Source organism: Xenopus laevis, chromosome 2L (assembly GCF_017654675.1).
Source record: "Xenopus laevis strain J_2021 chromosome 2L, Xenopus_laevis_v10.1, whole genome shotgun sequence".
NCBI classification, from domain to species: domain Eukaryota; kingdom Metazoa; phylum Chordata; class Amphibia; order Anura; family Pipidae; genus Xenopus; species Xenopus laevis.
In genome coordinates, this window is record NC_054373.1 from 183,477,510 (window position 1) to 183,538,457 (window position 60,948).

Sequence of the window (60,948 nt, forward strand, 5' to 3'; positions counted from 1 at the left end):
CCCCAAATTTCCTACAACACTGGCAATGTAGTAAAATGCTGGGACAACAAGTTGTAACAATAAAGTGTTGACATCAATTGAAATCAGTTTATTATCAAGTATTTCTGAATTTACTTCTATAGCGACACAATTGTACTCAGTGATTTACAAGGTATAAACATACACAGGCTACAGTTCTATTGAGTTATACAGTAACAGTACAGACATCTGTGCTGTCTAATCGCTTAGTGGGATGAAGAGCTTACACTTTATTGGGTTATGTCAAATACATCATTTCTTTATGGCATTAATTCACCAGTGTATTTTATAACTCCGCCCAACAATCATTATGTACTTCTGTTGACTTTGGTTGCCTAGGTGATGTCACTGTGATGTCATGTGATGTCATAATGGACAGAATGAAGGTGTCCAGCTGCAGCCCAGATTGGCTCATTCTTTGTCAGGAGACTGAGGTGAGTACAAGTCGGGATCGTTGGGTACAAATATGAGCAAAAGGAATGTTATTAATACTGTTACTGTGGGGCTTAGAGACTGCTGGTGCTACTGGGAATCATTTAGAATTTGTTGGAATGATTTTGAAGGAGGCTGTTGCGCTTGGTCACTGTATATTAGAAACACAAAATCTGGGCTGGAACTAGGGGTGGGCAGAAGAGGCAGATATTTAGGTTAGGGGTGCAATGGTTGGGGGGTACGAGGCATGTGATGTACCTCTTATGTCTGCCTAATGTTGGCCCTTCTGTAGCTCTGGCCCACTCAACCCCCCCCCCTCAACTCATCAACTGCTGTCTGGCTGTGGGGGGATTTGGTGCACAAGTTGCAGGTGGTGCTGGGGGATGAGCGGGGGTTGGGGGCAAGTGGGGGTCTCTCTTGGGTGCCATCACCTTGGGGCTCAGCGCTACAGACAATATTGCCACATTCCCTACTTTTATTTTAGGTGGGGGCTTGTGGATAATGAAATCCATTAAACATTTATAACACTTATACTTCACTTGGAATCCACTCAACCCACCAACCTTTATCTACATCACTGACCTACATTTCCCACCTCGGGTTGCACGTGTGATGTCACAATGGTGGGAATCTCGCACTTGTAATATGATCCCGCCCACACCTGGGCTGCCTTTGTGATGTCACAATGCACAGTGTGATGTCATAATAGGCAGAGTTAAGGTCTCAAGCAGCAGCTCAGATTTTCTCATTCTTTTTCAGACGACTGAGGTGAGTACAACTCCTGATATTAGAAGGAAAACATATTTCAAAACTATTTTAACACTGGTACTATGTGGAATATAAGACTGTTATGGGCAGATTTATCAAAGGTAGAATCTATGTGAATTTTTTTACTGTAATAAATTCAAATATACGCAATAAGCTCAAATGGGAGTTTTTTTAAGAAAACAATTGAACGTCTAGGGGCAGATTTATCAAGGGTCAAATTGAGAATTTAAGGGACAGATTAATCTTGGGCCGAATTTTGAATCTGCAAAACTTCAAATTCAAAAAGATCAACCAAATTAAGTTGTATTTTTTTTGGAGTGAATAAGTCAGTTTTTAATAGAATAGGTCTGTATTCAGCTCGATTCAAATTGTATGAATCTAATTAAAATCACATTCGATCAAATTCAATTCAAAGTTTTTCCCCAAAAAAACTTAAGTCCTACAAATGACTCCAAATAGGTTCCAGGAGGTCCCCCATAGGCTAAAACAGCAATTTGGGGGTTTTAGATGGCTAATGGTCGAAGTCAAATTTTTAAAGGGACAGTACATGATAAATTTCTATATTTGAATTTTTGATTTTTTTTCAAAATGAAATCAAATTTGGACTATTCCCTAGTGGAAGTACATGAAAATTAGCTTGAAAGTTTTTTCATTCAAAAATTCACCTCGACCTTTGATAAATCTGCCCCTTAGTGGTGTCTTGAGTAAGTTAGAATTACAGAAAATTGGATTTTGAACTGTGGTGTTGTACGTGGTCCAGCCTACCATCATTTGCTGCTGATATTTTATCCATTCTCTATATATATATATATATATGTGTATAGGTATTGTGCATGGAAGAGATGACTGATGTGATGTTTTTGTTTTGTCTCCATAGAAAGAAATTTCTTCATTCACAAAATGTGGAAGAGAATCAAATCTTGTTTTTCTTGCTTTCGCAAGGTAAGGACTCGCTTCTTTCTACTGTATCCATTTCATTTGTGACCTTCATGGAGGGAAGGTGCCAGACCAAAAATGTCATGGCCAGACTGGCAATCTATAGCTTGTGGCAAATGCCAGAGGGGCTGCTGTAAGATGCCATAGTCTTAATCTTAACAGGGGCCCCACAGCCACCCCACCTGCTCAGCAGCTTTTGTCAGTCCCCCAGCTCTCAATTAGGAAAGTCGCTGGGGGAGGGGAGATTTCTCCTTAAAGGAGACCCCCGTGTTGGGGGAAGTGGGGAGTCTCCCTCTATATATACAGTAGTTACGCCATGGTTGAGCTTGATGAAATCTCTAAATCTAAACAAATTTTAATTCTATTAATAGGCTTCTAACACGTAGGGGCAGATTTATCAAGTTAAATAGGGAGTAATGGGAGATTTTTTGAACTCCTATAACTTTGAAAAACTTTAAAAACAGACCAACCAAAATTTATTTAAAAAAATCAATGTTTTTTTCCTGCGGGTGAATAGACTGTATTCGAATAGTTTGAATCAAAGTGAGATTGTATTTCATTGAATTCAATTTGAAGTATCACCAATTAACTCTAAATAGGTTCTAGGAGGTCCCCCATAGGCTAAAGCAGCAATTCAATGGGCAGGTTTTAGATGGCAAAGTTTCAAAGAGACAGTACATGATAAATTTCGCATTTTTACAATTTTTTTCAAATTCGATTCAACTTTGGACTATTCCCTAGTCGAAGTACATAAAAATAGCTCATGATTTGAATTTTTTTACTTTGAATTTTTACTTTGACCCTTGATAAATTTGGCCTTTAAAGGCATAGTTTATTCTGAGTTATTCGAGTTTATTTAGTGTAAGTTGACTATGGAATAGTCCAAATTCGATCCAAGTTTAAAAAAATTAGAAATTAGAATTTTGAAATTTATCATGTACTGTCCCTTTGAAAATTCAAATTTGAATATTCAACCTGCCAAATTGGTGTTTTAGCCCATGTGGGCTTCTTACAATCAATTTGGAGCCATTTGGTGGAATTTTATTTTAAATGATTCTTTTTTTTATTTCTGATTTTTTAAAATGTTTTTCTAACCCTTGATAAATATGCCCCTTAATGTAGAGTTTACCCTACTTGCCTAGCAGTAAAATTAAGTACATTTGAAATGTGGTTATATTCATTATATATACATATATATGATTTTTTTTTTCCTGGAGTTATTGACTAAACTAAATTTTTTTTAAGGCCGAGGTTCTTTGGGCAAAAACTAAAATTTTTAGAGAGAAAAAACTCATGATTTATTAAACCCTACCATCATTAAATCTGATATCTCAAACTTATCGAGATCATGCAGAAGTCAATAGGAAATGTCCGTTTTACAATTTGAAGATATCGTGATCTGCATTGGGTTTTGTCCAATAATCTGGAAAATTTGGGGTTTTTTGGTGATAACCCCAAATAATCGAGAGTCAAATCCAAAATATTCTTACGATTCAGGTTTTTGCTCAATTTTATTTAGTTTATTTCAGAGTTTAATTGATAAATAAGATAAAATCAGGGATGCGAGTTTGGTCAAACTTGGCTAAATAAAAATACGAGATACATTTGAGTTTTAGTAAATAACCCCCTTATATCTCTAGTGAATTCTTGTTGCCTATTTGCAGATTCATTTTTGTGATACAAACTTTTTTTTCATTCTTCAACAGAAAAAATCCATCAAATCAACTGAATCTTTGGATCAGAATGAAATCGTTGTGGTAAGCAGAGAAGAATTGTAGAAGAGAAATAGAAATAAGACAATTTGCCATTATTTAGAGCATGTTATTTACTTACCTATAGATTTATATTCAGCTTCATTAAGAAACACTTGATAAAGCCGCACCAGATACATTTCCACTTCCTACTGATCCTAAAGAAAAACGATACTGACGGTTTGGTCGGGTTCTTCTCAAACTGCCACATTTCTCCATTATTTCTCCTTTTCTCTCCTGGCAAGAATAGAGTAGCCCCTTAGCCTCCCTGCACACACCCTGGATTTATTTATCCTTATTATTATGTTGGCTTTGAAGAAGCTTGTGCTCTGAAAATGCTTGTGCTCTGTTAAGCAATCCCACCCTCCGTGGCCCTGTGGCGGCCCCCCAAAGACCCCATTTTTTCCCATAGACTTTCATTGGAAAATTAGAAACTTTTGCCACTCGTACAGCATTAAAGTTACACTCACCAAACTTGGGTCACTTAGTCATGGGGTCAACCTGAAAAGTTCTGTCACATTTTGGGGACTCCAAAAAGTGGGCGGAGCAACAAACAGCCAATCAGATTTTCCCTATTGACTTCAATGAGAAAATGTCAAACACTGTCATTCCCACAGTGTTAAAGCCAGAGACCCAAAACTTGGCACCATGGGTCACTGGGGTTCAAATTTGGAAAAGTGGGTGGAGTCTACCACAGCCAATCAAATATTAGCCATTTGTTTCAATGGGAAAAGTTAAAACTGTCGCCGCTCTTAGATTGTTCATGGGAGGGTCCTCAAACTTGGCACAGTTGGTCACTGGAGGACCGGGATCAAAATCTGGAAAAGTGGGTGGAGCCAAAAACAACCAATCAGATTTCTTTGATGATTTAAATGGGAAAAATGAAAATTGCTGCCATTTGCACATTATTGATGTCATGGACCTCGAATATCACAAATGTGCTCACTGGGTGTTTGCACTTCAAAGTTAGGAAAAGTGGGTGGAGCCACCAACAACCAATCAAATGTCATTCATTGATTTTCAATAGAAAAACATAAAATTGCTGCCATTTTCACATGTTAAATGTCATGATTCCGAAACCTTAAAGTGTTAGTCACTTGGTGACTCTGGTTCAGAATTAGGAAAAAAAGGGGGCGGGGCAACAACAACCAATCGGATTTCAGCCATTGACCTTAATGAAAAACGCCAAATTGCTGCTATTATTACGGCGTAAATACCAAGTGTCCCAAACTCAGCACAATTACTCACTGGGTGACTGTGGTCAAAATTTAGGAAAAGTGGGCGGAGCCAATAACAGCCAATCAGATTTTACCTATTGACTTCAATGTAAAAGTTTCAAATACTGCCATTCTCACAGTTTTAAAGCCAGAGGCCCCAAACTTGGTACAGACCATGACTGGGTTACTGGGGTTAAAATTCAGAAAACTGGGTGGAGCTTAAAACAGCCAATCAAATGTTACCTATTGCTAATCAATGTCAATATATAAGTTGCTGCCATTCTTTCACAGTTAATGGCAGGGACATCAAACTTGGCACAGTCGGTCACAGGGGGACTGGGATTCAAATTTTAAAAGTGGGTGGAGCCAAAAACAGCCAATCAGGTTTTTGGATTGATTTTAATGGTACAATTTGATCTGCTTCAATTTACACCAGATTTAAACCAGATTCTACCAACTTTGTGTACTCTCTATGCACCAGGGGCGACTGGCCCCAACACCTCTTGCGTTTCAAAGCCAACATCTTGTGGTTTCTTCAGAAATGACACCATCTAGTTATTATTACTATTAATAACATGTATTTATAAAACAACATATTCTGCAGCATTGTACAATATATTGGTGTATTCTTTAATCACTAATGCATAATAAACTAATGCCTTTTTATTCCTTAAACAGGCTCAGACACAAGAAGAAGAAGAGCCAACAGAAAACTTCTGCCTGGTAAGCAGTAAAGGAGTTGGTATCATACAGTCCTTTTTTTGAAGGGGTGGTTCATCTTTAAACAATTAGTTGTTTTCAGATAGATTACCAGAAATAACGAATTATTCCAATGACTTTCTATTTTCTTTGTGTGACGGTTTTTCTAATATTGAAGTGTAAAGTGTAATTTTTCACCTTCAGAAGCAGCCCTGGGAGGGGGGTCGCCGACCCTGTAAACTGTTCTAAATGGATACATTTAGTTGATACATTTCTTGGCTTTGTCCCTGCTGAGCAGAATCTCTGGGTTTCATTAGAGGCAGACTTGATACAATAGTTGCTGATACTCCAGAGATGCTGCTGAGAAATGTATCAATGAAATGTTGTAAAATTGTAACAGTTTAGCGTCTGCACCTGAATTACTGAGCTGCCAGACTCAAACACCTGAGACAGTGACGTTCAGCTTTAAACTTAGATTTTGGAAAAATAGTAAAAAATAAAAATAACAGTAAAAAATAAATAATGGAAAGTAATTGAAAAAAGTATTTATTTCTGGGGAACAATCTAAAAACAACTGAATTGAAAAAAGTGTTTTGAAGGTGAACCACCCCTTTAAAGGGATACTGTTATCGGAAAACATGTTTTTTCAAAACACATCAGTTAATAGAGCTGCTCCAGCAGACTTCTCCACTGAAATCAGAGTACAAGTCACATGACTAGGGGCTGCTGGGAAATTGACAAAATGTCTAGCCCGATTTCCAGATTTCAAAATTGAATATAAAAAAATCTGTTTGCTCTTTTGAGAAATGGATTTCAGTGCAGAATTCTGCTGGAGCAGCTCTATTAACTGATTCATATACTGACTTTATAAAAGGCACATTTGTCTTCTAGTTAGTTTATCCAATGACTAACTTTATCTTTCTTACTCAGGAGGAACCAGTGCAAGAAGAACAAACTGGCACCAACACCAGCCAGGAAAGCCCAGAGGAAGAGGATCTGGGAAATGAGGAGGAGCCGGAGGAAAGTGCTCAGGTTTGAGCTCATTTATATCTTTAATTCATTTAAACTTATTTTGGCCCCAACACAGGCCCCTATTCAATCAAATCACACGAACTCCACTGTAGAGCCCTGTTCCTCCATAACTAAATTCCAAATACACAGGGGCTCTAAATGAAGCTCAGTTGTACCTGTAGTTATGATCATGTGCAATTGCAGCAGATGCAACTTGGAGTGCAGCCACAATTGTGCTGGAATTATGAAAATAGTAAATATTTTTTCCTGATCTTTATTTTCTGTGTTAAACAGGAAGAACAAGTGATTGAGCACGAGAGGGAGAATTCCATCAACTCCCCCCAACCACCAACCCAATCCATCAACTTCCTCCACTGTCAGGTAAGCAGAAAATAATCAAAGAGTAAAAAACTATAATGGAAGAAATGAGATGGATTTCATCATATTCTCTACTCAGCTGAGTTGATCTCACAAAACCAATATTTTCTCTCTTAAAAGGGCGGTTCACCCTCATGTCAACTTTTAGTTTGTTAAAGAATGGCTGGTTTTACACAGCTTTTTAGTTGGTCTTCATTAATTATATTGTATCAATTTTTAATTATTTACTATCTTCTGGCTCTTTCCAGCTTGAACATTTAGGGGTCACTGACCCATCTAAAAACAAATGATCTGTAGGGCTATACATTACAGTCTGAATGGTAAAACTTTAAAAATTCAAGTTCTTTTTTTACTATAAAATCTAATTTTTTTAGTGAAAAAAACCCATAAATTGACCCATGACATCTGTGAGGTTACCAGCAAAGGGCTTATTATGCAAAATAAGGAGAGAGTTATACCATTTCTATTCAAGAGCCACATAGAGATACAAAATATTCATTTTAGCAGCTTCCCTAAGGTGCTGATGTGAAAACATGTTTTTATTGATATCGTTAAGCACCTCACCTGGATGTTACACAAGTGGTGTCTCTCTATTTACCAGGAGTCAATAGTGGAGCCTGGCAATATCATCAGCCATAACTTCCCCCATAAATTCCAAACAACTTCTTTAGTGGAGCCAAATGCTTCTGATAATAAATATCTTTAATGATACTTTTAATCACGTCACCTTGATAGATGCCTCACTAATTGTTTCTATTTACCAGGAATCATCTGGCACCAACACCAGCCAGGAAAGCCCAGAGGAAGAGGATCTGGGAAATGAGGAGGAGCCGGAGGAAAGTGCTCAGGTTTGAGCTCATTTATAACTTTAATCCATTTAAACTTATTTTGGTCCCAACTCAGGCCCCTATTCAGTCAAATCACACAAACTACGCCATAGGCCCCTTTTCCCCCATAATTCCAAACAACTGCTTTAGGGCTCTTACAGATGAGTGTTTTTAGCTGCACAGATACATGTAAGCACAGAATGCAGGAAAAATACAACATGCTGCGTCCCAACCTGCGCTCCTCACTTACATGCATTTGTGTGAGTACAGCCCCATTGAAAAGAATTCAGTGCATCTACTCCTGCGCTCCCCTGCGGCTGAAAGCATGAAACCAGAATGCAGGGAAGCGCAGCTAAAAATGCTCATCTCTAAGAGCACTTAGGGGAGTTAATTCATGTGATGATAAATGTCCTTAATGATACTTTTAAACTGAAATGCCCCAACTCAGGCCCCCCATCCAATCAAATCACACAAACGACTCTGTAGGCCCCTGTTCCCCCATAAATTCCAAACAACTTCTTAAGGCTCTTACAGATGAGCATTTTTGGCTGCGCTTCCCTGAGTTCCAGTTTCATGTGTGTAGATTTAGTGAATTCTTTTCAATGGGGCTGTACTCACACAGACACATGTAAGTGCCAAACGCAGGAAAAATGCAACATGCTGTGTCCCAACCTGCGCTCCTCCCACACATGTGTCTGTGTGAGTACAGCCCCATTGAAAAGAATTCAGTGCATCTACTCCTGCGCTCCCCTGCGGCTGAACACATGAAACTGGAGCACAGGGAAGTGCAGCTAAAAACGCTCGTCTCTAAGAGCCTTAGAGGAGCTAAATGCACATGATAATATTTGTCTTTAATGATACTTTTAATCACTTCACCTTGATAGATGTTTCACTAATTGTTTCTATTTACCAGGAATCATCTGGCAACAACAACTGCCAGGAAAGCCCAGAGGAAGAGGATCTGGGAAATGAGGAGGAGCCGGAAGAAAGTGCTCAGGTTTGAACTCATTTATAATATTAAACTTATTTTGGTCCCAACTCAGGCCCCTATCCAATCAAATCACACAAACTACTCTGTAGGTCCCTGTTCCCCCATAACTAAATTCCAAATGCACAGGGGCTCTAAATGAAGCTCAGTTGTACCTGTAGTTATGATCATGTGCAATTGCAGCAGATGCAACTTGGGGGCAAATTCACTAACCGGTGAAATTTCGCCAGCTCTGGCTTTGCGCACATCACAACACTTCGCCAGGTGTAGCTTTGCCTGGACACTGCTTATTCATGAAGATCCGAAGAGTAATCAATAATCAAAAAGTAAAAAACTATAATGAAAGAAATGAAATGGATTTCATCATATTCTCTACTCAGTTGAGTTGATCTCACAAAACCAATAAAATATTAATATTAGTAGTTTCCCCAGGGAGCTGAATAGATGTGATAAAACATGTTTTTAATAGGGATGCACTGAATTCACCATTTTGGATTCGGTAGAACCCCCGAATTCTGTGCGAAAAACTCTGCAGAGAACCGTATCCTAATTTGGATATGCAAATTAGGTATGAAAAGGGGAACAAATTTACTTCCTTGTTTTGTGACAAAAAGTCACTATATTTCCCTCCCTAACTGTAATTTGCATATGCAAATTAGGATTTTGATTCAGTTCCGCCGAGAATAAGGATTCGGCCAAAGCCAAATCATGCTGAAAAAAACCAAATCCTGGCCGAGTGCCGAACCGAATCCTCGATTCGGCGCATCCCTAGTTTTTAATAATACTTGTAAGCACCTCACCTGGATGTTACACAAGTGGTGTCTCTCTATTTACCAGGAGTCAATAGTGGAGCCTGGCAATATCATCAGCCATAACTTCCCCCATAAATTCCAAACAACTTCTTTAGTGGAACCAAATACTTCTGATAAATATCTTTAATGATACTTTTAATCACTTCACCTTGATAGATGTTTCACTATTTGTTTCTATTTACCAGGAATCATCTGGCACCAACACCAGCCAGGAAAGCCCAGAGGAAGAGGATCTGGGAAATGAGGAGGAGCCGGAGGAAAGTGCTCAGGTTTGAGCTCATTTATAATATTAATCCATTTAAACTTATTTTGGTCCAAACACAGGCCTCTATTCAATCAAATCACACAAACTACTCCATAGGCCCTTTTTCCCCTATAAATTACATACAACTTCTTTAGGGCTCTTACAGATGAGTGTTTTAGCTGCGCTTCCCTGAGTTCCAGTTTCATGTGTTCAGCCGCAGGGGAGCGCAGGAGTAGAATTACTGAATTGTTTTCAATGGGGCTGTACTCACACAGACACATGTAAGTGCCAAATGCAGGAAAAATGCAACATGCTGTGTCCCAACCTGCTCTCCTCACTTACATGTGTCTGTGTGAGTACAGCCCCATTGAAAACAATTCAGTAATTCTACTCCTGCGCTCCCCTGCGGCTGAACGCATGAAACCGGAACTTAGGGAAGTGCAGCTAAAAATGCTCATCTCTAAGATTCCTTAGGGGAGTTACTGGATGTGATGATAAATGTCCTTAATTATACTTTTAAACTGAAATGCACCAACTCAGGCCCCCTATCCAATAAAATCACACAAACGACTCTGTAGGCCCCTGTTCCCCCATAAATTCCAAACAAATCCTTTAGGGCTCTTACAGATGAGCATTTTTGGCTGCACTTCCCTGTGCTCCAGTTTCATGTGTTCAGCCGCAGGGGAGCGCAGGAGTAGATGCACTGAATTCTTTTCAATGGGGCTGTACTCACACAGACACATGTAAGTGCCAAACGCAGGAAAAATGCAACATGCTGTGTCCCAACCTGCTCTCCTCACTTACATGTGTCTGTGTGAGTACAGCCCCATTGAAAAGAATTCAGTGCATCTACTCCTGCGCTCCCCTGCGGCTGAACACATGAAACTGGAGCACAGGGAAGTGCAGCTAAAAACGCTCGTCTCTAGGAGTCCTTAGAGGAGCTAAATGCACATGATAATATTTGTCTTTAATGATACTTTTAATCACTTCACCTTGATAGATGTTTCACTAATTGTTTCTATTTACCAGGAATCATCTGGCACCAACACCAGCCAGGAAAGCCCAGAGGAAGAGGATCTGGGAAATGAGGAGGAGCCGGAGGAAAGTGCTCAGGTTTGAGCTCATTTATAACTTTAATCCATTTAAACTTATTTTGGCCCCAACTCAGGCCCCTATCCAATCAAATCACACAAATTACTCTGTAGGCCCCTGTTCCCCCATAACTAAATTCCAAATGCACAGGGGCTCTAAATGAAGCTCAGTTGTACCTGTAGTTATGATCATGTGCAATTGCAGCAGATGCAACTTGGAGACAAATTCACTAACCTACACATGTGCCCACTGTATAGTTTAGGTGCCATATTTTAGTAAATGTAGGGGGGAAGGAGGGTACCCCAAAAACATTTGATCTTATTCAGTCTTTCACCCTTTAAAAAAGAAAAAATGCCATCATTTTTTGAGACTTTTTTTTGGAATTTCCAACTAATTTTGGAGGAAGTCCTATCTACTCTATTGCACTTTGCCTGGTCTGAGGTGGGAAGGCAAGTCTGGCGATAGAGTTAACGTTCAGTAATATCAAAAACTTTAGTAGTAACACTACCAAAAATTCACCTGGCGTAAGAGGGCGAAGTTGCACCAGAGTCTATCTCTCTGCCGAAATTACGCCAGTGAAGTGCCAAAAAAATATCACACTGAAGAATTTACGCAGCATTAGCCACTTCACCTTTAGTAAATGTCCCCCTTGGAGTGCAGGCACAATTGTGCTGGAATTATGAGAAAAATAGCAAATATTTTTCCTGATCTTTATTTTCTGTGTTAAACAGGAAGAACAAGTGATTGAGCACGAGGGGGAGAATTCCATCAACTCCCCCCAACCACCAACCCAATCCATCAACTTCCTCCACTGTCAGGTAAGCAGAAAATAATCAAAGAGTAAAAAACTATAATGGAAGAAATGAGATGGATTTCATCATATTCTCTACTCAGCTGAGTTGATCTCACAAAACCAATAAAATATTAATATTAGTAGTTTCCCCAGGGAGCTGAATAGATGTGATAAAACATGTTTTTAATAGGGATGCACTGAATTCACTATTTTGGATTTGGTAGAACCCCCGAATTCTGTGCGAAAAACTCTGCAGAGAACTGTATCCTAATTTGGATATGCAAATTAGGTATGAAAAGGGGAAAAAATGTACTTCCTTGTTTTGTGACAAAAAGTCACAATATTTCTCTCACCTATATTGGGGGACACAGGCACCATGGGGATGAAGATCCTGCAGCTTGGAGAGCGGACACTAAAATGTTAAACTTGACTCCTCCTCCTGCTGTGGGCTTCATCCCCTGCCTCCTCCTCCAATATTCAGTTTCTTTTAGTGTCCTCGAAGGAGAACACTGCCCCTAATTTGCATATGCAAATTAGGATTTGGATTCAGTTCCGCTGAGCATAAGGATTTGGCCAAATCCAAATAAAAAGCCAAATCCTGGCCGAATCCCGGACCGAATCCTGGATTCGGCACATCCCTAGTTTTTAATAATTCTTTTTAAGCACCTCACCTGGATGTTACACAAGTGGTGTCTCTCTATTTACCAGGAGTCAATAGTGGAGCCTGGCAATATCATCAGCCATAACTTCCCCCATAAATTCCAAACAACTTCTTTAGTGGAGCCAAATGCTTCTGATAATAAATATCTTTAATGATACTTTTAATCACTTCACCTTGATAGATGCCTCACTAATTGTTTCTATTTACCAGGAATCATCTGGCACCAACAACTGCCAGGAAAGCCCAGAGGAAGAGGATCTGGGAAATGAGGAGGAGCCGGAGGAAAGTGCTCAGGTTTGAGCTCATTTATAACTTTATTCCCTTTAAACTTATTTTGGTCCCAACTCAGGCCCCTATTCAATCAAATCACAGAAACTACTCCGTAGGCCCCTTTTCCCCTATAAATTCCAAACAACTTCTTTAGGGCTCTTACAGATGAGTTTTTTTAGCTGCACTTCAAAGATGCATGTAAGCACAGAATGCAGGAAAAATGCAACATGCGTCTCAACATGCGCTCCTCCCTTACATGTGTCTGTGTGAGTAAAGCCCCAGTGAAAAGAATTCAGTGCATCTACTCCTGCGCTCCCCTGCAGCTGAAAGCATGAAACCAGAATGCAGGGAAGTGCAGCTAAAAATGCTCATCTCTAAGATTCCTTAGGGGAGTTAATTCATGTGATAATAAATGTCCTTAATGATACTTTTAAACTGAAATGCCCCAACTCAGGCCCCTCATCCAATCAAATCACACAAACGACTCTGTAGGCCCCTGTTCCCCCATAAATTCCAAACAAATTCTTTAGGGCTCTTACAGATGAGCATTTTTGGCTGCACTTCCCTGAGTTCCAGATTCATGTGTTCAGCCGCAGGGGAGCGCAGGAGTAGATGCACTGAATTCTTTTCAATGGGGCTGTACTCACACAGACACATGTAAGTGCCAAACGCAGGAAAAATGCAACATGCTGTGTCCCAACCTGCTCTCCTCACTTACATGTGTCTGTGTGAGTACAGCCCCATTGAAAAGAATTCAGTGCATCTACTCCTGCGCTCCCCTGCGGCTGAACACATGAAACTGGAGCACAGGGAAGCGCAGCTAAAAACGCTTGTCTCTAAGAGCCTTAGAGGAGCTAAATGCACATGATAATATCTGTCTTTAATGATACTTTTAATCACTTCACCTTGATAGATGTTTCACTAATTGTTTCTATTTACCAGGAATCATCTGGCACCAACACCAGCCAGGAAAGCCCAGAGGAAGAGGATCTGGGAAATGAGGAGGAGCCGGAGGAAAGTGCTCAGGTTTGAGCTCATTTATAATATTAATCCATTTAAACTTATTTTGGTCCCAACTCAGGCCCCTATTCAACCAAATCACACAAACTACTCTGTAGGCCCCTGTTCCCCCATAACTAAATTCCAAATGCACAGGGGCTCTAAATGAAGCTCAGTTGTACCTGTAGTTATGATCATGTGCAATTGCAGCAGATGCAACTTGGGGGCAAATTCACTAACCGGTGAATATTCGCCAGCTCCGGCTTTGCGCACATCACAACACTTCGCCAGGTGTAGATTTGCCTGGAAACTGCTAATTTATGAAGATCCGAAGTTGCGCACAGGGTAACGACCGCTGTAAAAATGACCCCAACAAAATTACGCTCAGCAGTTTGAAGTTGCGCTAGTGTTGGCTAATGAGCATACGGTGTGCAGTTAAAGTACAATGGGCGTATATGCTGCAGCAAATACATTACACTACACAAGGCCAGGGAACCTTAATAAAATTATATAACGTTGTTATAATGTCCTGCACATGTGCCCACTGTATAGTTTAGGTGCCATATGTTAGTAAATGTAGGGGGAATGAGGGTACCCCAAATTTTTTTTATATAGGAAAAAACGCCATCATTTTTTTTTGACTTTTTTGGGGAATTTTCAACTAATTTTTGAGGAAGTCCTATCTAGTCTATTGCACTTTGCCTGGTCTGAGGTGGGAAGGCAAGTCTGGCGATAGAGTTAACGTTCAGTAATATCAAAAACTTAGTGAATTTGCGTAGTAACACTACCAAAAATTCACCTGGTGTTAGAGGGCGACGTTGCACCAGAGTCTATCTCTCTGCCGAAATTACGCCAGTGAAGTGCCAAAATGACATCACACTGGCGAATTTACGCAGCATTAGCCACTTCACCTTTTAGTAAATGTCCCCCTTGGAGTGCAGCCACAATTGTGCTGGAATTATGAGGATATAACAAATATTTGTTCCTGATCTTTATTTTCTGTGTTAAACAGGAAGAACAAGTGATTGAGCACGAGGGGGAGAATTCCATCAACTCCCCTCAACCTCCAACCCAATCCATCAATTTCCTCCACTGTCAGGTAAGCAGAAAATAATCAAAGAGTAAAAAACTATAATGAAAGAAATGAGATGGATTTCATCATATTCTCTACTCAGCTGAGTTGATCTCACAAAACCAATAAAATACTAATATTAGTAGTTTCCCCAGGGAGCTGAATAGATGTGATAAAACATGTTTTTAATAGGGATGCACTGAATTCACTATTTTGGATTCGGTAGAACCCCCGAATTCTGTGCGAAAAATATCCCAATTTGGATATGCAAATTAGGTATGAAAAGGGGAACAAATTTACTTCCTTATTTGTGACAAAAAGTCATGATATTTCCCTCCCTGCCCCTAATTTGCATATGCAAATTATGATTTGGATTCGGTTCCGCCGAGAATAAGGATTTGGCCAAATCCGAATCATGCCTAAAAAAGCCAAATCCTGGCCGAATCCCAAATCCTGGACTCGGTGCATCCCTAGTTTATAATAATACTTGTAAGCACCTCACCTAGATGGTACACAAGTGGTGTCTCTCTCCAGGGGAGCTTCACCAATGAGGCAAGTTAAGGCTGTCGCCTCAGGCAGCAGTGCCCCACTAGGTACCAGGGGCAGCAAAAATGCCTCTCCTGGTTCTTTAAAGGAGAAGGAAAGCTACGCAGGCATTTTATTGCCAATAGATTAGCTGCAATAGTGCAAGCTAGAATGCTATATTTATTCTGTAGAATGTTTTACCATACCTGAGTGAAAAGCTCTAGAAGCTCTCTGTTTGTTTAGAATAGGAGCTGCAGTATTAATGTGCTGTGACATCACTTCCTGCCTGAGTCTCTCCCTGCTCTTGGCTCAGATTACAGTAGAGAAGGGAGGGGGGTGGAGAAGAGGAGCAAACTGAGCATGCTCTTGCCCAGGGCAATGAGGTTTAAGCTGAAGGCAGGAAGAGTCTGATACAGAAGCCCATGAGTACACAATAGAAGGAAAGAAATGCTGTGTTTCTTTTGACAGGGGACACAGAGCAACATTACTTTTGGGGTTTACTGGTATATTTAGATGGACCTTTCTGATAAGGCTTACTTAGTTTTAACCTTTCCTTCTCCTTTAAGAGATGAATTTCTGGGGGAGGGGGGGCAGCAACTGCAACTGTCTCAGGCAGCGGAGGGACCATGATCACCCCTGTCTCTCTCGCTCTCTATTTACCAGGAGTCAATACTGGAACCTGGCAATAGCATCATCCAGGAGAAATAGACCACTAGTAGAGGAGTTGAGCAATACCATCAGCCAGGTGGAGCTCAATAAGAGCTGACTAATGCATTTTTAGGATAACTTTAAACCATTTAAACTTATTTTGGTCTCAACTCAGGCCCCTATCCAATCAGATCTCACAAACGTCTCTATAGGCTCCTGTTCCCCCATAAATTCCAAACCACTTCTTTAGGGGAGCTAAATGCACATGATAATATTTGTCTTTAATGATACTTTTAATCACGTCACCTTGATAGATGCCTCACTAATTGTTTCTATTTACCAGGAATCATCTGGCACCAACACCAGCCAGGAAAGCCCAGAGGAAGAGGATCTGGGAAATGAGGAGGAGCCGGAGGAAAGTGCTCAGGTTTGAGCTCATTTATAATATTAATCCATTTAAATTTATTTTGGCCCCAACTCAGGCCCCTATTCAATCAAATCACACAAATTACTCTGTAGGTCCCTGTTCCCCCATAACTAAATTCCAAATACACAGGGGCTCTAAATGAAGCTCAGTTGTACCTGTAGTTATGATCATGTGCAATTGCAGCAGATGCAACTTGGGGGCAAATTCACTAACCGGTGAAAATTCACCAGCTCTGGCTTTGCGCACATCACAACACTTCGCCAGGTGTAGATTTGCCTGGAAACTGCTAATTTATGAAGATCCGAAGTTGCGCACAGGGTAATAAAGCTTGAAAAAGTTACGACAACAAAATTACGCTCAGCAGTTTGAATTTGCGCTAGTGTTGGCTAATTAGCATACGGTGTGCAGTTAAAGTACAATGGGCGTATATGCTGCAGCAAATACATTACATTACACAAGGCCAGGGAACCTTAATAAAATTATATAAAGTTGTTATATTGTCCGACACATGTGCCCACTGTATAGTTTAGGTGCCATATGTTAGTAAATGTAGGGGGGAAGGAGGGTACCCCCCAATAAAATTCAATCTTTTTCAGTCTATCACCCTTTAAATAGGAAAAAACTGCAGCATTTTTTGGGACTTAGAAAATGTTTCAACTAATTTTTGAGGAAGTCCTATCTACTCTATTGCACTTTGCCTGGTCTGAGGTGGGAAGGCAAGTCTGGCGATAGAGTTAATGTTCAGTAATATCAAAAACTTTATTAGTAACACTACCAAAAATAAACCTGGCGTTAGAGGGCGAAGTTGTACCAGAGTCTAACTCTCTGCCGAAATTACGCCAGTGAAGTGCCAAAATGACATCACGCTGGTGAATTTACGCAGCATTAGCCACTTCACCTTTTAGTAAATGTCCCCCTTGGAGTGCAGCCACAATTGTGCTGGAATTATAAGAAAAATAGCAAAAAAAATTTCCTGATCTTTATTTTCTGTGTTAAACAGGAAGAACAAGTGATTGAGCACGAGGGGGAGAATTCCATCAACTCCCCCCAACCTCCAACCCAATCCATCAACTTCCTCCACTTTCAGGTAAGCAGAAAATAATCAAAGAGTAAAAAACTATAATGAAAGAAATGAGATGGATTCCATCATATTCTCTACTCAGCTGAGTTGATCTCACAAAACCAATAAAATATTAATATTAGTAGTTTCCCCAGGGAGCTGAATAGATGTGATAAAACATGTTTTTAATAGGGATGCACTGAATTCACTATTTTGGATTCGGTAGAACCCCCGAATTCTTTGCGAAAAACTCTGCAGAGAACCGTATCCTAATTTCGATATGCAAATTAGGTATGAAAAGGAGAAAAAATGTACTTCCTTGTTTTGTGACAAAAAGTCACGATATTTCCCTCCCTAACTGTAATTTGCATATGCAAATTAGGATTTGGATTCAGTTCCGCTGAGCATAAGGATTTGGCCAAATCCAAATCCTGGTGAAAAAAGCCAAATCCTGGCCGAATCCCGGACCGAATCCTGGATTCGGCGCATCCCTAGTTTTTAATAATTCTTTTTAAGCACCTCACCTGGATGTTACACAAGTGGTGTCTCTCTATTTACCAGGAGTCAATAGTGGAGCCTGGCAATATCATCAGCCATAACTTCCCCCATAAATTCCAAACAACTTCTTTAGTGGAGCCAAATGCTTCTGATAATAAATATCTTTAATGATACTTTTAATCACATCACCTTGATAGATGCCTCACTAATTGTTTCTATTTACCAGGAATCATCTGGCACCAACACCAGCCAGGAAAGCCCAGAGGAAGAGGATCTGGGAAATGAGGAGGAGCCGGAGGAAAGTGCTCAGGTTTGAGCTCATTTATAACTTTATTCCCTTTAAACTTATTTTGGTCCCAACTCAGGCCCCTATCCAATCAAATCACATAAACTACTCCATAGGCCCCTTTTCCCCTATAAATTCCAAACAACTTCTTTAGGGATCTTACAGGTGAGTGTTTTTAGCTGCACTTCACAGACACGTGTAAGCACAGAATGCAGGAAAAATGCAACATGCTGTGTCCCAACCTGCTCTCCTCACTTACATGTGTCTGTGTGAGTACAGCCCCATTGAAAAGAATTCAGTGCATCTACTCCTGCGCTCCCCTGCAGCTGAATGCATGAAACTGGAGCACAGGGAAGCGCAGCTAAAAACGCTTGTCTCTAAGAGCCCGTAGGGGATCTAAATGCACATGATAATATCTGTCTTTAATGATACTTTAATCACTTCACCTTGATAGATGCCTCACTAATTGTTTCTATTTACCAGGAATCATCTGGCACCAACACCAGCCAGGAAAGCCCAGAGGAAGAGGATCTGGGAAATGAGGAGGAGCCGGAGGAAAGTGCTCAGGTTTGAGCTCATTTATAATATTAATCCCTTTAAACTTATTTTGGTCCCAACTCAGGCCCCTATCCAATCAAATCACACAAATTACTCTGTAGGCCCCTGATTCTCCATAACTAAATTCCAAATGCACAGGGGCTCTAAATGAAGCTCAGTTGTACCTGTAGTTATGATCATGTGCAATTGCAGCAGATGCAACTTGGGGGCAAATTCACTAACCAGTGAAAATTCTCCAGCTCCGGCTTTGCGCACATCACAACACTTCGCCAGGTGTAGATTTGCCAGGAAACTGCTAATTCATGAAGATCCAAAGTTGCGCACAGGGTAACGACCGCTGTAAAAATGACCCCAACAAAATAACGCTCAGCAGTTTGAATTTGCGCTAGTGTTGGCTAATTAGCATACGGCGTGCAGTTAAAGTACAATGGGCGTATATGCTGCAGCAAATACATTACACTACACAAGGCCAGGGAACCTTAATAAAATGATATAAAGTTGTTATAATGTCCTGCACATGTGCCCACTGTATAGTTTAGGTGCCATATGTTAGTAAATGTAGGGGGAATGAGGGTACCCCCCCCAATAAAATTCAATCTTTTTCAGTCTATCACCCTTTAAATAGGAAAAAACTGCAGCATTTTTTGGGATTTAGAAAATGTTTCAACTAATTTTTGAGGAAGTCCTGTCTAGTCTATTGCACTTTGCCTGGTCTGAGGTGGGAAGGCAAGTCTGGCGATAGAGTTAACGTTCAGTAATATCAAAAACTTAGTGAATTTGCGTAGTAACACTACCAAATATTCACCTGGCGTTAGAGGGCAAAGTTGCACTAGAGTCTATCTCTCTGCCGAAATTACGCCAGTGAAGTGCCAAAATGACATCACACTGGTGAATTTACGCAGCATTAGCCACTTCACCTTTAGTAAATGTCCCCCTTGGAGTGCAGCCACAATTGTGCTGGAATTATGAGAAAAATAGCAAATATTTTTTCCTGATCTTTATTTTCTGTGTTAAACAGGAAGAACAAGTGATTGAGCACGAGGGGGAGAATTCCATCAACTCCCCCCAATCACCAACCCAATCCATCAACTTCCTCCACTGTCAGGTAAGCAGAAAATAATCAAAGAGTAAAAAACTATCATGAAAGAAATGAGATGGATTCCATCATATTCTCTACTCAGCTGAGTTGATCTCACAAAACCAATAAAATACTAATATTGATTGTGATAAAACATGTTTTTAATAGGGATGCACTGAATTCACTATTTTGGATTCGGTAGAACCCCCGAAATCTGTGCGAAAAATATTCCAATTTGAATATGCAAATTAGGTATGAATAGGGGAAAAATATTTTAAAGTCACGAGATTTCCCTCCCTGCCCCTAATTTGCATATGCAAATTAGGATTTGGATTCGGTTCCTCTGAGCATAAGGATTCAGCCAAATCCGAAAAAAGGCCAAATCCTGGCCGAATCCCAAATCCTGGACTCGGTGCATCCCTAGTTTTTAATAATACTTGTAAGCACCTCACCTGGATGTTACACAAGTGGTGTCTCTCTATTTACCAGGAGTCAATAGTAGAACCTGGCAATACCATCATCCAGGAGAAATAGACCACTAGTAGAGGAGCTGAGCAATACCATCAGCCAGGTGGAGCTCAATAAGAGCTGACTAATGCATTTTTAGGATAACTTTAAACCATTTAAACTTATTTTGGCCTCAACTCAGGCCCCTATCCAATCAAATCACACAAACTAATCTATAGGCCCCTGTTCCCCCATAAATTACAAACAAATCCTTTAGGCCACTTACAGATGAGCATTTTTGGCTGCGCTTCCCTGTGCTCCAGATTCATGTGTTCAGACTCAGGGGAGCGCAGGAGTAGATGCACTGAATTCTTTTCAATAGGGCTGTTCTTACACCTACACATGTAAGCACCAGATGCAGGGAAAATGCAACATGCTGTGTCCCAACCTGCTCTCCTCACTTACATGTGTCTGTGTGAGTACAGCCCCATTGAAAAGAATTCAGTGCATCTACTCCTGCGCTCCCCTGCGACTAAACACATGAAACTGGAGCACAGGGAAGCGCAGCTAAAAACGCTCGTCTCTAGGAGCCCTTCGGGTTAGTGCACACGAGGAGATTCGGGGAGATTTGTCTCCTCGTGACAAATAGCTGGCGACAATCACCCAGAATTTCCTCAGCGTGTTTTCGCATAGACTATAATGTTAAATCGTCTGTGCTAAAGCACACGCAGTGATGCGTTTTCTAAAGTCACTTGAAGTTGCCCGATTGTCACCAGCTTTTTGTTGCCATGAGACAAATCTCCCCAAATCTCCTTGTGTGCACTTACCCTTAGGGGAGCTAAATGCATTTGATAATATTTGTCTTTAATGATACTTTTAATCACTTCACCTTGATAGATGTTTCACTATTTGTTTCTATTTACCAGGAATCATCTGGCACCAACACCAGCCAGGAAAGCCCAGAGGAAGAGGATCTGGGAAATGAGGAGGAGCCGGAGGAAAGTGCTCAGGTTTGAGCTCATTTATAATATTAATCCATTTAAAATTATTTTGGTCCCAACTCAGGCCCCTATTCAATCAAATCACACAAACTACTCTGTAGGCCCCTGTTCCCCCATAACTAAATTCCAAATACACAGGGGCTCTAAATGAAGCTCAGTTGTACCTGTAGTTATGATCATGTGCAATTGCAGCAGATGCAACTTGTTAAAATTGGCCAGCGCCGGCTTCGTGCACATCACAACACTTCGCCAGGTGTAAATTTGCGTAATTCACAAAGATCCGAAGTTGCGCACAGGGTAATGAACACTGGCAAAATTATGCCAGCGAAATTACGCTCAGCAGTTGGAAGTTACTCAAGCGTTGGCTAATGAGCATACGGTGTGCAGTTAAAGTACAATGGGCGTATATGCTGCAGCAAATACATTACACTACACAAGGCCAGGGAACCTTAATGAAATAAAGTTGTTATAATGTCCTGCACATGTGCCCACTGTATAGTTTAGGTGCCATATGTTAGTAAATGTAATGGGAAGGGGAAACATTTACGATCTTTTTCAGTCAATCACCCTTTAAATAGGGAACAAACGCCAGTGTTTTATGGGACTTAGAAAAATTTCCAACTATTTTTTGAGGAAGTCCTATCTACTCTATTGCACTAGATTAGATAGAGGTAACATTCAGTAATATCAAAAACTTTGAAAAAATAAATTTGCATAGTAACACTGCCGAAAATGTGCCTGGCGTTAGAGGGTGAAGTTGCGCCAGAGTCTATGTCCTTGGCGAAATTACACCAACTACCATTAGTAAATCGCCGAAGTGCCGAAATGACATCACGCTGTCGAATTTATGCCACTTTGCCCTTTAGTAAATGTCCCCCTTGGAGTGCAGCCACAATTGTGCTGGAATTATGAGGATATAGCAAATATTTGTTCCTGATCTTTATTTTCTGTGTTAAACAGGAAGAACAAATGATTGAGCACGAGGGGGAGAATTCCATCAACTCCCCCCAATCACCAACCCAATCCATCAACTTCCCCCACTGTCAGGTAAGCAGAAAATAATCAAAGAGTAAAAAACTATAATGGAAGAAATGAGATGGATTTCATCATATTCTCTACTCAGCATATTCTGACAAAACCAATATTTTCTCATTTTCTTTCTTAAAGGGGTCGTTCAGTTTCATGTTAACTTTTAGTTTGTTACATAATGGCCAGTTTTACGCAGTTTTTCGAATTAGTCTTCATTGTTTATATTTTAACCATTTTTGAATTATTTGCCTTCTTCTTCTGGCTCTTTCCAGCTCTGAAATGGGGGTCACTGACCCATCTAAAAACAAATGCTCTGTAAGGCTACACATTACGGGGGTTAATTATTATAGTCTGAATGGTAAAAACGGGACCAATTCAAGTTTTTTTACTATATAATTCAATCCTGAGCATTGAAGACCAAGAATCAGTTTATTTAGCAAATTCCTGCTCAGTGATCAATGACAGTTTAAACAGAAATGACTTGGCACAAAATAACAACCAACCAGCCTGCTCTTTAGCTCTGTTTGATTAGGGGCACAAATATAGTCGTTTGGATAATGTGCTTCTTCTTTAAATGGGTTGTTCACCTGTGAATCAACTGTTCATATGATGTAGAGAGGGATATTCTGAGACAATTTGCCTTTAGTTTAAATTTTTTGTTATTTGTGGTTTTTGACTTATTTAGCTTTTTATTCAGCAGCTCTCCAGTTTGCAATTTTAGCAAATGAGTTGCTAGGGTGCAAATTACCCTGGCAACCATGCATTGATTTGAATAAGAGACTGGAATATGAATAGGAGAGGCCTGAATATAAAACTGAGGAATAAAAAGTAGTAATAATACTACATTTGTAGCCTTACAGAGCATTTGTTTGTAGATGAGGTCAGTGACCCCCCCCTCCATTTGAAAGCTGGAAAGAGAAGAAAAAGGCAAATAATTAAAAAAAACTTAAAAATAAATGACGAGGACGAAGTGAAAAGTTGGTTAGAATTAGCCATTCTTTAATATAGTAAAAGTTAACTTACAGGTGAATCTCCCCTTTAAGCTGGAGGTTTTAGGTAATTGAAGCACAAATGGCTTAACTAGGAGATATCACGGGTGTCCGGCATTAATACCTGCCTTTCACTAATCATTCTCTTTATAATAAACTGAGCTCATCTGATAAAAACCTTTTTTTCTTTCCCCAGGAGGAAAACAAAACTCCGCTCTCAAAGATACTCCCGGTAAGCAAAAGTTATTAATATTGGAGTCCAAATGCTAAAAACTGGAGAAACTGGAATTTTTCTAGATTTATTATCCCCCAAGGCTGCTAATTGTCTGAATCTGAAAATACGTCATCTCCAAGCTGCCGGGTCCTGTACAAGTCAATGGCAAAAGTCCCATTTCAAATTTGAATTTTATGGTCTGTGCTGAGTGTTTCGAGCAGAAATCCCAGAAAGTTCCTTTTTTTGTCCACAATAACCCAAATTTTTCTAGTTTTTTCCAAAACAATTTTATCGGGTTTGTTGAATGATAAATAAGGTCAAATTGTAGATTGTAGTTTGGTTGGACTTTTTCTGCTCAGAGAAAAATCAGAAAAGAAGCTGAACCTGAAAGCTTAACTTAAACCCCTTCTAGTTTCTCCCTATCCCACCCGTGCTCCTCATATAAATGTATTACATTATTTTAATATTGTTATTTATAATGTCACCTTTTAGAAAACCGCAAAACATTTAAAAATCGGAAGAGTCATCGGAGAGGGTCCATTTTGTCGAGTTCATCTGGTGAGATATTTTATTCAATATCACGTATTTTAGTGATTCTATAATTCTTCCAATTGGTCTTACTCTCTACAATATTGTCCTTTGTGTATTTGTTGTGTCTCTGTGAGTCTGACACTAAGGTGCAGATTTACTAAGCTCTGGTGAAGGATTCAAATGCAAAAATTAGAATTTCAAAGTAATTTTTTGGGTACTTGGTCTATCGAATAGGCTAAATTCCATCAATTCGAATGATTTGAATGATTCAAAGTAAAAATCATTCGACTATTCCACCATTCGATAATCAATGTACTGTCTCTTTAAAAAATCCTTCAGCTTCATACTTCTCCAGATTAAACCAACCGAATTGCTATGTTGGCCTATGGGGACCTTCCAGAGCACTTTTCCAGGTTTTTTTGATGGAATAAAAATCGTTCCATTGATGATCGATCCAACGAATGCTCAACTTTTTGAAAAAATCCAAATTAGATAATGGAATTCAAATTTGTTGCATTCGATGGTCGAATTTTGAGGTATTTAACGCCTCGAAATTTGACCCTTGATAAATCTGCCCCTAAACCTTATCCTAGTCCCACGCTATATCTGTTGCTTTACCAAACTGTTATGTTCATAATCATGATGGAGCTTCTTTCTCTGCTTCTGTTCCAGGGATGGCATATTGACCTACAAAAAGAAGTGACCATAAAGATCATCAATGACCCGGAGGTAATGACTTCACACTCTTACTGTTATTAGATACTAATAAGCCTTTGGTTCCACCAATGTTATGATTATCAGTAGAAGTAGAACATGCTGACCAAATACTGGCAAGTTCCCAGGCAGGGTCAGACTGGGGGGCCCAAGTGGCCTTTCTCCTTAGGGGCCCCTACACCACCCCTGGGCCCCGCAGTCACAAGCACTTTCTTCCCCCCAAGCCAGGGCCCACTGAGTTTTTCCCCAGTGCCCTGTTGGCCCAATCTGACCCTGTTCCCAGGTCTGTGGGTTTAGCAGATGCAGAAATTTTACCAGTATTTCAGAATGGCGGCAATAACCTGATGGTTGTGCATTTTTTTCTCAAACTCAATATGGGTCTTTTACATCATGAAAGTCTGCAGGGTACAAATTGTTCTTTATACTCTGCCTTCCATGGAAAATAAATTGGCACAGGCCTCTGTACTCCAAAACAGAGCTGCCCTAATGCTTTTGGCAGGTGGGGTACAGAGTGAAGCGAGACCCCAAAGCTCTCCCTGACCAATCACTAAGGGTCCAGGCTTGTTGTGCTCCTTAGTGCTTGTGCACTTCTCTTTGGCTCTTTATAAATGACCCCTAATCACCCTGTAACTATACAAATAAGTGGATCGTTTTCTCTGTTTTTAGAAGCGGTAATTCTTCATAACTAGGTGGGGTATTTTATATGGTAAGTGTATTCATTTTATTTAACTTTATTTGAATTTAGAATGAAAAATACCAGGAAGAAGAACTAGAAATTCTCCGGAAGGTCACCGGCCACCACAATGTCATCAAGTTTTACGGGGCATTTTATCACCGGGCCCCGCGCAGGAGCACGCCGTCTAAAGGTCTATCGGTAAGACAATGTTTATTCACATACATACTCCTTTGTGCCCCAATATTCCAATTAAGAGCATTAATAGAAGCTTTGGTGTTACATGGAGATAGGAATAGCTTGGTAAAAAAGAGCACAATGTGTGTAACCACAGCCCAATTGCAAGTCTCATAAGGTACAACAAGTAGAAGCTAAAACCACTGCATGTAGAGTATTTTATAGTAAACTATAGCATGGAAGGCTCTTACACACCCGTATTGCCTAATGCAAAGCTTAACCATATCCGGCAATGAGCACCGCTTATTATATATTTTGTTTCTCACAGTGTAATGTTATGTGCACTAGATACTTCTATATATATATATATATTAACATTTGCACAAATACATAGGTACATTGTTACAGTTGCATATTGTAAGGAGAGAGAGCTGTGACCCCATGATTCCCAATAAAATTGTAGCTGATATGTACTTTATGTTCTTTATTTGTCTTCTAGATCTCTATGGAACTGTGCACTGGTGGGACCATCCGTGACCTCATGAGCGGAAGGAAAAACAATTCTTTGGGCGAGAAGTGGACGGCTTATATCTGTAAAGAGGTGATAAAGGTATGTCACACGTAAACCTCCTCCATACTATTCACAATATATTCAATTTGCTATGAAAGCATGAAAATATTTATATATTTACTTTTATTCCCAGGGTCTGTGCCACCTAGAGACAGTGGAAGTCATCCATCATGACATCAAGCCCATCAATCTAATGCTGACGTCATCCGGCAATGTTAAGATTGGTAAGTGATACTTGGGGGTTATTTATCAAAGTCTGCTTTCATCTCAACATGTTCTGCTGCAAACACTGATCAAATCTTATTGGCTTTATTGCGCTTATTTATTATTACATTTTCCCAAAATTGGCTTTGGGGGAATAAATCACCATTTTTGGGATTTTTCACCAGAAAATTCAGATTTTTTTTTCAGATTTTTCACCTGAAAACTCCTTACTCCTATGTTTTTTTAGCCCAAAAGCTCCAAAAACTTTGGGGTATTGCACAAAACCCAACGCACATCAAAAGATCATTGGGACTTCTGCCATTGACTTATATGTAACCTTGACAGGTCTGAAATGCTGAATTTTCTGATGTGGACTTTTCCATTCTTAGTTTTTAATAAATTCTGAAAAATGTGTGATTTTTTAAAAAGTCCAAAAATGTCCGTGATTTTTGCATTCGGAGTTTAGTAAATAACCCCTTTTAGGTTTTTTTTTCTAAAATCCAAATTTATCTCATACTTTAGTTAAGATCCATGACCATAATTCACAAGCACAATATTAGCTTATTAATTAAAAAAACTTGATTTATTCGGATAGCAGAAAAACATGAGAATGTCTGAATCACACAATTTCTTTGGGCTTTTATCCAGAATCACTCAAAACCCATAAATAAGTCTTATTTTCAATCTAAACCCAGTAGAGATGCACAAAATCCACTTTTTTGGATTTGGCTGAACCGCCAAATCCTTTGTCAAAAGTTTTTTTCTTCCTTATTTCGAGATGAAAAGTCACATGATGTTAAGGATTCAGTTTGGCCAGGTACAAGGATTCGGCCGAATCTGAACCCTGCTGAAAATGGCAGAATACCGAACTGAATCCTGGATTCGGCGCTTCCCTAAAACCCAGCACTGACCACGAAAACTTTTAAGTTGAGATATGTGCCTCTCCCATTGACTTGTCTGAAATGGCAAATTTAGATTTTATGTTTTGTAACATGGGGGGGATTATTAATCTAACAAAAAATCTATAATGTTCATGAAAAATTCTAAGTAAAAAAAATTATTTTCCCCCCTTAGAATCTGAATAAAGGGAGGATGTTGTAAAGCTTTAATGAATGAGGAGTGAGGGTGTTTTATTGTTCAATCTGCTCTGTCAGTTTTATCTCGCTCTGTCTCACAAGAGTAGAAATGATCAAATAGACCTTTGAGAAGCCTTAATATTAATCTAATATTCTCATGTTACCATCATGTTTATTGTTGGGCTGTATCTTCAGCATTAGAATTCATGCTTTTGTCGTACAATTCCAGGTGATTTCTCATGCGCCACCATGGGAAGGAAGAGTTCGAGCACGGAAGGAACTCTAACATATATGGCACCGGAGGCACTTGCCTGTATGAGAAAGAAGAACCTTGACTATGACCACAAGGTATTGTTGCCTTTAGTTAAATCTATATGGGCTACTCATGGTGAAGTGCAGCCAATGTTTTGCTCACTCATTTCACAGAACTCTCTCATAAGAGGGAAATCAGAGTTGTAAAGTGGTTCCCCTGCTATGAGAGGGGAGAAGTGAGTGAGGGGAATGGATTCTAAGTGCAGGGAACAGGAATGTTAGGAACCAGCCTCATGCAATTACTGATGCTTTTTGGAGTTAGTTACAGTTCCACTCTGCAGTGTTGGGTTGGGATACCAGGGGCCCACCAGAAAACCTGAGGTTTAGGGCCCACTTTCCAAAATATTATACTCCTCTCCTCTCTCACCCTCTTTATTCTCCTAGTCTAGGGAGTCTAGGGAATGAGCATGAAATAGGCCAAATGGTTAGAAGCGAGAGGCTCCACAAACACCTGGGCCCACGGGGAGTTTTCCTGGTCTCCCAATGGGCCAGTCCAACACTGCGAGTCAAATAAAAATTCTCTCTGTTTAGTGCAGTTATTTAGCAATACAAGCTTCAGTCATTTTCCCTTGAAATGTATTTTTATATGAGTACAGAGAGACATGATTATAATGAATATGTTATTCAGTTACACATAGTACCACTGTCAGGGGGATTAATAACAGAAGCATCGGAATAATCGCTTGATGGAATTCGTTTAATATTCCCTGTGCAGAATCGACTCTAATATTTTTCTTTTCCCCCCATATTTTAACATGTAGGCGGACATCTGGTCATTGGGAGTGTCAGCCCTGGAAATGGTAGAAGGTTCTCTCCGTAAGTAACTCTTGTGTCTGTAGCGTAATCCAAAAACAATTGTTACCCGCAAGGTCAGAGAGTATTTATGTGATGTCACATAGAATAGTAATAACTCGAACCCTTTATACACAGACTATAGATATGAAATAAATGGTGGGATTGTCAGCATGTTCTTATATATTGTTTTCTTACATCCTTTAGCATACAGACAGCTCAGTAAACATCAGCTGATGAACCAGATTCTTTTTGGTCCTGCTTTAAGACCAACCTGGGACAAATGGTGAGTGATTTCCCCTCAAATAGGAAAAGGGAGTGAGGGAGAGGGTGGGAAATTGACATGGGAGTAAGGGAGTGGGCAAAAGAGAGAGTCAGGGTGAAAGAGGAGGGGAAATAGGGAAGGGAGAAGTTATGGTAAAGGAGAATTACTGAAGATTAACCAAAGGACTGTCAGCAAGTTACTATAAATAGGGAGACATACAGTGTTGGACTGGGGGGCCGGGGCCTCCCACCACCCCCCTGGGCCCCCCACCCCAGATGCAAAGTATAATCTGGCCCCCTCCCTAAATTGCAACATCCCCATGGGGGGCAGTTGAAAGCAGATTCCGACTTCTGTGCTAGGACTGGAGACATATGGGATATTCAGGGCTCAGTCTTTTAATAAGAAGGGGGGGTTGTGGGTGCCCACCTATGGCTGATTTTTAAGAATTTTATTCCAGATCTAAATAAGTTAAATAAATACATAAATACATATAAATTTAAAAAGAACAGGGTTTTTTGTTCTAAAATCATGATCATAAGATTAGTTAAGCCACCATACCACATCGAGGTAACCCCACATGGTGGTCCCTAACTTGCTCAAGTCAACGTAATAATAAAAAGGGATCTTACCTGTTTAATAGTAATTCTTTACGTTGACTTCTCCTGTGCCCTGGTTCTAAAATTGTGCTAAATCCTCCCCCGCCGACTACTTTTAAAAGGGAGGGTCTGCCAAACAGACGCCCACAAACCAGGGCACTTTCAATGGAGTCAATGGGGCCACCATAAAGTAAATAAGGGGGGTATCAGTCTTTTAGTGGCACGAACTTTTCATAAAATGTTATATTTATAGTATGAGTAATTATAACGTTGCCTCAATTTCATTTTCCAGGAGTGAAGAATTCAATTTCTTCATCCAAGAATGCGTGCAGAAAAACCCAGCAAAAAGACCAAGCGCACGGCAGCTTCTCCATCACCCCTTTATCAGCAACCTGTGTGATGAAGCAGCTGTGAAGAGGAGCATTGCAAAACAACTGCAAAGAGGTAAGGACATTGCTCATTATTATTATAGTTGGCTTTATGGAGAGAAGCCCAGGAGAAAATGTTCTTATAGATATAGTTGTCCTTTAAATTAGCACGAAAAAAAAGTCATAAAATTGTAAATGTTAATGAATTTCAGAATTCTTATACACAGACCTGCTCCATGTCTAACACTGAACTCTCTTTCCTTAGGCTGGAAGAACTGAAGACCTGAGGCAGCCATCGGGGGGAGGGACGGGGGCACCGGGGCCCATTTGTCATCTTTGGGCCCCACTATAACATCTTGGTCCCCGATGGCAGCCGACATGAAAGAAATCAGATCACAACATCGATCTGTTTGTAAATGACTAAATAAACATTTGGCAATTTGGTTGATTTTGTTGGTTTATTGAGTAGTGACCCATCTATACAAGGACTGTTCTTGAATGACATTCAATGCTGTATTTTCTTATTAGGGGGGCAGTCGTAATATAGGGGAGACAGGGCTGGTTTTTCCTTGGGGTACAATCTCTATAGCTGTGTTGGATTGGGCCTCAATGGAAGGGGGTCTCTGCTAGGGGAAAGAATGGCTGGATGAGTGTTTAATGTAGACAAGGAGGAGAACATGAGTTGGGACATTATGGAGAAGCTGGTGTAGAGAGGGCTCTGGTATAATGGGGTTATGGGGGAGGGGCGGGGTGCAGAGTTAAGGATATCCCACTGTTACACAGAGAAATACCTATCAGTAACTATAGGTCTCAATTGGGGAAGATAATAGATAGGGATAATAAAGGGTTTTTAGGGAATAAAGTAGATAGGGATAATACAGGGTTAAAGATGGATATAGTAGATAGGGATAGTACAGTGTTAAAGAGGGATATAGTAGATAAGGATAGTACAGGGTTAAAGAGGGATATAGTAGTTAAGGATAGTACAGGGTTAAAGAGGGATATAGTAGACAAGGATAATACAGGGTTAAAGAGGGATATAGTAGATAAGGATAATACAGGGTTAAAGAGGGATATAGTAGATAGGGATAGAACAGAGTCCTGCACAGGTCCATTTTTAGGGACCCGAACCCGACCCGCACCCTCCAATCCACAACCAAGACCCGTAACCCGCATTCTTACCCGCTTTGACCCTCTACCCGACCCGCAAGTACCTTACCCAGACCTGCGACCCACTGACCATCAAGAATCAGGAAGTGCTGTCATTATAAACCGGAAGTGATGTCATCGGAAGTAGCTATTGTCTGGGGGAAAAGGCGTAAAACAGGAAGTGCTGTCATTGTACACTGGAAGTGACCTCATCGGAAGTAGATGTACCGAGAATAAAGTAGTAAATATTGATATTGAGAAGACCCACGTCCCACAAACACGCAGAACCACCGACCCGCGGGTATACCGGCATCTGGAACTTCTTTACACATTTCGTAGGGTACCACAGGTTTTTGCGGGTAAGCTATGGGTACCCCACCCACTGCAGTTAGTACAGGGTTAAAGAGGGATATAGTAGATAAGGATAGTACAGGGTTAAAGAGGGATATAGTAGATAAGGATAGTACAGGGTTAAAGAGGGATATAGTAGATAAGGATAGTACAGGGTTAAAGAGGGGATATAGTAGATAAGGATAGTACAGGGTTAAAGAGGGGATATAGTAGATAAGGATAATACAGGGTTAAAGAGGGATATAGTAGATAAGGATAGTACAGGGTTAAAGAGGGATATAGTAGATAAGGATAATACAGGGTTAAAGAGGGATATAGTAGATAAGGATAGTACAGGGTTAAAGAGGGATATAGTAGATAAGGATAGTACAGGGTTAAAGAGGGATATAGTAGATAAGGATAGTACAGGGTTAAAGAGGGATATAGTAGATAAGGATAATACAGGGTTAAAGAGGGATATAGTAGATAGGGATAATACAGGGTTAAAGAGGGATATAGTAGATAGGGATAATACAGGGTTAAAGAGGGATATAGTAGATAAGGATAGTACAGGGTTAAAGAGGGATATAGTAGATAGGGATAGTACAGGGTTAAAGAGGGATATAGTAGATAAGGATAATACAGGGTTAAAGAGGGATATAGTAGATAAGGATAATACAGGGTTAAAGAGGGATATAGTAGATAAGGATAGTACAGGGTTAAAGAGGGATATAGTAGATAAGGATAGTACAGGGTTAAAGAGGGATATAGTAGATAAGGATAATACAGGGTTAAAGAGGGATATAGTAGATAAGGATAATACAGGGTTAAAGAGGGATATAGTAGATAAGGATAATACAGGGTTAAAGAGGGATATAGTAGATAAGGATAATACAGGGTTAAAGAGGGATATAGTAGATAAGGATAGTACAGGGTTAAAGAGGGATATAGTTGGGAGTATCAGATGATTTGGGTTAAATCCATGTTTTAGTCTGATCCAGTGGCAGGTACAGTAACTGTTTCACTGCTGGAGTTGGGTTCTCGGTACAGTCCTGGGTTCAGGGGGGGACAAGTCCAGTCAGAATGTTCTTCCAAAGATCCTCAGAATTATCTCTGGATTTAGAGAAATAATAGTCCATTTCTGTCCCAACAGCCCTGAAACACTGGGAAGGGAAGAGCGTGATAATGAGGTGCAGGGACAGGGCTATTCACTAATGATCCCCCTAATCTTTGCCTCATTACTACTTGTGTCTCCCCCATCAGCTGCTCAATCCCCGGGGTGTAGGGGAGACTTTAGTGAGAGGAAAATCAGAGAAGTTGCAGCAACAGGACTAGAAGAGAAATGACTTTATTGCACCTCAGAATCAGCAGAGCAGTTTCATAACCGAACACCAGGGGTCACTGTTCCACACAAGTCTGGGGATGGGAATTTATTGGCTCAAATCAACTGACACAGTCGAATGAAAATCCCATTTGCAGCTGCTCCTGAGTCTTCTAATGAACATTTATAGAAAGAAAACATTGAGTGTGACCCTAGTGATAAGTGTTAGTCCATTCCAGGCCCGGACTGGCAATCTTCGGCTTCTGGCAAATGCCAGAGGGGCTGCTAATAAGTCCCATAGAAAGTCACTATTTAGTGGGTTGGTGGGGACTGTTTGGGCCTCTGTGTGACTGAAATGCCAGGGCCTATTTGAATTCTCAGTCCGGACCTGGTCCATTCCTGCGGTATAAGGACACGGTTAGAGCCCGGGGCTGGTGATATGTGAGGGGGGGAGGGTAATGTTGCTCCAGTAGCTAAAGGGGAGTCTTGAGCTTTGGTGTTGCCAGGCAATCGGCTTAAACATGTGACAAACCCAGAAATTCAATTCGACCTTTACATTAGAAACTTCAAGGAAGGGTCGGATGCCTTTTTAGCAACCATTACTGATATTAATATTTAGGGACAAATTTATCAATGGTCGAAGTGAAAATTCGAATTTAAAAAAAAAAAAGTATCTATTCTATCAAAAAGGGACCTATTTGGCCAAAAAGAAACTTTGATTTAATTTCCGTTGGTCTTTTTTAATTCAAATTTCAAAGTTTTTCAAATTTGACGCTTGATAAATTTGCCCCTTATAGTATAAAGTGGATCCAGGGACTGATCTGATTCTCCTTTTTTTGGAGTGAGGAAATCATTTTTACTCTAAGGCAATCCATAGATTAAGAAGAGGCGCTTTGGGGGGGCAATTCATACATCATGGGGTTGGGGGGGGATTGCTGCTTTTTGGGCAATCCCATTGGTTGGACAATAGTCAGAATTACACTAGTGGTCGGCAGGAGAGGCACAGCCCTGGGCACAACAGAAGGGGTGGGGTTACTCCTACTTTAGCTGAACTGAAGCTGCTCATTACCATCATGTATCCCCACTTGTTTGATGACCGGGGGTGAGATCCAGATTGGGGGGTGCCACATAAACTGGGCCTGGCACTGACACATGTAAAATAGGGTTTATAAATAATCCCCTCATCTGTCTCTGAAATTCTTTATGGAAAAGAAGCACATTCTCCATGCCCCGCCCCTCAAGGGTCCTGCCTCCTGGAACAACAACAGGCAGTGGCGCATTTTGCTCTCTGGGTATCGGGGTCCTAGTGACCCCCTTTATATTATAGTTTTATGTACAAAGGAAACCAGCCCAAGGCTCCATATTAGTGGGTTGTTGGGATGGAGGGACACACAGATGAGTTGACAGTTTGGGTTTTGGTGCCTCATCACCTGATCAGTTGGGAATTGATTGAAGAGACACGGGAGCCCCCAAGATGACAGTCGGCAGTGGCAGTTCTCATGTCAAGGCCCAGTTCTACTAAGGATGGGTCACACACTGAGGGGTAAAGTGACCAATAGGGAGTTTGTGACCCCTTTAATTTAGTCCCACTGGAAAGTAATGGACTGATCCTACGAGAGGTTCTGATGTGCGAGTGAGAAGATCAAGGGGAAGAGGGTGCTGGGGGCACAAGGGACTCTGGACAAACTTAGGGCAAATGTCACTGACCCCAATGAATTAAGTCACAGATACAAGAGCTAAAACACGAAATAAATCACTTTTGGCCAAATGATTATTGAGCCTGACACCACGTCAGATCCTCCATGCAGGTTCCTAGTCGAACCAAAACAAACAGTCCTTATAAAGAAACAAACAGTCCTTATAAAGGAGACAAACAGTCCTTATAAATGGGAGACAGAATTGTGTCTCGTTCTGAAACTCTGCACTAATGGTCCTCAGTAATTCTCCCAAAAACACCGGCCCCATTGGGACGACATTAATGTTCAGTGGAACTTACCTCTAATGTTCCCCATAGTCTGTCTCCTCCTTATTCTTCATTCTCCTCAGTGGTCTCCTTCTTGGGTGGTGTCTTCTTCTTCCCCCTCTTCTTCCTCTTCTTCTTCCTCCTCTTCTTCCTCTTCTTCCTTTTCTTTTTTTCTTCTTCCTCATTTTTTTCTTCTTCTTCTTTCTCTTCTTCTCTTTCTTCTTCCTCTTGTTCTTGTTCTTCCTCTTCTTCCTCTTCTTCGTATGCACATGACCAACAACTGGATTAGCCACTGGCCAACAATGAATTTTATCCCGGCTAATAGTGAGGACAGGGCTATTATTGGATTGGGTAAAGGTCCCAACTAATATGGAAAGTGCAGCACGGGACAGGACCCCCCTTAAAATTTGGCCCTTTGATGACAGCCCTGCCCCAATAAACTGACTGACTTATGGCAACATTAAAGGGCAAGCCAACCCCAAAAAGAAAAACATAATTCTAAGCAACTTTCCAATAAACATTTGGGGACCCTAACTTTGGAACAAGACATTTCCATTAACATATTAGTCTCATTGAACCCCCAGCAATTGCAGTTTCTTGTATCTTAGCAGCCTTTTGTCCCAACAAATCCTCCCTAACTGTTTGCACCTGCTTGTAGGGGCATGACAAAAATGTTGGTACTGCCCACTTGTGTACATGGGGGGCCGGGTATATATAAATTGTATTTTGATCCATGACTCCTTCCAGCTTTCAAACGGGCGTCGATGACCCCATCTAAAAAACAAATGCTCTGTAAGGCTACAAATGTATTGTTATTGCTACTTTTTATTCCTCATCATTCTATTCAGGCCTCTCCTATTCATATTCCTGTCTCTTATTCAAATCAGTGCATGGTTGCTAGGGGAATTTGGACCTTAGCAACCAGATGGCTGAAATTGCAAACTGGAGAGCTGCTGAATAAAAAGCTCAAAAAAACACGAATAATAAAAAATGAAAACCAATTGCAAATTGTCTGAGACTATCCCTCTCTACATCATACTAACAGTTAATTTAAAGGTGAACACCCCCTTTACAGGATGAAGAAAGGAAAAAACAAAGCATTTCTGCAAAGCAATAAATAAGAAAGAGCAGGCCCGGATTTGTGGAAAGGCCACCTAGGTCCGGGCCTAGGGCGGCAGAATTTTAGGGGGACGGCACGCTGCCCAACCACACCCACATTGGTGTAAAAACACTGGGGATGCACTGGAGATACAATCATTTTGTACATTTCCCCTGCACCAATCCCCATTGCTCCTGTCCACCTGGAGGGGAGAGGGGCAGCGAACGGCAGTGGGTCTAGGGGAGCCCACTATGTAAATCCGGCCCTGAGAAAGAGTGAAATGAGTGGAATTATATGAGGACTGGAATAGCTTTATGTACCCAAATGTACCCAAAGTGTAAGAGATGTTTGGTTTTTCTGCCAGTATTGGGGAACACTACAAGACAATGCAAATTCCCCATTGACTTACACTTTATGGCCAAAAGTATGGGGACCCCTCCCCCCACCATCTCATTCTCAGAAGTTGCCCCAACCTTTGCTGCTGTAACTGCCCCTACTCTTCTGGGAAGGTCCCACTAGATGTTGGAACATTGTTGCTGGGAGTTGTTGCTGGGAGTTGCTTCCATTCAGCCACAAGAGCATTAGTGCGGTTGGTACAGATGTTGGGGATCAGGCTCACAATAGGGGTTCCAATTCATCCTATAGGGGTTCAGTTGAGATGAGGGGGCAGATTCACTAAAGGACGAATTGTCGCCAGCGACCGCTCCGCACAGTTCACGTCACTTAACTAAGCGCAAATTCGCTACCAATACGTTAATTCACTAAAATGTCAAGTTGTGTCCTGGGCGGCGAATGATGTTGACTTTTCCCCAGCGCTACTTCGGCAGTGTGAGCATTTCATAGTGAAGACGCGCGGGCGTTCGTTTGTGCCTATTGAAATATTCGCTAGTGATCTTGCGCTTCGATCAATTTGCATACGACGGGCAATTTAAAGTTATATGGACGTCTTTATTATAAATGTTGGTGCAAACGCCTGAAGTTACCACTTTTTATTACACTTGTCCACCGAACCTTAAAAGGGATGTTCACTTTCCAAACACTTTTTTTTCCACTTCAATTGTTTTTAGATGATTCCCCAGAAATAAAGACTTTTTTCAATTATTAGTTATTTCTGGTGATCTGAAAGCAACTGGTCGTTTGAAGGTGAACAAGCCCTTTAATAAAGACAAGAGAGTTAATATAATGCGCTACACATGAGCCCACTGTAAAATCAATGTTCCATATGTTATAAAATGTCTGGAGAAAACCCGTTACCCAAAAAAAGGAAAAGTTGACATTTTTGTAACTTTAATGCATTTGCGGCTCACAGGATCTGATGTAAGTGACAGAAGATTGAGGAAGATCTCGCTTTTTTTAGCACTTCTCCTGGTCTGAGGTGGCCAAGTCAACTTTGGCGAAAGAGAAAACGTAACGTTCAGTAAAATCCACATTTTAGTGAATTTGTGGAGTAACAATCCAGGCAGACGCTCGTGCAAATCCGCCCTGAAAAATGCGTCCAGAGGGAGGTAGGGGGCCCTGGTGCACAGCCTTCCTATGCTGATGGTGATATCTCCTTTCCTCCCCACCAATGAATCACTCTTTCCCCCTCTCTTGGTAGGGAATCCCATAACCTGACTGCCCTTATAGTAAAGAACCCCCTTCTTTGCTGATGGTGAAATCTCCTTTCCTCTCTTTATTTGGTATCAGGTAGTGGAGGTCTCACCCTGGATGATATTAGAATGTCAATCACATGTTTCTATTGGGATCTATTTACTGAATGATACGAGTCTCTCCTACATGAACTTTCCAGCAGTGGGAATGACTGGTAATTATAGAGTCACATGTTTCTATTGGGATCTATTTACTGAATGATACGAGTCTCTCCTACATGAATTTTCCAGCAGTGGGAATGACTGGTTATTATAGAGTCACATGTTTCTATTGGGATCTATTTACTGAATAATACAAGTCTCTCCTACAAGAACTTTCCAGCAGTGGGAATAACTGGTTATTACAGAGTCCCATCAGCTGTTTCTACTGGGAAATGAGTAGTTACTGGGCCCCACAGCAAAATCATTGAACCCATAAAGTCTGGGATCACAACATTTTCCATAAATATATATTGCTGATGCTTATTGGTCCCATGGGGCTCCCTACAGTTCCTGCCCCCAGCAGGTTTTTTGTGTTCTCTATAGTCACACCCCTGCTTTTCAGCACAATGAGCCCCTGATCACTGCTCCAGGCCCCTCCATAGGAGGAGCCACTGCTCTAAGATCCAAGGATTTCCCCACCTTGAAAAAGAGATGTTCATTGCAATGAAGAGAAGAAACCTCCTTTCATGCCCAATGCTTGTAACATTTCTGTTCACTGTGGAACCTTCTCAAGCCAAGAATGATGGTGGTACTCATGTGACTGACACTAGTTTTCAGTATAGGAAGGTACAAAAGGAGTCAGGGTTCCACAGAAACATTTGGTATCTTTATATAGATATGTCAGTGGTAGAAAGGCTGTACATATGGAACAACAGAGTGCTAGAGAACACAGGCACATATAGAAATGCACTCGCACGTCACTCCCTTCCACTTCTTTTTGTGCATTCGCTTCAACTGTCCTTTCACGGAGGGCATAAAACAAAAACAAGTGGGTAGAATTGGCTACGGCACCCTCATGGTGTTTCTGATGGCACTGGGAAAGATTATACTGGCATTACTTGCACCCAGATTTTAATGTAAAACAGGAGCAAAAAGGCGGAGAGGGGAATTTGTTGATGTTGGATTGGGACACCCCAGGGTCATTGGTCATGTTCTGTTTCTGCAGTAGTCGGACCTGGACAAGCAGAAGACTGGAGCTTTATAAACTTGTATGATTGCTATGTGTATCTGCAATGAGTCCATTTGTCTCCACTTGGTGCTGTATCCTAAACCTTCAGTTCGCTCACAACTAGGCTACAGACACGTGGACACAGCAAATAAATGTGCAACCTTAATATCACCCTGACCTTCAAGATGCACTTCTGGGAGTATCTAGTAGAACATGTAACCAGTCTATCCTAACTGAGCTTCTGCACCTCTCTCTTGGTGAAGTCCATGTGCTTCAGCCCTTGTACAAAGTAGGGAATGGTATAGCCACTAGTATAGCGGTTACCAAACTGATGGGTTGGCTCAAGTTTTGGAATCAAACAGTTCTAGTGGAGATACTGACTCATACAGACTATAAGGGGAATAGCACATGGACTGTATTCATCAGCAGAAAAGCACCCAAATCCAGCACTACATGACCAAAATGCCGGCTAGTAGGTAAATCACTTGGCAAACTCCAAAAATGTTAGGGATGTCCCTTTCCAAGCCTGCTAATCTGTCAGTGTGAGACGTTTTGGCATTGATACATCAGTCATTGAGAATAATATCACTATTTACACATACAATAAATTATTTCTGTTCACCCCAGAGCCCAGTGTCTCTAAAGAGCAGCTTTGATATCAGTATAAAAATAAGTCATTACACAACTTTGCAGCGGTTCCTCCTATTACAGAGTTTAGTAGCATCCACAGGACTAGAGCCAGTCACGAGGAGAGGGCCACAATGCTGTAGGCTGAACCAACCCTTCCCCTGAACCAACAATGTCCAGCCTCTAGCATGGTGTCTCTGCTTTTGGCAAGAAAGACCTCCCTTCTTCTGTCTTCTTCATGCCCATGATAAAATGCAAAGAGAAATTAAAACCCACAAAAAAATAGGCTAGAAAGGATCCAATTAGCTTACTGTACCAGCCTAGAGGACCAGAAGCCCTCTCTACTCCTCAAATGTTGACCCACATCTTCTCTGGGTCATTGTATGGACCTGCTGTTGACATGATTGAGACTGTGGATGCCCATTGAGAATTGTGCAAGAATAAACTAAATAGAAAGGCCCCCTTTGAATGAGATGCACTCCTGGTTTTCCCTTATTAGTTCTCCCCTTGATGTTAAATTATCTTGGGGTTTTTAGGGTACAGTTGACATTATTTAAAGTTTTATTTGAGTGTAACGTCTATTCAAAGAGAGCGTGAATTAATTCATGCCACCAGAGATGTACATGGTTGGGGTGCACCAATACACCACTTTTCTCACAAGTCCTTAGAACAGGTCAGAGCTCACTGAGCATGTGCAGTGTCCCAGACACCAGTCAAAGGGCCAAACAATATCCGAAAGATGCAACAGAGCCAAATTTAGCAATGTGGATATTCACTCATATGGCTTCTGTACCCCTGGGTTGGACGCTGAGCCGTAACTTTCATGGTACATTATTTCTCAAGAAGAACAGACGCATGGGCAGTGCCTAAATGGATTGATTCATGGGGGAAATATGGGTTTCTTAATGCAACACATTTAGGGTAAACCCAAACCAAAAATAAGCCACTTTTCTCTGTTGGCCGCGACCCTCTCGTACAACTCGGCAGATTGCGGGAAGAGATCCTTGAGCAACCTGATAGGACAGAAGGGACAATGTGTCAGTCATTATGTACCTTAACCACAAAAGCCTATACCACAACTGTGTAGGAACTTTTAGCCTTGGGCCTACAGAGCACAATTATTATTGGTAGGTGCCCAGTAAAATGTCAAGCCTGCCTGCACTTCACTAAATGAGCACCCTACAGAGATGTGCTGGATGCACCTAGTTGACATATGAGGCACAAGTTAACCAGTAAGAAGCTTCAAGTGGGTGTGAGGTCTGCACATAATACAAGATAGACTACACAGATCTGAATTGACTGCAGCCGAAGCTTTAGGAGAAGTTGTTTCTAGGCCACTGTGGGACTCACTTGTATATGGGCATGGCAATGTGCTCCATGAAGCTGATCTGGAGTTCAGGGATGTAAGCCTTCTCTCTGTCCATCATCTCAACCGGTCTGTTTCCCATTGCTTTCTCCTGCACGGGGAACAAGGCAAAGCATCACAATCCACTCACACTCACCAAAAAAACATACGGGAAACCAGAACCCGATCCCACCCAAAGCACAAAGACTACTCACCAGGTCTCCCTGAGAGAAGAATTCCTTGTAGATCAGTTCCTGTGGGAAAAAGAGGGTTCACATTACACTGGAATACCTTTTGGCTGGACATGATTCCACCAGAGGAGCACTTCCTAAACTGTGCAGGGGACCCCGAGGAACTGTCATGTATGAGACACAGGGACACTGTCATGTATGAGTCATGTTTCATTCAACACGTGGCACTAACATTGTGGATTAGGTTTTTTAATCCTGCTGTGGAACAGTATGGCAGTTTGTACTGTATGTGCAGCTCCATTATGAACAGAGCAGCAGATTGTGCTGTGCATGGCTATGCTGAGATCTCTGCCCCCAACATAAGGTGCACCCTCTCCCCAACACATGGGGAATACACCGTGTCTGTGTGGCGCCAATACAAACTCACCGCTATCTTCCTGGTGGTCTTCCAGCCTTTGGTTTGGTCGGAGAGGTCACTGGAGGTCATTAGGAGGCAGATCAGGAGATAGTGGTGATGTTTATTGTGGGGATCAAACCCATCTACAAGAGAAATACCAGTAATAAGCTCATTCCTATACACTTAGGGTAAAGTCTCATGGGATGGTTTGTTGCCCCTGTGAAATTTTTTCCTAAACAGTCAACAAAATGTAAGAAAACCCCTTCACACACTCCAAATGTGTCCCATTGACTTTAATGGGCATAGTCAACTCTGGGGGTGTCCCTCTCTGCTTTCATGTTCTATATGATTCCCATTACCTCATCCAAGGGTGGAGGATGGGATATTACCTTGGGACATGTTTGTGAGCTCCTTGAAGATTCGCAAGTGATGTGCAAGGTCGGTGGCCAAGATAATGTCTCTCATCAGATCCAGCATCCTCTGGTAATACTAGGGGGGCAACAACCACTCATTCAGTTGCCCTGTACCGCCTAATCCTGAGTCATAGCAGCTCAGCCAATGAGCAGAGAGTAGAAATTCAAAAAGAAATACACTTATGGTCCATACGGAAAGAGTTTTTAGCTTGGGCAGTAGGCAGGACTAAAACAATGATATCATGGCTTGGTGGGAGTCTGTGACTCAAGCAGTGGGTGGGACTAGGACACTGATGGTAACTTAAAGGGGGAGGAGGAGGGACTCTATAATTCAAGCAGTGGGTGGGTACTAGGACACTTTTATGGCAGCTTATAGATGGAAGAGCAGGGAGTCAGTAACCTAAGCAGTGGGCGGGACTAGGACTCTCTGATGGAAACTTACAGGGGTGGGGCAGCAGGTCTGGACTGAGACTCAAAATAGGCCCCGCATTTCAACTACACAGAGGCCCAACCAGTCTCTCACCAGCCCACTCCACAGTGACTGTCTATGGCATCTTACAGCAGCCCCCCTGGCATTTGCCACAACTCAAAGTCCAGGCCTGAGAGGCAGGGAGTTTGAAGCAGTGGGTGGGGCTAGAACACTTTTATGGCAGTTTATAGGTGGAAGAGCAGGGAGTCAATAACCTAAGCAGTGGGTGGGACTAGGACACTCTGATGGAAGCTTACAGGGGGAGGGGCAGGGATGTTGAAACTCAAGCAATGGGTGTGACTTATAAGATCTAATGGCAGCATACAGAGGAGATGAAGAAAACTTTACCAGTTAGTTAATAAAGGACAATGAAGTGCTGTGCCATGAAGAAAAATGGAGAAGATGGATTAATTTTCCTGCATTAAAGAGAAATGAAATACAAACAGGGGCAGAAGCGCTGGATACTGCAAGTACTGAAATCTACAAGAAACACATTTCCATTGATATTGAACTGAGTGGGGCAATATCTCCTTAATAGACAGAGAGCTGCCCAGAGGGGGCTGTAATATTCTTTGCAAATCCACGGAGAAATACGAAAGTAGGGGCCGCTCTAGGGCCGGGGTTTATCCTTTTGTGGGACCTTGTTAATAAAGTCAGTCTGCCCTCGGGCGCCTATTAATACACTCACCTTTCTGGAGAACTGTTCTAGGATGTTACAGCCGTGGGAATTCAGGATGGCGATCGCCTGAGCAAAATGATGTCTCTTTGGGAGGCGAGAGAACATAAATGATTGCACAGATAATGAACCGAACCATTTACAGGCAGCGGCACTGACTGCCATTCATTATTCATTGGCTTCTCCTTTATTAAAGCACCGAGTGCCAGTTCCTTTGCCTACTGATACGTTCTGTAAGGACTTAGTGACGCACGTGTGGAGGTAAGTACTATTCCTGCCATTACATCCCAACAAAGTGATCCCTAGCAATTGGCCAGGGCACCCACTACCCACAAGAACAGACCTGCCCATCTCAGTAAGTGCTACTGGAATTCTCTCTATAATGTTGGAAATCATGAGGTTCGGAACTACCTGGACAGCCAATCTGTTATGAATAGGAGTGAAATCATCACACTTTATACATTTCTTACCTCCATGACAGACCCTTCGGAGCTGTATAAACCTGCCAATACTGATTTCTGAAAGGAAGAACAGGTGTCTGTCATTTGGGAGGCATCATCACTGGGAAACATGGTGGAATATTCTGAAAAGATTGGAGGGTTCATCATCATCATCGAATCAACTTACAGAGGCCACTTGGAAGGAATTGTTGGTTCCTCTGTGATCCAAATCATGACACAAACAGGAGACAAACAATGCAAAGATTTCAATGTACCTGTAAGGAGAGAGACATATGAGATAAGTCATAGCAAACACGGAGGAGAAAGGAACTTCAGACAGACAAACATCTCATCAAATATATTATTATAAACAAAGATGGATGTTGAAGTGATTTGAGGTGTGTATCCCTGTTTAAATGAGCCTTCTGCTGTTCTAGTTAGTGTACTACTCTTCTAATAAAATGTCCCACTGTTACAATGAATACGTTACCATAGTAATGAGTCCATCGAAGGTCCCACTAACAAGTGTCACCTGTTCTAATAAGGTGTCTAATGTCCTTAGACTTCTACTGCTCTAAGGAATCTTCTCCTATTCCCACACTTGTAATGAAGGTTTCACCATGGAATAAATGAATGTTCCAATAGAGTATTCTATTGGTCAATGTTCCAGCGGTTTAATGAGTGTTGTGTGTGAATGAGAGTGCAACTCACTCCAGGTAATTCCCAAGCTCCAGGTTCTTGTGGAGGAGGTAACAGAAGTGTGAGACAGAGAAGGCATGCATCCAGTTATGGTACGGGGGGTCTCTGAATCCTTTCTTCACCATGAGGCAAAACCTGCAGAAATAGAAATACACTTGTAAGAACAGCAAATTCTATACTAATTAACTTTTAAAGAATGTGGTGGAGAGAGGAAGGCATTTCTGTAGGGTATAATACTAGCAAAGCCCCACATACACTTTCTTCAAGAGGGAATGGGGTTTTAACTACCTGGGATACTGACACAGTTGTATAATGTTCCAATAGCCCATTGAAACTGGCAGTTAGCTACTACTGGTTTAGGGCAGTTACAGTTGCTCAAGAGACATAGAGACATCCCCCACCATCAGTCACAGAATACCAGGATTTAAAAGGCCATCGACTGCTATAGACAAGCCAACTCCATCTATGAGTTGCCATAGAGAGATCAGTCCCACCACACTATGTAGTCTCACAGAGGCAGAGAAAACCCATGATGCACCAGGGCACACCATGTACCCACACTCTACTGGTACAGTCACACACTACCAAACTGTCTCAGACCATCAACTGGCAGATAAGCAGTGAGTAGTCACAGACATTTTCCTGCCACTTGGTCAATAAGCTATGGGTGAGAGTCACATGAGACAATCCTTTGGAGTTCCTGTTGGAAGCAGTCAATCTCATCTTGCCTTCTTGGGAGTTCAGAGTAATAACCATGGGGATAAGTCAGAATAAGGTGTATGAGGCACCACTAAATACATCTAGCAAGGAACTCTCCATACTCAGTTACTTTGTTTCCTTGTGCAGAACAACAAGTGGCAGGCCATACACACCTAACAAGGGTTGTGCGATCAATCTTGTAGTTGTTGACAAAGCCCATGTCTTCAAACATACTTATGACACACTGTAAAGAGAAGGAAACATAGAGAGGCCATTATTCACAGATCAAAAGGAAACCTGGAAATGCCATAGAGTCCACTGTTAAAGTTAGCATGAGACCTCTTTGTTGAAAGAAAAAGAAAATTTAACCTGAATTCCAGGTCCTGAGGTTGTGCATATGTGTGCTTGAATAATTCCCCTCACTTACTCTTTGCTTTGCAACTAAACTGGAAAATGTGGCTGTGACAAAGGTGTTAGACCCAAGTGTCCATGATCACAAAAGCTCTAGAGAATCCCATTGTAAATGGGCTCATTAGATACAGAGTAAATCAATAGGTAAAGGTCATCATGCCATGGTCCATTCCCATTCCCTGAATATTCTATGTCCTTAATGTTGTCTCACACCTCCCCTTAATGAAACATGGTGCTTCCCTAGGCATGAGTGCTGCCTCACTGCTTACAAAGAAAGGACTCGCTTATGAGCACAAGTATGACCTGACTGTGATGTGTGTGGTTATCATCTGTAGCTCACACAATTCTCATACAAGAGTAACAAAATTGTGACATATGTCGGAGGGCACTTGGTTTTATTACTCACCATTATGGTATCATCTTCAGGGAGGGATCGGGGGGTGTAGGTAAAACTGGCAAAGTCGGGGTCAATCTGAGACACTGGAATGATGCCATTGCTCTGCAGCTTCTTGGTTTCATCTTCACACACCTAAGAACAACATTAGGTCAATATCCACTGAACGCAGCTAAGGTCTCTGTTATTCTAATGGGCATTTGCCCAAATCTGATTTCACATGCTCAGGCAACCTGCTGTGGATCAGAACATTCTCCCTCCAGCCAAACCGAGGCTCTTTAGTTAGGCTTCAACTACAACTCCCAGCATCCTCTGCTGCTAAATAATAGTAATGCCCATCACACTGCACAGTCATGTTGTGGCTCTTGCTAGGGAAATGTATTGCCCAAACTGACTCATGTAGTGGCCTATTCCATGAGCAGGGGCCCAAGTACTTGTGCAGTTAATTAACTATAGAACAGATAATGTTTCCTCACTAATATAAAAACAGGATATTATTTATTGGGGAATCAAAGCAGTTCATATCCCAGTGTATTAGAATTTATCTTCATTCCAATGGCCCTATTCTGCTAATTAAATTCCAATCTGAAGCTGTTTATTGTAGATGCAATCGGGCCTTGTTTCTTTCACACAGATATGGATCTCCTACTGTGTAAATGGAATCTCAGCAGTGAGAGTGCACCTTATATTCATTTATCTGAATAAACAGAGAGATAATAAATTGGAAAGACGGCAGTTTTCCTTTAGTAACACATAAAGACTGTTAATAAGGAATGAAAGTGGCAGCACTGCCCTGTGAGACTCCGTTTTATGATTCTCAGGCAGCTGAGACTTCCCAAGTCATGAAAAAGCTTTGGAGGGGCCAAAGGTTCTGACTAATATAAGAGGTGTTGAGGAGGACAACAGTTTGAGGGAGTGGAGGAATTCTGCAGTGAGTTGCTGAGGAAACAAAGAGGTTTGAGGGAGTGGAGGAATTCTGAGACAGAGGAAAGTATCTGAGAAGGATGGCAGTTTGATAGAAAGAGGAGAGTTGGTGAGGATGACAATGGTGTCCAAGGAAGAAGTGAGTTGAGGAGGAAGCACAGAGGTTTGAAGGAGTGGAGGAATTCTGAGACAAAGGACATGAGAAGACAGTTTGATGGGAAGAGGAGAGTTGGTGAGGAACACTACAGTTTCTGAGGAAATACAAAGGTTTTGAGGTCCTGAGTAATAAAACAGGTTTTGAGGAAGAGGAAAGTTGATGGCAAAAAGTAAAGTTATACACTAAATGGCAGTGTGTTGGGAGTTTCCTTAAATGAGAAGGATCTAGGGGTCTTTGTAGATAACAAGTTGTCTAATTCTGGGCAGAGTCATTCTGTGGCTACTAAAGCAAATAAAGTTCTGTCCTGCATAAAAAAGGCATTAACTCAAGGGATGAAAACATAATTGTGTCTCTTTATAGGTCCCTGGTAAGGCCTCATCTGGAGTATGGGGGCAGTTTTGGACTCCAGTCCTTAAGAGGGATATAAATGAGCTGGAGAGAGTGCAGAGACTAAGTGCAACTAAACTGGTTAGAGGGAGGGAAGAGTTAAATTATGAGGGGAGACTGACAAGGTTGGGGTTGTTTTCTCTGGAAAAAAGGCGCTTGCGAGGGGACATGATTAGACTTTACAAGTACATTAGAGGACATTATAGACAAATAGCAGGGGACCTTTTTACCCATAAAGTGGATCACGTACCAGAGGCCACCCCTTTAGACTAGAAGAAAAGAAGTTTCATTTGAAGCAACGTAGGGGGTTCATCACAGTCAGGACAGTGAGGTTGGGGAATGCACTGCCGGGTGATGTTGTGATGCTGATTCAGTTAATGACTATAAGAGGGACTTGGATGATTTTTTGGACAGACATAATACAAAGGCTATTGTGATACTAAACTCTATAGTTAGTATAGGTATGGGTATATAGAATTTAATTAAAAGCAGGGAGGGGTGTGTGTATGGATGCTGGGTTTTCATTTGGAGGGGTTGAACTTGATGGACTTTGTCTTTTTTCAACCCAATTTAACTATGTAACTATGTAACTATAGGAAGAAGGGAGTTCCCTCTGAAAGGGGAGATTCAGAAATGGGAGCATGACTGAGAAATGAAAGTTTCCCACGTTAATGAGAATTTATAAGGAGAGCTAAGAAGCCTGGGGATCCTTTAGGAAGTTCATATAAAGTAGGGGAACCAACTATCATTTTCTGAAATGCTGTTGGCTGAGGTACAGTACGGAATGGTATCAAGTTTTATTTAAAGACCATAAACATAGGGCTGTGGCTTTTGGGGTGGACAAGGATCATTGGTGTCTACAATAATGAGGGAGATGCAGGGTTGTCTTGGCACTGCTGTGTGGTATGAGGTTACTTTAGTTACCTGCTTATTAACCCTACTATGTATTGGATGGGGGGTTACAAGTATAAGCTGGCATGCACCATTATTTATAGCAGACTCTCAGGGATTGAAGCCCCTTCATTAAATGTAATTCCATTGCCCTTTAGCTGTAGCACGCTCCTGATGAATCCATCTTTGTGTGCAGCGAGTGGGAATGATAGAGGGTCATTGTATCAGACTGTAGGGCAGCCTGTGTGTTTTGTGCAGCACAAGAGAACATTTTGCCTCTCACCAGAGCACAAGTCAGTCAGTGTCCTGATTATTTAGGGTTATATGTATCTCATGTGCTCCTTAGAGGCTACACAGGCTGCTACCAGCAACACTAATTAAATGGGATAATAATCGTTACCTTCATGTGATACATCATCATTTCATTCGCCAAGTGACTTCGGAACTGAGCCTCCCGGACCTGCTTGTACAACAGCGACTGGGGGAAGGGAAGAATAAGAGGAACTTCAATTCATTGGACAACATTTGGGCTAAACGGACTGAATAAAAATAGGGGAGATGATTACATGAAACCCCTAAAGTGGGCGATCATGTGATGAAAGGATATTGGACAGGACGGGTGGAGCTTACATGAGCAATGCTGATTCCACAATAGATGGAGAAAGCTGTAGCCAAGTCCTCATCAAACTTAGTGAAGCCAGGGCCATTAATTTTATTGACCAGTTCTGCCACACCAATGACCTCTGTACAGGAGAAACAAGTTGTGTGTCACACTTTCATAGGTGCCCAAAACCCCCAAACACTAGATTTATTACATTCCTGGAAACCCCATTCTGTTCTTAGCACTTTGGCTGAGTCTAAGTCTACTGTCTATGTGCCGGGGCATTTAATGTGTATAGAACCTTTATAGTGATTGGCAACTTCAACTTCAAAGTAAAGTCTTAGATGTTTTTGCGACTCTGTCAAACTGATCAGGACTATAAGGAAAAACATACACAACAGCCTGTTGGTGTTAAACTGGCTTGAGATCCCCACTTATCTCCATGTGTTGCCATAGAATTGCCCTTTTCGACAAACATTTCCCTAGACCCAGCTGGCCAGAAATGACTCCTAAACAAAAGTTACTCCTAGACTGGAGAAGTCTATGTCTAAAAGAACAGAATCCATTAGTGAAGTTTAGGCCCAAGTGAAAGGTCATCACCGTCCCAATAGGTCCCGTCCCATAAAACTATGTCTTAAACCACCCCAGAGGCTGCTGCCTTTATGCAAGTCACAGAATGTTTAGTCTCATCTTGGAGAGGCCACCAGAATGAGCACAAGCCTGGTGAGGTCACCAAGCAGGGCCGCCATCAGGGGGGGACAGGGGGGACAAGCGTACCGGGCCCGGGCATGAAGGGGGGCCCGGCAGCGCTGCATTTTTTAAAGATCCGGGCCCCCCTTACGAGCGCCTGAGCCGTACGTCTTGTCTCTTGCGTTGCCGAATGCGGAAGTGCCGAAAAGCCGAAGCCGATGCGCCGAAAAGATCCGAAGTCACGGAAAAAGCCGAAGCCCCGAAGCGCCGAAAAGACCCGAAGTCACGAAGCGCCGAAAAGACCCGAAGTCACGAAAACAGCCGAAGCCGAAGTCCTGAAGCGGTGAAAAGACCCGAAGTCACGAAAGGAGGCGAAGTTGAAGTACTGAAGCCATGAGTTCAATTCTACTGAACACCAGTTTGTGTGTTTTTTTTTTTTTAATCCCCTGGCCACCAATGGATTATTTTAATATTCTATAGGCCCCTGCCACCAATCTTTTTTTTTAAAACATTTTTTGGGGCCCCAATTTTTTTTTAACTCGTAAGGGGCCCCTTGCCACCATTGTTTTTTTTTGTTTTTTTAAAAAAAAATGAAATTTTTTTTTTGGCGGCCCCGATTTTTTTTTTACATTTTTTTCTGGTCCCAATTTGTTTTTAACTTATAAGGGGGCCCCTGCCGCCAATTTTTTTTTAAACTTTTTTTTTTTCAAATTTTTTTCAAAAAAAATGTTTTTTTTACATTTGTTTTGGGATCCCAATTTGTTTTTAACTTATAAGGGGGCCCCTTTTTTTTTAAAAATTTTTTGGGGCCCCAATTTGTTTTTAACTTATAAGGGGGCCCCTGCCACCAATGTTTGTTTGTTTTTTTAGTTTTTTTTTAACTTATAAGTTAACTTATAACTTTTAACTTATAAGTGGGCCCCTGCCACCAAGGTTTTTTTTTTTTTTAAATTTTAAAATTTTTTTTTTGGGGCCCCAATATTTTATAAGGGGGCCCTGACCATCAATAGATTTTTACAACTTGTGTGTGGGGGGTTACTTTTTTAGCGCTGATGTCTGTGTGGTCTTTTAACTGCGATGTGGAGTGGGCGGGATATGGGGTGGTGCTTGGTCGTCAGTGTGGGCCCAGGGGGCCCCAAAAATTTTTTTGTACGGGGCCCCGTGATTTCTAATGGCGGCCCTGTCACCAAGTAAGCAGATGTTTGGCCACCTACCAACTCTTATTTAATCACCTGCTCCTGGCCAAGGACTGGATCATAATGGAGGCCTATGGAGTCCTCAGCTAACAGGATTTCTATGTTTCCTCATAGATATCTGACAGATTGTTGGCCAGATATTGGTGGGATAGGCTTCTGGGAAGGCCCATACCTGAGCCAATAAACTGTCTGGAGGGTCCAAGGCTAACTAATATCGTGTGTGACTGAACCAGAGTGTAACTTACCGTTACTTTCATTTTTAATAGGGAAGCACAAGATATTGCGAGTCCTGAATCCTGTGCTGTCGTCCACCCCCCGGTAGAAGAGCGGATGTGAATAGGCATCCTTAATGTTCAGGATCTGGCCTGTGGTGGCCACATGGCCGGCTATACCCTGGTCTGCTGGAATTCTTATCTCGTAGCTCTGTAAGGCAAATGTTTAGAGAGTACATTTAACAACATATATAATAACACTGTGATCAAGGTTATACCAACATTATGTACTTTCCCTTTAAATTTAGCCCAAAGCAAAAACTTCGCTATGAACTGTTTACTGCTTTAAATACTGTTGCCGGGGAGGCCTCATAAACTGCTGTTTGTTTCCAGAATTAGAGGTAACCAATCAGGGTGCTTGTTACAGAGCCTTAACGCAGGGGCCCCAGGTGAGTGATTTCTTTTAGCTTGGCAGGGGGGGGTGTACATCTTATAGACAGTCACTGGGTAGGACCCATTAATAGTATAAAGGAGGGCAGCACTGAAGCTTGGGGACATGCAAGGATAATAAATATAATATACTGAGTACATTTTCATTTAAAGGGGTGGTTCACCTTTAAGTTAACTTTTAGTATGTTAAAGAATGTCCAATTCTCAGGGGCGGAACTACCGGGGAGCAGGGGGTGCGAGCGGGCCAGGGCCCCCCGGCAGTCCGCCCGCCGCATGTTCCCCGGCCATGCAGTAATGAAAATATCATGTAGTGTTGCCCAGCACTGCTAAAACTGAACTGTTTCTACTTCAGAAACACTACTATAGTTCAAATAAACAAGCTGCTGTGTAGCCATGGGGGCAGCCATTCAAGCACAGGATACACAGTAGATAACAGATAAGTACTACTATAGTTTATATAAACAAGCTGCTGTGTAGCCATGGGGGCAGCCATTCAAGCACAGGATACACAGTAGATAACAGATAAGTACTACTATAGTTTATATAAACAAGCTGCTGTGTAGCCATGGGGGCAGCCATTCAAGCACAGGATACACAGTAGATAACAGATAAGTACTACTATAGTTTATATAAACAAGCTGCTGTGTAGTCATGGCGGCAGCCATTCAAGCACAGGATACACAATAGATAACAGATAAGTACTACTATAGTTTGTGATTTCCCTCTCTCCCAGCCTGATCCCAAGAGCATGTGCAACTCATCACCATCACTCTCCCTCCCATCAAACCATGTGTGACCCCTTATCCATCTTCCCATCATGTCCTTTTACCCCCAACATTAGCTTCCCTCAACCCGCCTTGTCCTTTTAACCCCAACATTAGCTTCCTTTAACCCACCTTGTCCTTTTACCCCCAACATTAGCTTCCCTCAACCCACCTTGTCTTTTTACCCCCAACATTAGCTTCCCTCAACCCACCTTGTCCTTTTACCCCCAACATTAGCTTCCCTCAACCCATCTTGTCCTTTTACCCCCAACATTAGCTTCCCTCAACCCACCTTGTCCTTTTACCCCCAACATTAGCTTCCCTCAACCCACCTTGTCCTTTTACCCCCAACATTAGCTTCCCTCAACCCACCTTGTCTTTTTACCCCCAACATTAGCTTCCCTCAACCCACCTTGTCCTTTTACCCCCAACATTAGCTTCCCTCAACCCACCTTGTTCTTTTACCCCCAACATTAGCTTCCCTCAACCCACCTTGTCCTTTTACCCCCAACATTAGCTTCCCTCAACCCACCTTGTCTTTTTACCCCCAACATTAGCTTCCCTCAACCTACCTTGTCCTTTTACCCCCAACATTAGCTTCCCTCAACCCACCTTGTCCTTTTACCCCCAACATTAGCTTCCTTCATCCCACCTTGTCTTTTTACCCCCAACATTAGCTTCCCTCAACCCACCTTGTCCTTTTACCCCCAACATTAGCTTCCCTCAACCCCTTCTTGTCCTGTTACCCCCAACATTAGCTTCCTTCATCCCACCTTGTCCTTTTACCCCCAACATTAGCTTCCCTCAATCCCACCTTGTCCTTTTACCCCCAACATTAGCTTCCCTCAACCCACCTTGTCCTTTTACCCCCAACATTAGCTTCCCTCAACCCACCTTGTCCTTTTACCCCCAACATTAGCTTCCTCAACCCACCTTGTCCTTTTACCCCCAACATTAGCTTCCCTCAACCCACCTTGTCCTTTTACCCCCAACATTAGCTTCCCTCAACCCACCTTGTCTTTTACCCCCAACATTAGCTTCCCTCAACCCCACCTTGTCCTTTTACCCCCAACATTAAGCTTCCCTCAACCCACCTTGTCCTTTTACCCCCAACATTAGCTTCCCTCAACCCACCTTGTCCTTTTACCCCCAACCATTAGCTTCCCTCACCCACCTTGTCTTTTACCCCCAACATTAGCTTCCCTCAACCCACCTTGTCCTTTACCCCAACATTAGCTTCCCTCAACCCACCTTGTCCTTTTACCCCCAACATTAGCTTCCCTAACCCACCTTGTCTTTTTTACCCCCAACATTAGCTTCCCTCAACCCACCTTGTCCTTTTACCCCCAACATTAGCTTCCCTCAACCCACCTTGTCCTTTTACCCCCAACATTAGCTTCCCTCAACCCACCTTGTCCTTTTACCCCCAACATTAGCTTCCCTCAACCCACCTTGTCTTTTTACCCCCAACATTAGCTTCCCTCAACCCACCTTGTCCTTTTACCCCCAACATTAGCTTCCCTCAACCCACCTTGTCCTTTTACCCCCAACATTAGCTTCCCTCAATCCACCTTGTCCTTTTACCCCCAACATTAGCTTCCCTCAACCCACCTTGTCCTTTTACCCCCAACATTAGCTTCCTTCATCCCACCTTGTCTTTTTACCCCCAACATTAGCTTCCCTCAACCCACCTTGTCCTTTTACCCCCAACATTAGCTTCCCTCAACCCCTTCTTGTCCTTTTACCCCCAACATTAGCTTCCCTCAACCCACCATGTCTTTTTACCCCCAACATTAGCTTCCTTCATCCCACCTTATCTTTTTACCACCAGGTTGGGAAGAAGGGAAAATTATAAGTTTGCAATAAAAGCTCAAATGGAACATTTTAATCGCAGGTTTTATTTCCCACTGACCAAACGTGGTTGCCATGGAGACCAGCACAGAGCATATGCTGGTTATTTAAGAGGTCCATGTATATAAAGAGGCAGGAGCTGAATATAAGTATTATCTTAGGGACAGGGGGGAGAGTTGTAGGGGGCCCCGAGGGTAAGGGGGGCCCTGCCACACCACAATTACTTGATTAGACGGGCCCCCCATCTTTCTGAGAGCTGCTGACTTCGCAAAGGCATGGACGTTTAAGGGGCCCTTGCCACCAATTTTCTTAAAATGGGGGGGGGGCTGGCCACCAATTTTTTTTCTCATGGGGGGCCCTGGCCACAAATGTTTTTTCATGGGAGGCCCTGACCACCAATATCTTTTTATTTTTTATTAACTTGTGGGGTCCTAGCCACCAATATTTTTTGTTTTTTTTTTTTTACTGTGTGGTCAGGGGGCGGACCTGTAGGTGGGGCTTGCAGTGGGGCCCTGTGATTTCTGATGGCGGTCCTGGTCCCTAGCACAGACTTAGGCTCATGTCTGCTTAATCCAAATATTGTACTAAAGGGAACATGACTCCCCAGTGCAATAAGGGGAGCACAAGTTAGTGGTCATATAAAAAGCACTTGTTTCTGGAGTGTGTGTGGGACCCGCTGGATAAAAAGTCCAACACAAGGAGCAGAACACAGGACTGGGGGTGCAAGTCACTTCTGTACTTACCTACTGCAGCTTGTGCCCCCTGAATTGGGGTGGAATATGGGACACCTACATGACTCCCCCTGTCTGCTCCTCAGGAATACAACACTGCTAAAGTCAGACAGCCCTGTATTCATGGGACAAACACTGTGCTATGTTGTAGAGTGCAGAGACCTGCAGTTATTCTTCTACCTGTAGGGCAGGGTGCAAAGTGCACAAATCATGGCAGATAGCCCACGTTTATTTATTATCTCCTGCAGGTAAAATGAATGACTCTTTCTTTTCCCATTACCCTAAAGCATTGGCAGACTATCTTCCTGGATTATACCTTGTGTAATGGTGTTGTAAGAAAACAGTAGTACAAAACCAAAGTGGAAAATGCAAAACTCACCCAAGTGTGTGAAGAGGTTTTTGGCCACTTGCAGAAGAGCCTGTGGAAGAAGAAACATCAGTAACATCATACGCAGAGTATTTTGTGTGCAGCTGTGACTTACACACAGGGCAATGCTAAGGAAAGGGTTGGGCTGTGTTAAAAGGAATGCTATGATAAACGTGATGATGATGATGATGAGGATGATAGAGGGTCAGGGGGTGTTGGAGACCTCAGAGCATTGCTTGGTTCAATGTCCCTTTGGCTCAGACTAATTAAATACAGAAGTGGAGTCTCCCATGAGATATCAGCTCATCACTTTTACTTATCTTTTAGTATCTTATAGAATAGCCAGTTCTTAGCAACATTTCAATTGGTCTTCAGCTTTCTACCAGGCCTTCTCCTATCCATATCCCAGTCTCACATTCAAACCACCTGGTTGCTATGGGTTACGGCCCAGGTGCAAATTTGCCCATCATTTATAAAGGAGCCCCAGTCTCCATCACTGCATGTGTGTAGCACCGGGTATTTGGGAATTATGGGTAATTTAATTGCAGTGGCCAGTAATAGGCGGCAGTTTGGTGGAATGACACTGGAAGTCTTTGTATCATCAATAGATTGGGGCTCATTTGTGACAGACCTTGTTGGGTTCACCCTGTTTTACATGTGTCAGTGCCAGGCCCAGTTTATGTGGCACCCCCCAATCTGGATCTCACCCCCGGTCATCAAACAAGTGGGGATACACGATGGTAATGAGCAGCTTCAGTTCAGCTAAAGTAGGAGTAACCCCACCCCTTCTGTTGTGCCCAGGGCTGTGCCTCTCCTGCCGACCACTAGTGTAATTCTGACTATTGTCCAACCAATGGGATTGCCCAAAAAGCAGCAATCCCCCCCCAACCCCATGATGTATGAATTGCCCCCCCCAAAGCGCCTCTTCTTAATCTATGGATTGCCTTAGAGTAAAAATTATTTCCTCACTCCAAAAAAAGGAGAATCAGATCAGTCCCTGGATCCACTTTATACTATAAGGGGCAAATTTATCAAGCGTCGAATTTGAAAAACTTTGAAATTTGAATTAAAAAAGACCAACCGAAATTAAATCAAAGTTTCTTTTTGACCAAATAGGTCAGTTTCTGGTCGAATAAATACTTTTTTTTTTTTAATTCGAATTTTCACTTCGACCATTGATAAATTTGTCCCTAAATATTAATATCAGTAATGGTTGCTAAAAAGGCATCCGACCCTTCCTTGAAGTTTCTAATGTAAAGGTCGAATTGAATTTCTGGGTTTGTCACATGTTTAAGCCGATTGCCTGGCAACACCAAAGCTCAAGACTCCCCTTTAGCTACTGGAGCAACATTACCCTCCCCCCCTCACAGATCACCAGCCCCGGGCTCTAACCGTGTCCTTATACCGCAGGAATGGACCAGGTCCGGACTGAGAATTCAAATAGGCCCTGGCATTTCAGTCACACAGAGGCCCAATCAGCCGACATAGAGGCCCAAACAGTCCCCACCAACCCACTAAATAGTGACTTTCTATGGGACTTATTAGCAGCCCCTCTGGCATTTGCCAGAACCAGAAGATTGCCAGTCCGGGCCTGGAATGGACTAACACTTATCACTAGGGTCACACTCAATGTTTTCTTTCTATAAATGTTCATTAGAAGACTCAGGAGCAGCTGCAAATGGGATTTTCATTCGACTGTGTCAGTTGATTTGAGCCAATAAATTCCCATCCCCAGACTTGTGTGGAACAGTGACCCCTGGTGTTCGGTTATGAAACTGCTCTGCTGATTCTGAGGTGCAATAAAGTCATTTCTCTTCTAGTCCTGTTGCTGCAACTTCTCTGATTTTCCTCTCACTAAAGTCTCCCCTACACCCCGGGGATTGAGCAGCTGATGGGGGAGACACAAGTAGTAATGAGGCAAAGATTAGGGGGATCATTAGTGAATAGCCCTGTCCCTGCACCTCATTATCACGCTCTTCCCTTCCCAGTGTTTCAGGGCTGTTGGGACAGAAATGGACTATTATTTCTCTAAATCCAGAGATAATTCTGAGGATCTTTGGAAGAACATTCTGACTGGACTTGTCCCCCCCTGAACCCAGGACTGTACCGAGAACCCAACTCCAGCAGTGAAACAGTTACTGTACCTGCCACTGGATCAGACTAAAACATGGATTTAACCCGAATCATCTGATACTCCCAACTAGATCCCTCTTTAACCCTGTATTATCCTTATCTACTATATCCCTCTTTAACCCTGTACTATCCTTATCTACTATATCCCTCTTTAACCCTGTACTATCCTTATCTACTATAGCCCTCTTTAACCCTGTATTATCCTTATCTACTATATCCCTCTTTAACCCTGTACTATCCTTATCTACTATATCCCTCTTTAACCCTGTACTAGAGTCCTGCAGCGGGTCGGGTACCCGCGGGTTACCCGCAAAAACCTGTGGTACCCTGCGGGATGTGTAAAGAAGTTCCAGATGCCGGTATACCTGCAGGTCGGCGGTTCTGCGTGTTTGCGGGACGCAGATCTTCTCAATATCAATATTTTCTCCTTTATTCTGGGCATGTCTACTTCCGATGATGTCACTTCCGGTGTACAATGACAGCACTTCCTGTTTTACACCTTTATCCCCCAGATCATAGCTACTTCCGATGATGTCACTTCCGGTTTATAATGACAGCACTTCCTGATTCTTTATGGTCAGCTGGTCGCAGGTCTGGGTGGCGGATAAGGTACTTGCAGGTCGGGTAGCGGGTCTAAGCGGGTAAGAATGCGGGTTACGGGTCTTGGTTGTGGATTGCAATGTGCGAGTCGAGTTCGGGTCCCTAAAAATGGACCTGTGCAGGACTCTGTACTATACCTATCTACTATATCCCTCTTTAACCCAGTATTATCCCTATCTACTATATCCCTCTTTAACCCTGTATTATCCCTATCTACTATATCCCTCTTTAACCCTGTATTATCCCTATCTACTATATCCCCCCTTTAACCCAGTATTATCTCTATCTACTATATCCCATTTAACCCTGTATTATCCTTATCTACTATATCCCTCTTTAACCCTGTATTATCCCTATCTACTATATCCCTCTTTAACCATGTATTATCCCTATCTACTATATCCCCTTTAACCCAGTATTATCTCTATCTACTATATCCCATTTAACCCTGTATTATCCCTATCTACTATATCCTCTCTTTAAAGCTGTATTATCCCTATCTGCTGTATCCCCCTTAACCCTGTATTATCCCTATCTACTATATCCCCTTTAAACCAGTAGTATCCCTATCTACTGTATTCCCCTTTAACGCTGTAGTATCCCTATCTACTATGTCCCTCTTTAACCCTATACTATCCCTATCTACTATATCCCCTTTAACCCTGTATTATCCGTATATACCATATTCCCCCTTTAACCCTGTATTATCCCTATCTCCTATATCCTCCTTTAATCCTGTGTTATCCTTATCTACTATATCCCCCCTTTAATCTTGTATCATCCCTATCTACTATAACCCTTTTTAACCCTGTATTATCCCGATTTACTATATTCCCCATTTAACCCTGTATTATCCCTATCTACTATCTTCCCCAATTGACCACTTTAACCCTGTTGTAGCCCTATCTACTATATTCCCCATTTAACCCTTACTGTCTCTATATACTATATCCCCTTTAACACTGTATTTTCCCTAACTACTATATCCCTCTTTAACCCTGTACTATCCTTATCTACTATATCCCTCTTTAACCCTGTACTAGAGTCCTGCAGCGGGTCGGGTACCAGCGGGTTACATGCAAAAACCTGCGGTACCTTGCGGGTTCTGTGAAGAAATTCCAGATGCGGGTATACCTGCGGGTCGGCAGTTCTGCGTGTTTGCGGGACGCAGGTCTTCTCAATATCAATATTTGCTCCTTTATTCTGGGCATGTCTACTTCCGATGATGTCACTTCCGGTGTACAATGACAGCACTTCCTGTTTTACGTCTGTCCCCCCATATCATAGCTACTTCCGATGATGTCACTTCCGGTTTATAATGACAGCACTTCCTGATTCTTGATGGTCAGCGGGTCGCAGGTCTGGGTGGCGGATAAGGTACTTGCAGGTCGGGTAGCGGGTCCCAGAGGGTAAGAATGTGGGTTATGGGTCTTGGTTGAGGATTGGAGGGTGCGGGTCGAGTTCGGGACCCAAAAAATGGACTTGTGCAGGACTCTGTACTATCCCTATCTACTATATCCGTCTTTAACCCTGCATTATCCCTATCTACTATATCCCTCTTTAACCCTGTACTATCCTTATCTACTATATCCCTCTTTAACCCTGTATTATCCTTATCTACTATATCCCTCTTTAACCCTTTATTATGCTTATCTACTATATCCCTCTTTAACCCTGTATTATCCTTATCTACTATATCCCTCTTTAACCCTGTACTATCCTTATCTATTTTATCCCTTTTTAACCCTATACTAGAGTCCTGCAGCGGGTTAAAACCTGTGGTACCCTGCGGTTTGTGTGAAGATGTTCCAGATGCGGGTATACCCGCGGGTCAGCGGTTCTACGTGTTTGCGGAATGCGGGCTGGGACGCAGGTCTTCTCAATATCAATATTTGCTCCTTTATTCTGGGCACGACTACTTCCGATGATGTCACTTCCGGTGTACAATGACAGCACTTCCTGTTTTACGTCTTCCCCCCCAGATCATAGCTACTTCCGATGATGTCACTTCTGGTTTATAATGACAGCACTTCCTGATTCTTGATGGTCAGCGGGTCGCAGGTCTGGGTTGCGGATAAGGTACTTGCGGGTCCAAGCGGGTAAGAATGCGGGTTACAGATCCTGGTTTGCGGATTGCAGGGTGCAGTTCGAGTCCCTAAAAATGGACCTGTGCAGGATTCTGTACTATCCTATATACTATATCCCCTCTTTAACCCTGTATTATCCCTATCTACTATATCCCCTCTAACCCTGTATTATTACAATCTACTATATTCCCCCTTTAACCCTGTATTATCCCTAAATACTATACTCCCCTTTAATCCTGTATTATCCCTATCTACTATATCCCCCCTTTAATCCTGTATTATCCCTAAATACTATACTCCCCTTTAATCCTGTATTATCCCTATCTACTATATCCCCCCTTTAATCCTGTATTATCCCTATCTACTATATCCTGCTTTAACCCTGTATTATCCCTATCTAATATATTCACCGTTTAACCCTGTATTATCCCTATCTACTATCTTCCCCAATTGACCACTTTAACCCTGTTGTAGCCCTATCTACTATATCCCCATTTAGCCCTTATTGTCTCTATCTACTATATCCCCTTTAACCCTGTATTATCCCTATCTACTATATCCCCTTTAACCCGGTATTTTCCCTATCTCTTTAAACCTGTATTATCCCTAACTACTATATCTCCTCTTTAACCCTGTACTATCCTTAACTGCTATATCCCTCTTTAACATTTTACTATCCTTATCTACTATATCCCTCTTTAACATTTTACTATCCTTATCTACTATATCCCTCTTTAACCCTGTACTAGAGTCCTGCAGCGGGTCGGGTACCCTAGGGTTGCACGCAAAAACCTGCTGTACCTTGCGGGTTCTGTGAAGAAATTCCAGATGCGGGTATACCCGCGGGTCGGCGGTTCTGCATGTTTGCGGGATGCGGGCCGGGACGCAGGTCTTCTCAATATCAATATTTGCTTCTTTATTCTGGGTACGTCTACTTCCAATGATGTCACTTCCGGTGTACAATGACAGTACTTCCTGTTTTACGCCTTTTTTCCAGATCATAGCTACTTCCGATGATGTCACTTCCGGTTTATAATGACAGCACTTCCTGTTTTACGTCTTCCCCCCCAGATCATAGCTACTTCCGATGATGTCACTTCCGGTTTATAATGACAGCACTTCCTGATTCTTGATGGTCAGCAGGTCGCAGGTCTGGGTGGCGGATAAGGTACTTGTGGGTCGGGTAGCGGGTCTAAGCGGGTAAGAATGCAGGTTACGGGTCTTGGTTGAGGATTGGAGGGTGCGGGTCGGGTTCGGGACCCAAAAAATGGACTTGTGCAGGACTCTGTACTATCCCTATCTACTATATCCCCTCTTTTACCCTGTATTATCCCTATCTACTATATCCCCTTTAACCCTCTATCATACCTCCCAACATTTTGGAACTCAAAAGAGGGAGAAAAAGTTGTGGCGCGCGTAGTGCGGCAAATTTTTTGGCCACGCCCATTTTTGTGGCCACATCCCCTAATTACCATGTT

At 42.0% G+C, this 60,948-nt stretch overlaps 2 protein-coding genes and 1 long non-coding RNA gene across 3 annotated transcripts; 2 read left to right on the forward strand and 1 right to left on the reverse strand.

Moving 5' to 3' along the window:
- The first annotated feature begins 366 nt into the window (after nucleotides 1–366).
- On the forward strand, nucleotides 367–2,160 carry LOC121399684. The gene is made up of 2 exons (XR_005965256.1): nucleotides 367–452; nucleotides 2,096–2,160. It is a non-coding gene; the product is annotated as an uncharacterized LOC121399684 (long non-coding RNA).
- Nucleotides 2,161–21,468: 19,308 nt separating this feature from the next.
- Nucleotides 21,469–30,450, forward strand: LOC121400085 (traf2 and NCK-interacting protein kinase-like). Its single transcript, XM_041582802.1, has 13 exons — nucleotides 21,469–21,505; nucleotides 22,457–22,543; nucleotides 23,711–23,746; nucleotides 24,221–24,286; nucleotides 24,932–24,988; nucleotides 25,719–25,847; nucleotides 26,323–26,433; nucleotides 26,528–26,618; nucleotides 27,904–28,022; nucleotides 28,748–28,802; nucleotides 28,986–29,064; nucleotides 29,932–30,083; nucleotides 30,273–30,450. The coding sequence occupies exons 2-13, from the start codon at nucleotides 22,466–22,468 to the stop codon at nucleotides 30,284–30,286; spliced, it is 987 nt and encodes a 328-aa protein (XP_041438736.1). The 5' UTR covers nucleotides 21,469–21,505; nucleotides 22,457–22,465; the 3' UTR covers nucleotides 30,287–30,450.
- A 9,429-nt stretch (nucleotides 30,451–39,879) lies between these two features.
- Nucleotides 39,880–60,332, reverse strand: LOC108705782 (cGMP-dependent 3',5'-cyclic phosphodiesterase-like). The gene is made up of 17 exons (XM_041581347.1): nucleotides 60,272–60,332; nucleotides 58,479–58,614; nucleotides 54,663–54,702; nucleotides 50,521–50,710; nucleotides 48,419–48,531; nucleotides 48,189–48,266; nucleotides 45,442–45,564; nucleotides 44,798–44,868; nucleotides 43,938–44,060; nucleotides 43,414–43,501; nucleotides 43,257–43,304; nucleotides 42,799–42,873; nucleotides 41,618–41,717; nucleotides 41,259–41,371; nucleotides 40,856–40,894; nucleotides 40,646–40,752; nucleotides 39,880–40,308 (listed from the first exon to the last, which is right to left on the reverse strand). Exons 1-17 carry the CDS (start codon nucleotides 60,330–60,332, stop codon nucleotides 40,212–40,214), a joined length of 1,602 nt encoding a protein of 533 aa, XP_041437281.1. The 3' UTR covers nucleotides 39,880–40,211.
- Between the last annotated feature and the right edge of the window lie 616 nt (nucleotides 60,333–60,948).

What these genes read in the sequence shown, in the direction of transcription:
- LOC121400085 (XM_041582802.1), top strand. Translation starts at nt 22,466, where the DNA reads ATGATTGAGCACGAGGGGGAGAATTCCATCAACTCCCCCCAATCACCA. An exon ending in TCAACTTCCCCCACTGTCAG is followed by an intron (nt 22,544 to 23,710) that starts GTAAGCAGAAAA and finishes TTCTTTCCCCAG; the next exon opens with GAGGAAAACAAAACTCCGCT. An exon ending in TCTGTAAAGAGGTGATAAAG is followed by an intron (nt 26,434 to 26,527) that starts GTATGTCACACG and finishes TTTTATTCCCAG; the next exon opens with GGTCTGTGCCACCTAGAGAC.
- LOC108705782 (XM_041581347.1), bottom strand. Translation starts at nt 60,332, where the DNA reads ATGCAGAACCGCCGACCCGCGGGTATACCCGCATCTGGAATTTCTTCA. An exon ending in TATTAAAAATGAAAGTAACG is followed by an intron (nt 48,532 to 50,520) that starts GTAAGTTACACT and finishes TCTCCTGTACAG; the next exon opens with AGGTCATTGGTGTGGCAGAA. An exon ending in ATTGCCATGCCCATATACAA is followed by an intron (nt 40,309 to 40,645) that starts GTGAGTCCCACA and finishes CTGTCCTATCAG; the next exon opens with GTTGCTCAAGGATCTCTTCC.